The sequence below is a fragment of the Lolium perenne genome, chromosome 3 (genome assembly GCF_019359855.2).
Source record: "Lolium perenne isolate Kyuss_39 chromosome 3, Kyuss_2.0, whole genome shotgun sequence".
In the NCBI taxonomy this organism is placed as follows: Eukaryota; Viridiplantae; Streptophyta; class Magnoliopsida; order Poales; family Poaceae; genus Lolium; species Lolium perenne.
The window spans coordinates 266134990-266206093 of NC_067246.2; the positions used below are offsets into that span (position 1 = coordinate 266134990).

At 46.6% G+C, this 71104-nt stretch overlaps 4 protein-coding genes across 4 annotated transcripts; all 4 read left to right on the forward strand.

Annotated features, from left to right (window-relative positions):
- Window positions 1–10407: 10407 nt before the first annotated feature.
- On the forward strand, window positions 10408–12400 carry LOC127338638 (sulfite exporter TauE/SafE family protein 2). Its single transcript, XM_051364679.2, has 4 exons — window positions 10408–11198; window positions 11389–11529; window positions 11646–11795; window positions 11905–12400. Exons 1-4 carry the CDS (start codon window positions 10506–10508, stop codon window positions 12211–12213), a joined length of 1293 nt encoding a protein of 430 aa, XP_051220639.1. The 5' UTR covers window positions 10408–10505; the 3' UTR covers window positions 12214–12400.
- A 14366-nt stretch (window positions 12401–26766) lies between these two features.
- On the forward strand, window positions 26767–30114 carry LOC127339945 (sulfite exporter TauE/SafE family protein 2-like). Its single transcript, XM_071826987.1, has 4 exons — window positions 26767–27503; window positions 29273–29413; window positions 29517–29670; window positions 29783–30114. The coding sequence occupies exons 1-4, from the start codon at window positions 26808–26810 to the stop codon at window positions 30085–30087; spliced, it is 1296 nt and encodes a 431-aa protein (XP_071683088.1). The 5' UTR covers window positions 26767–26807; the 3' UTR covers window positions 30088–30114.
- Window positions 30115–30865: 751 nt separating this feature from the next.
- On the forward strand, window positions 30866–31858 carry LOC127338637 (early nodulin-like protein 14). The gene is made up of 2 exons (XM_051364677.2): window positions 30866–31068; window positions 31205–31858. The coding sequence occupies exons 1-2, from the start codon at window positions 30885–30887 to the stop codon at window positions 31726–31728; spliced, it is 708 nt and encodes a 235-aa protein (XP_051220637.1). The 5' UTR covers window positions 30866–30884; the 3' UTR covers window positions 31729–31858.
- Window positions 31859–57124: 25266 nt separating this feature from the next.
- Window positions 57125–59783, forward strand: LOC127344068 (uncharacterized). Its single transcript, XM_051370286.2, has 2 exons — window positions 57125–58163; window positions 58937–59783. Exons 1-2 carry the CDS (start codon window positions 57401–57403, stop codon window positions 59611–59613), a joined length of 1440 nt encoding a protein of 479 aa, XP_051226246.1. The 5' UTR covers window positions 57125–57400; the 3' UTR covers window positions 59614–59783.
- Window positions 59784–71104: the final 11321 nt, after the last annotated feature.

Genomic DNA, 71104 nt, shown 5'->3' on the forward strand with positions numbered 1-71104 from the left:
GTACTGAGGGTACCTTTGTTTTGAAGGTGACAAGACTTCGCTCACGAAGTATACTGGTCGCTGCACTCCATGGATTTTCCCTTCTTCTTCTCTTTCGACAACTAATACCGTGCTAACCACTTGGGGCGTGGCTGCAATATATAGCAGGAGAGGTTCCTTTTCCTTTGGAGCCACCAGGATTGGTGGTGTCGAGATTTTTCGCTTCAGATCCTCGAAAGCTCACGTCGGCCTCTTCGTTCCACCGGAATTTATCTCCTTGTTTTATCGCGCATAAAATGGTAGCGCTTTTTCTCCTAACCTCGGCGACGAACCTGCTCAAAGCTGCGACTCGCCCGATTAGCTGCTGTATTTCTTTCAACTTTGTTGGCTTTCTCATTGTTACTATGGCTTGTATTTTGTCGGGATTTGCTTCAATCCCTCTTGCCGAAACTAGAAACCCCGAAGTTCTCCTGTTTGGGACGCCAAAAGAACACTTCGTCGGGTTCAGTTTGAGGCGGAATTTGTCGAGGTTGTCAAAAGTTTCTTTGAGATCCTCGATCAACGTTGTCCCCTTTTTTGATGTTATGACGACATCATCGATGTATACTTGCACGTTTTTCCCGATCTGTGTTGCTAAACACTTCTGCATCATCCTCTGATATGTTGCTCCCGCATTTTTTAGACCAAAGGGCATTGTCTTGTAGCAAAACACGCCGTAAGGTGTAATAAACGCTGTCTTGGCTTCATCATCTTCTTTTAATCTGATCTGGTTATAACCAGAGTATGCATCCAAGAAGGAAAGACGTTCGCAACCTGCCGTGGAGTCGATAATTTGATCGATCCTTGGGAGGGGAAAGTGATCCTTAGGACAATGTTTATTGAGACACGTAAAGTCGACGCACATGCGAAGGACTGTCGTGTTTTTCTTCGGCACCATCACTGGGTTAGCTACCCATGTGGCTTCGTAGATATTTCTCTACGATAAAACCAGCTTCTTCGAGTCGATTTATTTCTGAAAGCATGGCTTTGCGGTTTGGTTCCGAAAAACGCCGCAAAGGTTGTCCGATTGGTTTCATTGTTGGATCCAAATTTAGGTGGTGCTCGGCAAGTTCCAGGGTACTCCTGGCATGTCACTGGACACCATGCAAAGATTTTCCAGTTCTCACGGAGGAACTTGACGAGCGCGCTTTCCTATGCGATATCCATATCGTTTGCGATAGATGTCGTCTTTTTGGATCTGTCGGGTGAATCTGCACCTCCTTAGAATTTTTCTCTCGTGTTGAAAGTTGATTCTTTATTTGGCCTTCCAACGTCCGGGCAAGACGTCGTAATCAGTCATGCTTTTTGACGCCAAGTACTCGGCTTGCATCCCGAAAGTTTCGCCAACTTTGTGAAAATCCTTGTCGCACTTATCGGCTAAGGCAAAGCTTCCCTTGACCGTGATTGGTCCTCTTGGTCCGGGCAACCTCCACAACAGGTATGTATAGTGTGGTACTGCCATAAATCTAGCATATGCTGGTCGTCCCAACAGAGCGTGGTATTGTGATGGAAAATCCACGACTTCAAATTCGAGCTTCTCGATTCTATAATTTTCTCGGGTCCCAAATTGAACATCGAGATTGATTTTTCCCAATGGATAACTTGGTTTCTCTGGTGTGATGCCGTGGAACCTTGTGTCTGTTGGTTTCAAGTTTGCTAAGGATATGTTCATCTTCCTCAATGTATCTGCATACATGAGGTTCAAGCTGCTGCCGCCGTCTATGAACACTCGAGAGACATCAAATCCTGCGATAACCTGGCGAGAATAAGTGCTGACTGCCCTGGTCGAGGAACTTGCTGCGGATGATCTGCTATTGTGAAGCCGATATCTTGTCCCGACCAATTAAGGTACTCAATCGTTGGTGGAGGCATTTTCTCGCCATAAACACCTGTCGTGAGATTACTTTTTGAGCTCTATTGGACGGCCTTCCCTTCGAATCATCAACACTGCTCCGTTGGAGTTAGGATCAACATAGGGTGGTGGTGCAGTGCTGCCGCTATTCTTAGCCGGTGTCGATTGTCCTCTGTAATCGCGGGAGGTGGCGGTAGATGAATCTCGCTCCTAGGCTCCCGAGGGTTTCTCTCGTGCTGCTCGAGCGTGAGCATTTTCTCGCGTATCCGAACATTGCTGAAAATTTCGACGGTCTTTGCAGGTGCCCCGACTGTCTTTTCCCGTTCTTTGTCGAGGAAGAAGTGCATCCGGCACGGTCCGTTCAGCATTTCCTCGGGGACACGAAAGGTCTTGGAAACCTCGGCCCACTATTTTGCCTCGTTGCGTGAATCATCCCTATTATCACCTCGCTGTTCATCGCTTCTCGGTAATCATCTCTATTGCCTCCTGTATTTGTCCGAAAACCTGCCGAAATTTGTCCTGGAGCGTCGATGTTCTGGTACCTCCGAGTCAAGCTTCGCCTCGGTGGATAGTTTCGACCACGGTCCTCCTCTCGGCGACTGTGTCGTTTGTTGTGGACAGCGTCTTCTCCATCTGCCCATTTATTTGCTATCTCCATTAACGCGGATCTTGTCCTTGGATTGGTCCTTCCCAAATCCTCGACAAAGTCTCCACGCCTCGACTCTGCGACAAACGCATCTATTGCTCTCTCGTCGATATGTTTTCTGCCGAGTTTTTGATGATATTCCATCTACGGATGTACTTTCTCATTGGCTCATCCGGCTTTTGTCGACACGCTCTCAACTCCTCTAACGATGCGGGTTTTTTGCACGTGGATCTGAAGTTCTTGACGAACACGTCCTCGAAACTTTCCCACCGTCGATGGATCCCGGAGCGAGTTTCTTTATCCATGATCGTGCGGCACCACTCGGGTGCACCCGGATGCTTTGCATGGCTGTTGCCCTAGTTCCTCCCGTCGCCTTCACCGTCTCAGATAGTCGACTAGCCAATCCTCTCGGATCTTGAAGGCCGTCGAATTTCTTGAAATTATCGGGTAACTTGAATCCCGAGGGGACTCGCGTTTTTCGGACTCTCCTCGTGAAGCATGGTAAGCCGCACATATCTTCGTCGTTGAGTTCGGGGATTGCCGATGATCCCTTCGTTTTGCCGCGCTCCGTCGACTCTTGCTTGTGCTGCTGTGTCTCTTGCTCCACTTGGCCCTTCAAAGCCGCCGTTGTCTGCTGCGGGTCGCGGACTATTTTGCCTTGCCACTCCTTCGGGAGGCGTTGATATAAACGCTGTCCCCATAGCTCCAACTCCTGCTACCGCCATATTGTACAGTTGTTTCCCTTGGGTCACCCGGAGGTGGTTTAGATGCAAGGATAAAAGCATGTGTCGCCATATACCCAGCCTCTCGGTGTCTTAGGGATGATGTTTCCTCTTGTATCTATCGACATAAAGGACATGTCGAGGTTTTGAACCAAGTGTTCTCTTTCTCGCCTCGGGTATGTGTTGCAGCCTTGATCTTGCTCTGTTCCGCGCCTCCCGATGGCTATCACCCGTAGTTCTAGATTGTCGACTTAGATCTGCCCTTCTCCCGCTGGATGCGAAGCTGCCTCCTTTCTCCCGTTCAACTCACCGTCTGTTTTTCCAATTCCGGCAGCTCGTGCGAGCCTATATTGATATGCTTGCAATTCTTCCGGTGTGGCTGTGGTAGCCATTGGTTCTGTGCCGTTCATAGCTCTCGCAGCTCTGTCCCACGCTGCTTGTGAAAGTTGAACTCTATCTCGCGGCTCTGGCCCGACGTATTTGTTGCCCAAGCCTTGTCGCAGATTGGAGGGATCGACGTATGGATTTCCCAAACTGTCGAAAGCCTCAGATGTCTCCTCTTGACCTTCGATGGCGTAAATCTGATGATACCTTGTACTCAGATCTATGTTGGGTTTGGTGACATCATCGTTGAGATTGATGAAGACCTTGCCCACTGTGAGAGATTTGTCGATGAAGTCATGACTGTCGACATCGCTTGAGCCATCGCTTATATACGAGTCCGCAGATGACTCAAACGATATGTCGTTGAAGATCTTGGCGAGTTTCTCTCTTGCTCTGATACTGACGTAGCGTGTCGCCGAGGTTTCTTCTTCTCCTGACTCGTTTGACGATGCATAGCTTGAAAAATCGGAATCGGCCACTGATGATCCCGACGAAATCGGAATTTCGACACGATACGATCCTTCCTTCTCGACGCGAAAGTGGAACCTTCCGAACGTCATCTCCATGGGCTCCGCCAGATACGCATATGCATCCAAACGGGAGGGTGGGTGAGGAACAAAATCGACAAGACCAGTAGCGATCTGTTTACCTCGATCCATTGTGTTGCTTGCGGTTGACGATGTCGAAGATCTTGAGCGTGCCATCGAGATCAGCTCCTTACGCCTCTAATTCCCACAGACGGCGCCAATTGACAAGGGATTAACTTGTCAATGCCTATGGATTGTAGGCTAGGGTTTAGTTAGAAGTAGAGGGTAAGTAGATCTCGAAGGTTTCAGCCGAAAAGTACTCGACGATTGTGAAAACTAGGATTTGCAGACAATGATTCGGGTCTTTCCTTTTGTCCCTCGACTCCCCCTTATATATGAGGTGAAGCCGAGGGATTCGTGCTATACAAGTTTACAGAGTCCGGGACGGTTTCTAACTCGTCCCGCCAGATTACAAACAACACTTCCTATTACAACTCTATCTTTCCTTAGTAAATCTTGGGCTCCCGAATCTTCTTATTCTTCGGGTATTGGGCCTCCAGTAAACCCCGGGTACCATCTTCGGCAGGCCCATTTGGGATGCCTATGTCAGACACCTCTAGTGAACTGTGGACCCCGGTCCATTCTTTTACATCGAATACAATCTACTGCAATACTTGTTCTACTGTTCTCTGCAAACAATCATCATCCACACTATACATCTAATCCTTTGTTACAGCAAGCCGGTGAGATTGACAACCTCACTGTTTCGTTGGGGCAAAGTACTTTGGTTGTGTTGTGCAGGTTCCACGTTGGCGCCGGAATCCCTGGTGTTGCGCCGCACTACATCTCGCCGCCATCAACCTTCAACGTGCTTCTTGGCTCCTACTGGTTCGATAAACCTTGGTTTCTTACTGAGGGAAACTTGCTACTGTACGCATCACACCTTCCACTTGGGGTTCCCAACGGACGCGTGTTGTACGCGTATCAATGGTTCAGGAGGGAAGTCGTCGATCCTAAAGGAAAACACTATGTAGAGGACGTAGAACTTCATATGCATTAAATTATGTATGGAAACTTGTTCAAAATTGTATATGGTCATCCGATGATATTGAATATATATTGTATATTCCTCTTGAATTCTTTTTTGTTCTAATTTCAAATTTGTTTGAAATTATACATTCATATGCATGTATGTAGTACCGTAGAATATGTGAAACTCCTTCAAAATTAAAATAAAACACAAAAGAAATAAAACAATAAAAATTAAAAAGAAAACAGGTTTAGGGGGGGGGGGGGCTAAAATCCTAAACCTGCGGCGGCCTTTAGTCGCGGTTGGCCAGGAGAACCGCGACTAAAGATCCTCCGCCCCGACGGACTGCTGGCGGCCACGTGGATGTGCCTTTAGTCGCGGTTCGTAAGAAACCGCGACTAAAGGGGGGGGGGGGCATTAGTCGCGCTTAATTGGTCGCGGTTGCGCAACCGCGACTAATGGCAGTTACGAACCGCGACCAAAGGCCGTTTTTCTACCAGTGTAATCAGAGTATTATGTACGAATAAGCATGAGAGCAACTCTCAGATCGTCTATTTCTTGGCCTGGAATCAGGTAGCACGCAAATGTGTGGTAGCACTAGGTATGCTATCCACAACACATGTACATCATCTACTTGTTGAAGATGTTGTCTTCAAGGCACATATTCTAACTACTCCCTCCTTCACAGTTTATTAGGCGTGCACGTACCCCGAGGTCATCAATTTAACCTATATAATTTAAATTATATAATATAAAAATTATATCATTAGAAAATAGAACATATGAACTTTCTAATGATATAATTTTTATAACATATCATTGGTTAACTTGATAACAAGGCTATGCACCCTCTAGGATGAAAAATTCTGACATGGCCTTTACTATTTAGAACCAGAACCTCGTGTGCATTGCTTTCGAAGATACGATACCTTGTTTCTAAGAAGTCGTTTGAAAGCCAGGCTTTCATTTCGTTTGTAGCATTTCAAATGAATACATCTATTCATTTCATTTATATTGTAATTCCAGAAATGGACACTTGTTTGGTTGCCACATGAATTGCAAATGACAACAGAATTCAATATTGAATTTGTAAATGGCTTCCATAGAGAAACACAAATGACAGGTCTCAGCTCGGAATCATGTTTACCCATGGCATCATTTTGCTGGATTTCCTAAATAAAATGATGGCCCAATTCTGTGGCAACCAAACGGCCCACCTATGAAATTCCAAATGAATTCCAGGATTCCAGGCCCAAATAATGGATACCAAACGACTTCTAAGAGACTTCGAGATGGGTTTCACTAGTTGGACTGGTGTCATGATGTGTTTGCATTTTATTTCTCTGAGCCATATTGTTTAAGTTCCCCGACCACTCTGTGTACTCTGATGTAATAATTTTTTGCTGCCTACACTACAGGAATGGCGCGATACGCCGAGGGCCTTTTATACGCCGACGGCCAAAAGTCGGGGCCCTCGGCGTATGGCCTCGCCTGGCCAGCCTCCTCATCTGACCCTCGACGTAGCACGGCCGTCGGCATAGCGAGGTCTACGCCGAGGGCAGCCCTCGGCATATCTTTGGCCCTAGGCGTAGACAGGGCTACGCCGACGGCCACCCTCGGCGTAGCAATTTTTCAAATTTGTCTAATTTTGTAAAAATCATAACTAATTCATATGATGCCAGAAAAATGCGTATGAGGTATCAAAATGTTCAGAAAAACATCATCTATCTGTTTATGTCAAAATCAAGCATATTTGAATCATGTACAATACCATGTTAATATAGAAACAATTCAATCACTTTCTTATATGTCCTCAGGTTCCCGTTTTAGCTAGATGGCAATTTAAACGAAGTCAAAAAATCTCGCGGAGCCGCATGGCATCATTTTATGTGTCCTAGTAATCACTCCAAAAGATGGAATTGGGATACGCCAATTATTTTGGAAAACCCTTCACAAACAGGGCTATCACGTCCGGAGTTCTATGGCTTTTAGGGCAAATGAGTAGGAAACTGCCCGTGACACCACATAGTTTGTCGGAATGAGGCCATATTTGGCACGTGCGTGGTCCCTGGGATGGGAAGCAAGGCCCCGGGAGCTGATTTCCAATCCGACCCATGGGTGATGATTTTTTCATTTTCGGGGTGCCAAAACGGGTTTTTTTTTGTGAAGCAGCTACATGGGACGCATTTTAGTATTACGCGAGACCTCCGCGTAGTGGTAGGACACCGCCTTCGCACCATATATCACCTGCCATATGTACGCGCTAGCTATCTGGGAATCCATGCGGCTTCCTGCGGTATCCCGCCGAATCCGCTGGAAAGTGACAGGATTTGAACTAGGGATACACTTTCCGTCGCTCAATAAATTCCGGGAAAAATATTTTTAGGTCTATGACATATCACTTTATATGCGATTTTTTTCCGTTTAGCGCGATGGTAAACGGGGGCACCAGCGCGCCCGGTACGGCCATACCGCATCTCTGTGTGGGCCCGTTTTGGCCAAATGGCAATTTAAACGAAGTCAGAAAATCCCGCGGAGCCGCATGGCGTCATTTTATGTGTCCTAGTAACCACTCCAAAAGTCGGAATTAGGATACTGAAATTATTTTGGAAAACCCTTCACAAACAGGGCTATCACGTCCGGAGTTCTATGGCTTTTAGGGCAAATGAGTAGGAAACGGCCCGTGACACCACATAGTTTGTCGGAATGAGGCCATATTTGGCACGTGCGTGGTCCCTGGGATGGGAAACAAGGCCCCGGGAGCGGATTTCCAATCCGACCCATGGGTGATGGTTTTTTCATTTTCGGAGTGCCAAAACGGGTTTTTTTTGTAAAGCAGCTACATGGGACGCATTTTAGTATTACGCGAGACCTCCGCGTAGTGGTAGGACACCGCCTCCGCACCATATATCACATTCCATATGTACGCGCTAGCTATCTGGGAATCCCTGCGGCTTCCTGCGGTGTCCCGCCGAATCCGCTGGAAAGTGACCGGATTTGAACTAGGGCTACACTTTCCGTCGCTCAATAAATTCCGGGAAAAATGTTTTTAGGTCTATAACATATCACTTTATGTGCGAATTTTTTTTCGTTTAGCGCGATGGTAAACGGGTGCACCAGCGCGCCCGGTACGGCCTTACCGCGTCTCCGTGGGGGCCCGTTTTGGCCAAATGGAAATTTAAACAAAGTCAGAAAATCCCGCGGAGCCGCATGGTGTCATTTTATGTGTCCTAGTAACCACTCCAAAATTCGGAATTAGGATACGACAATTATTTTAGAAAACCCTTCACAAAAAGGGCTATCACGTCCGGAGTTCTATGGCTTTTAGGGCAAATGAGTAGGAAACGACCCGTGACACCGCATAGTTTGTCCGAACGAGGTCATATTTGGCATCTGCGTGGTCCCTAGGATGGGAAGCAAGGCCCCGGAGCGGATTTCCAATCCGACTCATGGGCGATGATTTTTTCATTTTCGAGGTGCTAAAACAGTTTTTTCTGAAGCAGCTACATGGGGCGCATTTTAGTATTGCGCGAGACCTCAGCGTAGTGGTAGGACACCGTCTCCGCACCATATATCACATGCCATATGTACGCGCTAGCTATCTGGCAATCCCTACGGCTTCCTGCGGTGTCCCGCCGAATACGCTGGAAACTGACCGAATTTGAACTAGGGGTACACTTTCCATCGCTCAATAAATTTCGCAAATTTTTTTTTAGGTCTATAACACATCACTTTATGTGCTAATTTTTGTCCGTTTAGCGTGTTGGCGAACGGTGCACCAGCCCGCCCGATACGGCCATTTCGCATCTCCCGATTGGGCCGTTTTGGCCACACGGCAAATTGGGCGTCATATTTGGATTCCTCTAATTTTTAGGTTCAAATGATTATATGCATGTTATATTTAGATTCCTCTCATTTTTCTGATCGATTTAGACATATTATTTGTGGAATTTCGGTTTTCCGATTTAAAGATATTAAGTGTTCCATATTAAATAGAAAAAAGACCAAAAAATAAAATAATTTTATTGTTATTTGAATTTAATATTGTTAATCATTGTTACTTATATATCCATTATTGTTTACTTAAGTAATTGTTTGGAATTCAAAAATAATGAGTTGTGACATCACGGTCCAAGGGTTAATAGGGTTGATAGGCTATTATTATTAGCAAGGTGTCAATTCTTTAAGGGAAGCTCATCCGAATGGAACCAAGAAGTTAAGCGTGCTGAGGTTGGAATAGTGTGAGGATGCGTGACCGACTGGGAAGTTTAACCATGATTGTAATTTTACCTAAGATTAAGTGTACTTAGAGTTAAAAGTGTATGGGTGAAAGATAAATAAGTAAAAAAAAGAAAAAAAGAAAGAAAATGGTGTAAAAAAATTAAAATTTTAAAAAATTTAAAACTCTACGCCGAGGACTTTGCCGTCGGCATATAAATTTTTTAATTTTTTTTCGAATTTTGTTTTTTGAACTTTTTTTTGGAAAAAAGAAAATTCAAATTTGTAAAATTTGTGTGCCGACGGTTTTGCCGTCGGCGTAGCGTGCTACGCCGAGGGCCGGGCTACGCCGACGGTAATATTGTCTATGCCGAGGGACCTAAACGCCGACGCCATACGCCGAGGGCTGCCGTCGGCGTAGCCTACGCCGAGGACCAGGCGTGGCTATGCCGAGGGCAGCTGGCCGTCGGCGTATGGGTCCATTCCTGTAGTGCTAGGACTAGAAGATGCTCCTCAAAAGACAAAGAAATGTGAAAAAGCGACAACAACGTCCCTGGAGTAGAAACACTGATGAAGAGAAGAGAGAGATGCCGGTTTCTGATGCTGCCCTTGTAGATATAATGGCTTCCTAGCGGTGTGCGGGCATTTCGCTTATTCTTTACTTTGAAAATATGAACTTACGGTATTATGTTGTCATGTTTATCAATGATAGTGGAACCTGGCTCTATGGGTTGTGTGGAAGAAAAAAGATGCTCATCATTCAATTCTTCCTTCAGAGAAAAGCACCGCAAGAGACAACTTGATCTTATTATAGACACACTCAACACTTGCTGCCCATTCGCACAAATGCAGAGACAAGTGCACGATTATTTTTGTTGCTATAGCACACTACACCATGTTGACATTATGCATAGACAAGTGTAGGATTATTGTTTTTGCTATATCGCACGCTAAGCTACGTTGACATTTTGCCAACACACACCGTTAAATCGTCTGAATGGACAAACACAACTCAAGGCTGGTGCTCATTTTGCTGTTGTACACTTGGAAGAAGCCAACGCCGAAATCTAGAACTCATCTACAGTTCTACACCCAAAACACTGACCAGATGAATTCCTCGCAATTGCTCACGGCTGCAAGAGCGTTCAACTCAACAGTCTACCCATGGAGATCAGATGCGATGATGCACATGGAATCCACCCTACAGCTGCAGATCAACCCCCGAGCAGTCCTCGCATGCGTCCTCTCCTTCCTGGCCGCAACCATCTCCAGCGCCGGCGGCGTCGGCGGCGGCTCGCTGTACGTGCCGATCCTCAACATCGTGGCCGGGCTCAGCCTCAAGACGTCCACGGCGTTCTCGACCTTCATGGTCACCGGCGGCACGCTGTCCAACGTGCTCTACACCCTACTGGTCCGCGGGCCCGGGCCGGACGGCCAGCCGCTGATCGACTACGACATCGCGGTGGTCTCGCAGCCGTGCCTCCTCCTCGGAGTCAGCGTCGGGGTGGTGTGCAACGTCATGTTCCCAGAGTGGCTCATCACCGTGCTGTTTGCCGCGTTCCTGTCCTTCGCCACGTTCAAGACGTACGGCACCGGGATGAGGCGGTGGCGCGGTGAGACGGCGGCGGCGAGGAGGGTTCTTGAGGGAGCGGGCACCGGAGCGGGCACGGAGGAACCGCTTATTATTGGCAAGGAGGGAGGCGGTGGCCACGGGTGTCACTGGGTGGACTTGGTGGTGCTTGTCACGGTCTGGCTTTGCTTCTTTGTCATGCATCTTTTCATAGGAGGCGAGGGCGCTAAGGTATGATGATCTATTTACAGTCTATTTCTCCCGTTCTAAACTGATTTCCCTGATATACATTTCCCCCGTCATCACTTCTTGAATGAAGAGAACTAATAATGCGAGGAATTGTAGTAGGAGTAGTAGTAGTATCGCATGACAAATTCGTCTCTTCCTAACTGAAGAGTGTGAGAACGAATACTTTGTTCAGGGGGTGTTTGACATGAAGCCATGTGGAGTCGCGTACTGGCTCATCACCGTGGCCCAAATCCCTATTGCCGTGGCTTTCACAGCGTGTATTGTGAGCCAGAAAAGAAAATTACATACTCGAAACAGCCAGGTGGCTGAGCTGGTAAAATCAAGCACACTGTTCTTCAGACAGATAATTCTAGTTCAGTTATATTTGTTTGCGAGGATTGTTCAGTTAACTTGAGGTAAATTTGTTTGTCGTGATGAAAAAACGCGTAGGCAATCGCAGTGAAGAGCAGGCTAGACGCTCTGCCGGTGTACGTCTTCCCGGTGGCTGCTCTGCTGACCGGCGTCATGAGCGGCCTCTTTGGCATCGGAGGAGGCCTGCTTCTCAACCCCGTCCTGCTCCAAATTGGAGTGCCTCCAAAAGTAAGTATTTCCTTGGTATGAATGAATGTTAAAAGTAGCAAGTACAGGCAAAGCTCAGTAGCAATTACAATAGCTGATGATCTCTGGTTCGGAATCTTTTTTTTTTCAGACAGCCTCAGCGACGACGATGTTTATGGTTCTCTTCTGCGCCTCCATGTCAATGGTCCAGTTCATAATCCTGGGAGTTCCCGGGATCATGGGCGCGTTGGTCTACGCCGTGGCCTGCTTCGTAGCTTCCATCGTCGGGCTGGTCGTGATCGAGGGCGCCATTAGGAGGTCCGGCAGGGTTTCGCTCATCGTCCTAATGGTTGCCGCCGTCCTGGCCGTCAGCGCCGTCATCATAGCCTGCTCCGGCGTGGTTCGTGTCTGGGCGCAGTACACGAGCGGGCAGTACATGGGTTTCAAGCTCCCCTGCTAAAAGAAACAGCAGACATCCTCACGGCTGCGAGTTTGCTACGGTGTAAACTTTTGCGTCAAAGTGAAAACATTGTGTTTCCAAGAAAATTTACTTGGAAGTTGAAGGTCCTCGATCAAGATTTTCGATTTGTAGTGGTTCAATCCTTAAGACGATAATTTGGTAAAAAGGAATTGAAATGGTAGTAAGAAGTGCGTGTTTTTTTTATTCTTTAAGAAAACAATACACAATTTTGTTCTTCATTGTCTCGTGCGGTGTTACTATAGAAAAATTGTTCAGTTGATTTAAATCTACCTCCACTAAATAGTATCACAAATATGTTTAGGAACTGGTAGCTTAGTAAGAACATACAAACGCCTCTCGGCGTAGGATTATGCACTTTATGTCGGTCAAGTTGGAATCATCTTAATGATATTGTCTTTAAGGAAGTCAAATATTTCAAACTTTTGCATCTCATACACAAAACTTCATATTGGAATTGTACATGGTACTTCATCATATGGAAATTTGGGAGCTTTAGCACTCTCTGTGCAACCAACCAAAGATGGTCGCACGGGTTTTATTCAATCGGCGTTGCTCGTGTTTTAGAAATAATATTAGTTATGCATAAGTGTTATATGTAATCCTCGTGACCGAGTAAGTGTTTGTGGGCTGCTTTCTCCTTGGTCTCCGGGGCTTCGGCAGCTGCTCGGTCTTGTTGCCATCTTCTACCCGCTCATCCGGTGAGCCTTGTTGGTCATCCTATACCTGATCCCCTGTGTTGGGACTAGACCCAATGTATTGTTTTCCTAGGAAGGACTAGAATTGTACGGTCCCATCAGTGATCCACTATCGGTTCGGCAAACTGAGACCCACTACTAATGTGACCCATCATAGGTCTAACAATGTTATTGGTGTTTGTTGGACCCATTTCAGATAAGGCTCATCTATAACACGTTAAAGTGTACAGTCGTTGTCCGCCCAACGCAGTTATGACCCGTTAAGTAGTCCAATCCCGCGCCATGCCATAGAGTTGGACATCCTATTTTAAAACTGAGTAGGTTAGCCCATCAAATGCACTCATTAGAAGCCCAGTAACTTAAAGGCCTATTACGGCATGACAAGCCTTTGGCCTGATCGGCCTCTACTACGACAAGCAAAATTTTGAAATTATCACACACAAAAAATAGTGCATAGATGAGCTATATAGATTAAATAAAACAGAACGACTTGGTGCCCAGGGGTATGTGATTTTCAAATCTGATTAAGTTGTTGCTCACCAAGGTCACATGTGTCAGTAGTTAGATGATGTAGTCCACTAGAAAGTTTAGGCGCAAGTTGTTAATTTTGGCGGGAAAGGATATCGTTTACGTCAAACACATCAAACGGACAACTCACCTGTCCTTCGTCTATCTACTGGTGTTAGCCCATCCCTAAAAAAGGTTGGCCGAGACACACAACTTCTCCTCCCAGTTAATCCTTCTGCACACCACCTTTGCCGAGGGGGCGGCTCCTTCAAAGAAAATGTTATTGTGAAGCTACCACATGCACAAGCTGGTTAATGCCATGGCCATCCACATGCCATGTTCCGAGCGGATGCTAGCACACCACTACACAACCTATTTTGACATATTCTCTTATGAGCTCCCGGTATACAACCCTCCTTCTCTACATGCGAAATCGAACTCCCCAAACTTGCCTCGCCAATACGCAACCCTGGAGGATGTGGTCGATGGATTCCTCATGTTGATGACATAAAGGGCACAACACTAGGTGTGGGAGACCATGACGGCTGAGGTGGCCAACTGTCCAACACCTATTCCACACCACCAGCCATAGGAAAACCATGCATTTGGCTAGGGCCCGAGATCGCCAAATCTGCTACGCACCAGACATCTCAACTCCACCACTGAACATTGTCCTATGCCAAGAACAGGGAGAGTAAGTTGCACTTGCATCCTACTTCCACTAGACATTGTCCTATGATGATGTTGGTAGATACTTTCAGACGAAAAAAGGTTTGCGGCAAGGTGATCCGCTGTCTCCTACGTTATTTAACATAGTGGCGGATATGCTTACCATAATTATCGAGCGCGCTAAAGATGATGGGAAAATTCAAGGCGTGGTACCTCACTTAGTTAATGGGGGGCTATCTAGAACACAATTCTTTTTACGGAACATGACTTGAAAAAAAGCAAGAAATCTGAAATTAATACTATTAGCTTTCGATCAATTATCAGGTCTGAAGATTAATTTTCATAAGGGTGTTGCAAACTCATATGCCGAACTATTTGGCTGTGGGCTTTAGGCAGTTTTCCTATGAGATACTTGGGTATTCTGATTTATTGTCGGAGGCTTACTCTTGTTGAATGGAAACATGTCGAGGAAATGTTACAAAAGCGTCTTAGTAGTTGGAGAGGCAAATTACTATCTCTAGGGGAGATTAGTTCTCATTAATCCGGTACTCACAAATATGGTACTTTATATGATTTATTTTTTCCTATTACCTAAAGGAGTCTTGCATAGATTAGATTATTTCCGATCAAGATTCTTTTGGCAAGGAGATATTGATAAGAAAAATATCGGTTAACAAAATGGAGTGTTGTTTGCCACCCCAAGGAACAAGGTGGATTTGGTGTCCATGATCTTGAGGTTAAGAACATGGCCTTGCTAGGTAAATGGTTGGCCATGTTGTTAACCTAAGATGGGGTTTGGAAAAATTTACTAAGGAGAAAAGATGTTGGCTCAAAAGCATTTTCCCAGGTTTTATGAAAACCAGGGGATTCACACTTCTAGGCTGGTCTTATGGCCACAAAAAAACTTTTTCTCCCTTTAGGCTCCTTCTCCATTAAGGATGTATCTGAGATAAGGTTCTCGGATGATAAATGGCTAGGCAATGTCACGTAAGCTCTGCGAACAATAACCTACATTGTATAATATCGTTCCTCATAAGGGAGATACCTTAGCCAAGGTGATGGATTCGGTCCAACCGACTCTGATGTTCAGATGGGATCTTGTTGGACCACGGTTGGCATCATGGAATGATTTTCTACAACGATTAGCTCATGTCCATATGACATCGGGGTCTGATGGGTTCAAGTGGAATCTTATAGAGAATCATAAATTCTCCGTAAACTCCATGTATAAAGCACTAATTCAACCAGTTGAACCGACAATTAACAATAAGTTCATCTGGAAGATGAAGGTACCATTGAAAACTAAGCTTTTTGCTTGGTACCCGGTGTTATTCTTACCAAAGATAACCTTGCAAAACTCAACTGGCATGGATGTGAGAAATGTGTTTTTGTCATCAAAATAAGACAATAAAATATTTATTCTTCCAATGTCAGTTTGCGAGGTATATATGGTAAATCATTCACATATGTTCTTCCTTCATATAGCGTTGCAAATATTTTTGGCAATTGGCTTAATGGGGTGCATAAAAGGTTTAAGTTACTGTTGCGGCCAGAAACCCACCGGCGAGCAGCGACGGGCAACACAGTAGAGCCGGGAGGCTCCCAGGACTGCGGCTGGCCCTGGTCCCTCCGAGCGACGGCCCGCAAAGACTCGGCACGCACGTCCGATGCTGGTTGCACGGCGTGTCACCTCACCTAGCCCCTTTCTGGAAGGTGATGGATGTGCCTCGCTTAGTTTCCTGCATGGCATACACGTAAACATTAAATACGAGCCTCGATCGGCTCTCAGGTTGTCCTGTGAATCGGCTCAAAGAGCCGATCCACCCATGATCCGTACGAGGTGTACGAATATATGGTGGTCCTGCTTGATCAAAATAAAGCTAAAACGACCTACTACGATTTAGGGTTTTCACCATATGATCGGAACATCCTACTCATGATTGAGCCTGGCGGCCACGCACGGTGATCGTAAACCGACCCTAGACAAGGCCTAAAAACCAACACAAAGTTGATCCCCGGAACATCCTGTCTAGGGCTAGCAAACTACACCCTACGCGCCACTGGATCCTTCAACCCGTTTGTAAGGCCTAACTATGCAGATATTAAACTAATCCTTGAAGAACAAGGAGCAATCATAACGGATCGGATCTACTAAATAACGAACAAGCGGGGTGCCGCCCTTATACCTAAGATAGGTGTAAGGGCGGCTAGACATCTAAGGGTTGCACGACGACAGCATATGATACGATGAACAATGCTAACCCTAACACATCTAAGATAACTACGTTGCTCGCCATCAACAAGGCTTCAGCACGAGCAACGCATGAACAACGAATAAACGTATACTGCCTAGATCGCAAGATGCGATCTAGGCAGCATGATGCTTACCCGGAAGAAACCCTCGAGACAAGGGAGTTGGCGATGCGCCTAGATTGGTTTGTGGTGAACGTGATTGTTGTTTATTTCATAAACCCTAGATACATATTTATAGTCCGTAGACTTTCTAACGTGGGAATAATCCCAACCGGGCACGAGCCAAACTCTATCTAACCGACACGTATCCTACTATATTACAGATACACGGGCAAACTAGCCCAAACTTTGCATATAAGGCCGATTCATGTATTTCTTCCATGTATATCCTTCAAGCCCATCTTTAATCGTGGCCCACCTCTGATCCGGTCAAATTCTGGTGATAACACATGCCCCCCTGGTTTTGGAAATGATAATTCCAAAATTATTCTGCTTTTCCTTCGTCGGGTCATGCCGTGGCAGAGCAGAACCGTCGCAGTATCCTTCATCATGATGCCTTGCCTCTTCCACTTCTCCGCGTGACCTGGCAATTTTTTTTTTGTTGGGCACCACTTCCTCGGAAACTGCTGTGGCATTGAATCTCCACTATATCCCCTTTTATTTAACCGCTCCAAACAGTTTGCTTCTTCATCCCCTTCGCATTAGCACTCCAAAAGCCCTCCTGCGCCACCATGTCTTCTTCCTCCTCTGCCTCATCGGGTCTTTCCACCCAATCCTCCTCCTCCCACGAGCCGACGCCGGAGTGGGACCCGGAGGAGGCCCATGCGGCCAACATCCGCCGCGCCATCGAAGCCGGGGAGGAGTCCAGTCACGATTTCTCCGTCCGGTCTGAGGACGACAAGTCCTCGACCGACGGGGAAAGTGACCTCCGCTTCCTTGCCGATGGGGAAACGGAGGAGGAGAGCGATGACGATCGCTTCTCCTGGGATGACTTCACCTCCTCCGAGGAGGAGGAGGAGGAGAAGGAGGAGGAGGACGACACCTCCTCCGACGAACCGCCGGCCAAGCGCTTCTGCCCCTGGCCGGGGAACCTCAGCGACGACGACGACGCTGACGAGGAGGACGAGGACAACGAGGGCCCTGCCGGCGGCCGCTGCAGCAGCGACGACGAGCCCGCCGGGAGTAGCGCCGACAGCGGCGACGACGGCGACGACGAGGGCAGCGACGGCCCGTAGATAGGACCCTTAGCATAGGATCAGTAGTAGTAGATGGGGCAATGTATCCCCTGGTACTTCCTTTTGAGAGCAATCAGCTCTTTATGTAAGAAATCCTGTTTATCAATGAAGAATTTCCCCCAATTTGATTTTGCCGATTTCCTTTAAGCTAATTTAGCCGATTTCCCCTCATACTGACTTTGCCGATTGTTCACTTAGCCAATGCTCAATGAGCCGATGGCAACGCATCGGTCCTTCACAATCTATCCTTCAACTCTTTGACTGATGACTTTGAGATCTGGTGGATAATGTGGAAGACCCTTGCCTTCAAGAGAGCCCTTAAATTCCTCCCACCAGCTCCAGTGATCCTCTTCTGCAAGAACTCACCATTTTTGAAGAAGGTTGCGACGCAGGACCAGCCGATGACACCCCAATCGGCTTCTAAAAACAGAGCATCTGCCAGGCCAGCTGCCCCCCGAGCCTCAGTCAAGGCGAGAATAGCGGTGAGGATGCACAGATCAGACAAAGGGCTTTGAACTCAGGTAATTCTGAGACAGCCACCATGCAGAGCCAGCCAAACTTGCCCCCATCGATCACCTTTTCTTCCGTTGAAAGCCGATATTGTAGATGAAACACCAACGGCTTAATGAGCAAAAGGCTGCCTTGCATGCCAAAACTGACGCTTCTGACAGTACTGCTGAACTGGCGCAAAGGGTTGGAAGTCCTCGAAGAGAAGGTTCGGGCACCAAAATCGGCTCATTGCAGCTGAGGAAGCTCTCATTGTTCACTCCCTCAAGGAAGCAGAAGGCCTCGAAGCTGAACTGAAGACCGACTTGGTGAAAATCCGCGTCTTGAACACGCAGCGGGTAGATCCTGTGTAATTGTACTAGAGTCGATGGATGTGCATCGGCTTTGTTTCTTAGCTCTAAAGTCGATGTCCGTGCATCGGCTGTATACCATGAGAATTTTTTTTACTGGCCGATTTTTCTATCGCCCCCCCAATATTTCACTGCACATGTATCGCACATGTTTATCTGATTAGGTGTCCCCCGAGCCGAATCTGCCAGGTAACTGCGGATATCGGCTCTGTAGTTAGCCAAGGCACTGTATTTGAACGTCGGCTCCGTTAGGACTAATGTTGACTTTTTCCAGCTCATCAGCCGACGTAAAACCGCTGCCCATTAGATCAACGTTGAACACAGGCGGAATGTATGATTAGGATAATTTTGGTCGATTGCTGGAATCGGCCTCCATGTTGATTGAATCGCTCAATGAAGGTTTTGCAATGTTCCTCCATAGATCTTTGGGGCCGATCCCAAGGATCGGCCTCGCCACGTTTGTCCATAGGTTTGTTCTTGCTATACGGCCAGGCCGGTGGATAAGACCAGCCTAACCCTGTCCTTCGTCACGTCGATGCGCTCGCAGTCGTCCAAATTGATGCCTGAGAGTGGCTCTTGGCCTGTTGTCTCCCAAACGTTCATGCCAGCCGTTGAAATCTCGGCCGAATCATCTGCATGGACGACCTCGACTTCATCTCCATCCCACTGTATTAAGCATTGGTGCATCGTGGATGGAATGCAACAGTTGGCGTGGATCCAATCTCTTCCTAGCAGGACAGCATAGGTGCTCTTGCTATCGACAATAAAGAACGTCGTAGGGATGGTTTTCCTCCCTACGGTCAGATCCACGTTCAGAACACCTTGTGCGTCAGATTCTTGGCCGTTGAAATCGCTCAGTGTCACGTTGGTCTTGATCAGATCCGAGCTAGAGCGTCCCAACCGACGTAGCATGGAGTATGGCATAATGTTGACTGCCGCTCCGGTATCCACCAGCATCTTGTTGACAGGCTGCCCATTGATATAACCTCGCAAGTACAGGGCCTTCAGATGTCTGTAGCTTCTTTCTCGTGGCTTCTCAAAGATAACTGGCCGTGGGCCGCAGTCAAGTTTTGCCACAGGTGCTTCGTCTAATCCTGGAGCACTAAACTCCGTTGGAAGAATGAACACCATGTTTGTGCCAGCCGATGTTTCATCATCGGCTTTCTTTTGTCTGGGGCGCCACTCTTTCCTTTGTGGTCGACCTTCTTCATCCAGGGTTCGCTGAATTTTAGCGGCCAGATCAGGCCGCGCCTTCCTCAACGTGTGCAGGTATAACCTTTCGGCTTCCTCCAAACCACGTAGTCGCTGAACCCTACGCTTTTGGGAACGGCTGAGTCCATTAGGGCACCACCTTGGCCGATGGTACTTATCTTCTTCTTCTTCATCATCGTCTTCCAAATCCTCGAGATCTTCCACCCGAGAGGACTCAGCGTGCTTGTTCCGAGGCGGGAGAGGCCCTAGACGTTTGAACACGGACACGTTAGCTGCATCCTTCTTCTTCTGTCTACATTCTGGGCAGTTACCGATCGTAGGCAATCGGCTCATTCTTGAATCCCAGCAGTGTCTGAAGAAGGGACAGTCCCAGTGCCTATCCTCGTCGTCTTGCTCTCTTGACTTTTCCTTGGCGTGGCGCTCATATCTCTCCTCGTCGCGATCATGCTGACGATGTCTCCTGGCGTCCCTAGCCAGACGATCTCTTTCATCATCGTCGTTGGGTCGTCGGCGTTGGTCATATTGACTCACATACTTGTTGAGGAGGTGATCAGAGAGAGGTCGCTGATATCTCACATTCCTCACTTCTCCCTCTGTGATGCAGCGCTTGCCATCGTGACGGAGCCGATCGCGTGGAACGGCTTCCTCTGTGTCCTTGCTATGAGAGCAGCTACCCTCGTCTCCGTCCTTACCAGAGTGGTGTCCAGGTCCTACCATGTTGATGTTGAACGAGAATCCTGGCTGGCACCCTCTAGGGTAAGTGCACTCCACCATGTTAACGGCGGGGAAGGGGTGTGTGTCGACTTTCATGGCGTACTGGCTGAAAATTAGACGCCCTTGTTCTATCGCCATTTGGACCTGCTGCCGCCACACCCTGCAGTCGTTGGTGGCATGGGTGAACGTGTTATGCCACTTGCAGTATGGCTTTCCCTTCAGCTCCTGCGCCGTGGGGATCTTGTGGCCTTCGGGTACCTTTAGCTGCTTCTCCTTAAGTAAGAGGTCAAAAATCTGCTCAGCTTTGGTAACGTCGCAGTCAAACCCTCTTGGAGGACCTTGTGACTTAACCCACTTGCAGGACATGGGGCTTGCCCCCCGAGTCCATTCAGCCACTGCTACCTCTTGATCTCCCGCAGAGCCTTCGTCTTCATCTGCCTCAACCAGGACCACCGCACGCTTGAATTTATCCTGGTATATATCTGGGTGGCGCTGTTCATATCGACAGCCTTCGCACCATGTGCGCCGGTGAAGGGTAGTACGCTTGGGAGGCCACGTCCTTGATCGGTGATGCGAGACCCACCACCGCCAACTCGATCGCTTCTTTTTCAGTCACACGAGCCGAATAGCATCGGTTCCTAACGGTCTGAAGCGCTGGACGTATTCTCGACACTGTTTCTCCGCGCTCGTCGTACTTGTGCTAAATCGGCAATGCCGGCCTCGGAAGCCTCTCGAGTGATACCGCATGTGGAACTGCTTCTTCCAATCGCTTCCAAGTCCGGATTGAGTCCGGTGGCAGCGATGTGTACCACCCGAAAGCCGATCTGTGAGGGATCGTGCGAAGAACCTCACACGCAGCTCATCTGATGCTGAGATCGTGCCCAGCTGTGCCAAATATCGGCTCACATGCTCGATGGAGCTGGAACCATCTGATCCATTAAACTTGGAGAAATCAGGGAGCCGATATTTGGGTGGTAGCGGGATCAACTCGTACTCGTTGGGGTACGGCTTGGAATAGCCGATTGTCCTCCTTTTCGGCACCATGCCGAACTGGTCTCTCAGGATTGTACTGATCTGATCCGCGGTGCTGGCTGCAGGAGTCGAACTCTGAAGATTCGCCGGAGTGGCATACTTAGCCAGCCATGCTTGCTTTTCCAGCTCTGAGCCAACTGCAGGAGCTGAGCTCTGGAGGTTTGTCGGAGTGGCATACTTAGCTAGCCACGTCTGCTTCTCAAGATCTGTTCCCGAAGTTCCTCCCCGCTGTTCAGAAGTCCCTCTTTGTTGCGATGCGGTTTGTGAGTGCCCGATTCTTGCGATGCGGCACGTATGTGCACGTGTATCCGTGAGGGATCTCCTTAGGCGCCTCATGCAAGAACTGGTAGTCACTAGGGTCACCACCGATCTTGTAGACGACGTATGCCGGTGAATTCGGCACTTCTGGTGCTGCCAACGCGAATGGCAGCGGCGGTCGGGACTGGAGTGGCGTCTCTCCTTGGTAAGTCCCTAGAGCTGGTCTTGACGGAGAGTACTGATGCCTCATGATTTCCTGGATCACCCGAAGAGCGACACGCTCCAAAGTGTTCACTAGGCTCTCAGAATGGCGGTGTAGCGAATGAGCTACCATGAAGTTAATCTCCTGACGCAGAGACCTGGTGCGTTCTTCTGACGGGGCGGACAGGTCCACTCCATCGAGCGCGCCTTCAGGTGAGAACCCTTTCCACCTGATGCCATGTGAGCGGGTTACGTGAAAAGAGCCGATGAGGTCGGCTTCGAGGATTGCTTTGACCTCGTCATACTTCTTCTTGAGCTCCTCGGTCAGATCCTCGTACGTGACTGGAGTGCCTTCCGCCATCTCAGATGTAGATGGCGATGCGGTTGATGTCGAAGACTGTCCCACCGGGCGTGCCAGAATGTGTTGCGGCCAGAAACCCACCGGCGAGCAGCGACGGGCAACACAGTAGAGCCGGGAGGCTCCCAGGACTGCAGCTGGCCCTGGTCCCTCCGAGCGACGGCCCGCAAAGACTCGGCACGCACGTCCGATGCTGGTGCAAGGGCGTGCCACCTGACCTATACCTGGTCAGGAAGGTGATGGATGTGCCTCGCTTAGTTTCCTGCATGGCATACACGTAAACATTAAATACGAGCCTCGATCGGCTCTCAGGTTGTCCTGTGAATCGGCTCAAAGAGCCGATCCACCCATGATCCGTACGAGGTGTACGAATATATGGTGGTCCTGCTTGATCAAAATAAAGCTAAAACGACATACTACGATTTAGGGTTTTCACCACATAATCGGAACATCCTACTCGTGATTGAGCCTGGCGGCCACGCACGGTGATCGTAAACCGACCCTAGACAAGGCCTAAAAACCAACACGAAGTTGATCCCCGGAACATCCTGTCTAGGGCTAGCAAACTACACCCTACGCGCCACTGGATCCTGCAACCCGTTTGTAAGGCCTAACTATGCAGATATTAAACTAATCCTTGAAGAACAAGGAGCAATCATAACGGATCGGATCTACTAAATAACGAACAAGCGGGATGCCGCCCTTACACCTAAGATAGGTGTAAGGGCGGCTAGATGTCTAAGGGTTGCACGACGACAGCATATGATACGATGAACAATGCTAACCCTAACACATCTAAGATAACTACGTTGCTCGCCATCAACAAGGCTTCAGCACGAGCAACGCATGAACAACGAATAAACGTATACTGCCTAGATCGCAAGATGCGATCTAGGCAGCATGATGCTTACCCGGAAGAAACCCTCGAGACAAGGGAGTTGGCGATGCGCCTAGATTGGTTTGTGGTGAACGTGATTGTTGTTTATTTCATAAACCCTAGATACATATTTATAGTCCGTAGACTTTCTAACGTGGGAATAATCCCAACCGGGCACGAGCCAAACTCTATCTAACCGACACGTATCCTACTATATTACAGATACACGGGCAAACTAGCCCAAACTTTGCATATAAGGCCGATTCATGTATTTCTTCCATGTATATCCTTCAAGCCCATCTTTAATCGCGGCCCACCTCTGATCCGGTCAAATTCTGGTGATAACAGTTACTTATCAGGGTGGGGGCGATCGCCGTTATATGGTCGCTTTGGCTATGTAGAAATTACAAGGATTTTAGTGACAAAAATTATTCTCTTTTGCAGGCCATCTACCGATGTACGGGTATGCCCCGTTCCTAGTCGTCTCTTCAATGTATCGAGAATCGCGACCTCTTTACATATGTGTCTACACGGTTGAAATATACGGTGAAGGAGTTTATTACCCAACAATATCATGGGTGACTGCATAGTCTTAGGATTGCACCACCTCAGATCTAGTTCCTATGACTTTATGATTTCATATCTCGGAACTTGAACGGCTGTATGCATCGTGGTTATACAGAGACTGGGTGTAATACTTAAACTACTTGAGCAATAAAGCCCTTTATCGAAAACTAAAGTGACTCTAGCAGGTTGGTCTTCTAGGTAAAAATTAGGAAAAGGTAAGTTGAATAAAATATGGCAAGTTGGCCATTTTCTTGGCTTTTACCTCGCCTGGGGTAAATGAATGCATGTGCTTTAATTAATCTAGTGACAATAAAGGTGATTTCATTTTTTTCGAGGTAGCATATTTGATATTCAATATCATATCAAAGCACCTAAAGCAATACTCTTTTCATCCAAGTGAATGCAGCCACTTAATTCTTAGTATGCAAAATTTTCTCTTACTAGGTGAATATTATTGAGATGTCTTTATGATTTCTAAGTTAGGACTTGATTCCCATATCAATGCAAACCAAAGGTTACATAACTTTTTTTTTGCATCTATAATTTCTTGTCGAGAAAAGCTATATTAGTTGTATCATATTTATGAGAGAATAGTCAAGTGAACCCATGAATCTTTGTCTAAGCATAAGAAAAACATTTTATTTCCTTCTAATTCATTTTATTTTTAGATATTATTTATTCCGAGAACACATAAATATTTATATTGCTTGAATTAATAGGTTTACTCTAGTTTTCATCATTAGTTCACGGTGGTCACTTCTATGGCGTCGTTGCATTTTTTTACTTTAGCTTTTTTTTTTCTTATATCGCTTACACATTGTGTGCTTGACAACTACATAGGAGTTGGAGACACAAGGCATGTATCTTTCTTTTGTAGGTTGATATAAGAGAGGAAGGGGAGGAGCCTACTATTTTCCTGAGAGTTAAATATTAACCACGAGTCATCCTTCTGGGAAACAACACTCTACACTTAAAATCCTAACGAGTTGGTAGACACATAGTTTGTTGTCATCATCGGCTCAACAAGAAGCAGAGACATATAGAGCCTAGCTTGAAGGAAGGAACAACCATAGAGGTTTGCCTTTCCATTGACAACGGAAACACATAGCATGGAATGTGGACACATGACAAGGAAAACATGCCCCCTTCCAAGAGTATCCTTCACAGAAAACTCTCAACTCGCACTAGGCTTCCCTGCAATAATCAGAGTGAAGCTCATGCAAGGAGATACTACAACACCACATCTGTCGGGTTGCTTCTTTAGCATATGCATTCGGTGAGGTATGCGGAGGAGCGACACACCAGAGATGTGAAGTTTTATTGAAGTGGGTCTCTACATGACAATATCGAGTGATGTGTCTGAAATGGAGGCAGTCCATGCATCGGAACGGGTTCCTGTAAGAGCGGGAACAATGACCTCTATAGAGGCACCACCAGAAGCATCAGTCTCTCAGCCACGATGGAGGAGCCGAACAATCACGGTGGAGGAGTGGATTGTGCATTGAAAGAAGGATGGCGAAAGGCTGTAGAATGCGGCGAGCATCACCATGCCACGATGAAGTGCTAGTCCCCTAACAAATCATCCGAGCCACGGGCGCGCCACATAACGGGAACGCAAGCGCCTCGTCATGGCTGAAGCATTGTGACCGGTGTGCTTGTATTTTATTTCTGGTACCTATATGGTTGCCGTTTGATGACGAGTTCACATACTGGTTGTATTTTTTTGCGGGAAAGGGCCAATGACAAATGTTAACTAAAATAAACCATTGCAAGAACATCCTTACAGGAATAGCAAATTACTCACAAGGCTTTGAAGAGATCAACACCATCTTCCTTCAGCATCCCTCGATGTTGCACCATGAGCAAAGCTCGTTGCCACCTCTGGACCTCTGATGTAGCAAGGCTCATACCACAGAAAGCATGAAAAATCCCAGGTGGTTGTAGAAGTAGCGGCCAGTAAGTCGTTGATGTAGACGAGAAGACGCCGGCAACCACGATCTTGAGAGATTTCCGTCCCGGAGAAGCTAGTACCAAGGTAGAATGGTAGGTAATCTCAATTTTGGCTAGACAAAGATGGGTGACATAATAGTTGCTAGGTGCTTTACCTGGATGAGCTTCATTTGGATGAGAAGAAACTTGAGGACACCAATACATTGTGACACCATCCCCTCTGCAGGATGCCTCCGATGTAGACAGACATTAATCACACCAAGCCTAATGCCCGACAATCAACATCAACCTCCATCCCGTCGACGTCCCTCCGAGAAAGAAAATTGATCTAGGGAAACCGAATGACTTTTATTCTCATTGCCTCTGATGCCCCTTCACCAGAGACCAAAAACTCGTAGTCCCCACGCTCCGCCACCGTAGCAGATGGTGGAGGACATGGGGACCCATGGTGGCGCTAGGGGGGGGGGGGGGGGGGGGGTTGAGGGGAAAGTCTGGTCATCTCCTGATGGCCCCTTTTTAAATCAGCGCACGAGCTAGAAGGTACTCCTCATTCATTTTTTTCATTCAAATACCGGAACAAACAAGTAGATCTTATTATATATAGATTCAACTCTTGGTGCCCATTAGCACATTGCAAAAACAAGTTCACGATTATTTTTGTTGCTATAGCATACTGCACGATGTTGGCATTATGCAGGCTTGTTTGTGAAATTGGACAAATTTGATCCTTTTCGAAAAATCCAACACAAAATAAAACTAATTTGAAAGGATTTCCAAATCTGATTATTTTTTATGACGTTGTGGGGTAGGGCACCATGGTTATATTGCATTATGCAAGACCATGGCACCGTACCCCTCCAGAGCCATGCAATGTAAGCATGGCGCCTCACTGGTGGGCCATGTAAAAAATGTTAGATTGTGATTATTTAGGGATCTGATTCATTTTGTGCCAAAGTCTTAGAAAATAGTTAGTTCTGTCCGTTTTGACGACTTGCAGAGACAAGTGTACGATTATTTTTTGCTATAGCAGACGCAGCTTAGTTGACATTTTGCCAAAACAGATCTCAGTGGACAAACAGAACCCAAGATTCGTGCTTATTTTCTTGTCGTACATTAGGAAGAAGAAGAAGAATTCAAGAAGCCAACACGGAAGTCTGAAGTAGAACTCATCTCCAGCACACTGACCAGATGAATTCCTCGCAGTTGCTCGCGGCTGCAAGAGCGATCAACTCAACAATCTACCAGTCCCAGTCCCCATGGAGATCAGATGTGATGGCTACGGAATCCTCGTTACAGCTGCAGAGCAACCTCCACACGGTCCTCCCATGCGTCCTCTCCTTCTTGGCCGCGGCCATCTCCAGCGCCGGGGGTGTCGGCGTCGGCGGCGGCTCCCTGTACGTGCCTATCCTCAACGTCGTGGCCGGGCTCAGCCTCAAGACGTCCACGGCGTTCTCGACTTTCATGGTCACCGGCGGCACCCTGTCCAACGTGCTCTACACGCTCTTAGCCCGCGGCCCCGGGTCGGACGGCCAGCCGCTGATTGACTACGACATCGCGGTGGTCTCGCAGCCGTGCCTCCTCCTCGGAGTCAGCATCGGGGTGGCGTGCAACGTCATGTTCCCCGAGTGGCTCATCTTCCCGCTTTTCTCTGCGTTCCTGTCTTTCGCGACGTTCAAGACGTATGGTAACGGGATGAGGCGGTGGCGCGGCGAGACGGCGGCGATGAGGAGGGTGCCTGAGGGAGCGAGCGCCGGAGAGGGCATAGAGGAACTGCTTATCGGCCGGAAGGGCCGCGGGTTTCACTGGATGGACTTGGTGGTGCTTGGCACGGTCTGGCTTTTCTTCTTCATCATTCACTTGTTCATCAGAGGTGAGGGCGCCAAGGTATGATAATCTCTCTTGACTATGTTTTTTCGGTTTTCCTCCGTTTGAAATTATATTGTTACTATTATATAAGCAATATAGAAGTCTAAAATAGAGGCGCCACATTAAATCACCTCATCCAAATAATTTTTAATAGTTAGATCTAATATTTATCAAGGAAAAAAAAAGCACGCTATAACAAAATAGCGTCGGGCGAAAAATACGCTATTAGCGTGCTATAGCGCGCTATAGCGCCGAAATGATGTAGCGTGTGCTGTCTAGAAACGCTATAGCGTGCTATTAGCGCCGAAATAGCGCGCTGTTTTTTCCATGATATTTATGGTTACGCTTTAAGATGAGATTAATAGTTACGTTTTTAAAAATATTTTGAATCAAACAACAATTTCCCTAAAGTATTGTGGTGTTATGATCACACTATTAATAGGTAGTGTTAATGGCTAACTAGTATAATTTTTTTTAATGCTATGCTGGGTTTGAAAATGTCATGTGGGAAGACACACAATAAAACTGAGTATCACTAAATTAAAATTTATCTTAATCATGTTACATGGTACAAAAATACATGTAAATGTGAATATAGAACAAATTTATCGAAAGGTGGAACATACTGGGGAATGAGTTACAGAAATTAGATAAAAGAATATGACTACCTTCATTTGATTACGTATTACATCGTCGAATATTCTTGAGATTAAGTAAAATAGCATCGTGAAATTTAGGCAGATCAATTAATTTTAGAATTACATTATGAAGATTATATTTGTAAAAAAAATTAATTTTAAATCTTTGAGATAGTGTCTCTGTCTAAAACATGGCATATTTTAAATTAAACAAAGAATGTCAATATTTTATAGTTCAGGAAGTGATGAGGAAAGAAATTGATCATGACAAATTCAGATGAAAAATCACACTCTAGACTTTCCCTATAGTTATACGAGCAAATGATATTTTGGTTATTCCATTTAAATTTCAAATAAATGATTAAAAATTATGCAAGCACCAGATGCAATAATCATGCCGCTCTATGTTTAACCGTTCCACTATTAAACAGTCATCCTCATTCGTGTTTATAAGAAACCATTATTTTTATAATAAAACACATATGATGAATCCAGAAAAATAGAGAAATGGTCTGGACAATTTCATTGTAGACCAAAATATTTAGCATGCTGGCCGCAACCGATAGTATAAATAAACATCATCGGGTGAGAATATTTTATCAACAGTGTATTATTAATTACACACCATCGAGCGATAAATCATTATTTACACATCAACATATAGAATAGATAAAAAAACTTGTGGGCATAATCAGATTTTTAACCTCACATCAAAGTAACATCATATAAAAACTACATCTTTGCTCGCGATATAAATTTAGCTCTATGTATTTATCTAATATTACCATGTGCAAAAAGCATATATAGTCATTAATAAATTCTTTTTTATGGCAACGTTAACTATTCTCCCACAAAATTAAAATGATTAAAGATGCCTCCCACACAAGTAATATTTTATTTACTGTGATATCTATGGTGACCATACAGCTATGAAATTACAATCTTATAATACAAATATTTATTAAACCATAATTTATTCTAGACATATTCAGATGTTGCCACTCGCATTTACGAGGCCACCTTGCTAGTTCATTCTTAATTAGGCAATTGCTTCCTGAAGTACGCAAAGTACTGTAAGCAAATACGTGCACCTCATGCCAAATTAGTATGTTCTTAACTGAAGATTGTGAGGAAACATCCTTTCTTCAGGGGGTATTTGACATGCAGACATGTGGAGTTGCATACTGGCTCATCACCGTGGCCCAGATCCCTATCGCCATTGCATTCACAGCGTGTATTGTGCACCAGAAAAGAAAACTACAAACTGAAAACTGCCAGGTGGTTGAGCTGGTACGCTACAGCAAGCTATAATTTCGTTCAGTTAACTTCGTTAGCGAGGATTTTTCAGTTAGCTTGAGGCAAATTTGTATGTCTTCTATGATAAAACCCGTAGGCAATTGCAGTGAAGAGCAGACTGGATGCTATGCCGGTGTACGTCTTCTCAGTGGCTGCTCTGCTGACCGGCGTCATGAGTGGCCTCTTTGGCATCGGAGGTGGCCTGCTTCTGAACCCTGTCCTACTCCAAACTGGAGTACCTCCAAAAGTGAGTGCTTCCTCGGTGGCGTTCCTGTTTTTTCCAAGTCAAGAAGCAATGGCAAGCTCAGTAGCTATCATTGAGCTGATGCATAATCCGATCTGAATCTTTTTTTTTTCAAACAGCGTCAGCGACGACGATGTTTATGGTTCTTTTCTGCGCATCCATGTCGATGGTCCAGTTCATAATCCTGGGCGTTGACGGGATCGCGGGGGCGTTGGTCTATGCCACCGCCTGCTTCGTAGGTTCGATCTTCGGACTGGTTGTGATCGAGGGCGCCATGAGGAAGTCGGGCAGGGTTTCGCTCATCGTCCTATTGGTTGCTGCCGTCTTGGCTGTCAGCAAAGGCGGCATCGCTTACTCCGGCGCAGTTCGTGTCTGGGCGCAGTACACGAGCGGGCAGTACATGGGCTTCGAGCTCCCCTGCTAGGAAGGAAACAGAAGAAATCCTCAGGCTGCAAGAAATCCCCTGTATTTTCCTTGCGTCAACAGAATCTGAACTCTGAAGTTTTGGACACTGTAGCCAGCCTGATGAATTGTAACGTGATCTGGTCTTGGCTTCTGGGAGAATTGAGCCACTTGGGGTCGCTTTTGTGCACCCTTTGGGATGTATCAATTGGCGCCATCTCCCTCGTGTTCAATCGATTTGGCAGCCGTTGGCACATGTGCAAGCTGGACCGGTCCATGGTCCGACGGCCGAGAGTGTTCGTTCCACGCCCTACGCTCTTGGACATTTCATCTAGCCGTATCCACCGCCGAGCAGATTCCGGCGTGAACTGTAGCGTTGCGCGTCCCGGAGGGAATGTAGGTGACCATTATACGCAGCGGTGAAAAGGTACCTTGCGGGCGGTGCACGCGCGAACTGCGGCTGGGTTTAACATTCTTTTTACGCCGCCCTGAACGTGCTGCTGCCGCCGTTACCGGTGAGCTGGCTCTCGTCGTGGCCGGAAATGCTTGTCGACGAGCGTCCGAGATGCGCTGCTCGATCGGCTGGACCTGATGAACAGCATGGCCTGCCGGCTCAGTGGGAATTATACGGAATGTTTCCCGATTCAGCAAACGGACGTATATACAGGTGCTGCTGCATGCTCCAAAAACTGGATCTGCTCTACCGGTTGTTCTTTTCTACCAACTTCCTGGTTTGGTCTGTCGCTCGAAATTCTGTAGGAGTGTGCAGGCTGATTCCTCTATATATAGCGACTCAGAATGCACGTTTTACATCAGAACATGCCTTCTGCGACGAAGATGGCAGAGACGAAGGCGGCGATCTGCATCGCCGCAGTAGCAGCAATGATCCACGTCGTGTGCGCTGCCGATTACATCGTCGGCGACCCGACCGGCGGCTGGCAGGGGAGGACGGACTACAAGTCCTGGGCTGCGGCCCAGAGCTTTGCTCCCGGAGATACCCTAAGTAAGTCATGACTCGATCATGAGTGCCGCTGTACCGGACTCATAAGCGCCCTATTGTTCTAAACAACCAAATGCTCTAATCGTTCAATTCATACTCATCCTGCTAATCCATGTTCTCGTGCGAAAACGCTAAGCAGCGTTCAAGTACAGCGCGTACCACAACGTCGTCGAGGTGACCGCCGACGACTACGAGGCGTGCTCCACGGCCAACCCCGTCTCGTTCGACAACAGCGGCCTCACCACTGTCGCGCTCACCGCGCCGGGGAAGCGCTACTTCATCTGCGGCGGGCCGGGCCACTGTCAGAACGGGATGAAAGTGGAGGTGGACGTCGCCGACCGCCCTGCGCCCGCGGCGCCCAGCTCCCCGCCGCAGCTGCCACCCTCGCCATTGCCACCAGCTCCGGCGCCCGCCGCTGAACCGCCAAGACATGCGGGGCACAAGAGGCACAAGAAGTGGTGCTCCCCGCCTAAGCCTGCGCCGGCATTGGCTCCCGTGGTGCAGTCGTCGGAGTCGTATCTGCCGCTCGCGGCCGTTGCGCCGATGTCGTCGCCTACTCCGCCGGCGCCCATGTCGTCGGATGCTGTAGCCGTGTGGCATTCAAAGTGGGGCGGCGCCACGCTGGGGCTTCTCGCTCTTTGGTTTGCGGTGCTGCCGCTGTGAGCTAAGGGAGGTTTTCGATTAGGCCTGCATGAGGCCGTCAGATGTTGCATCCCTGTTAACGTCCACTGTATTGCGTATTCAGATTTGTGTTAAGAGTTGATAATAATTGCTTGTCTTAGCGAGCTACGCACTGTCTCGGATGGGATAGCTGGTACCCTCAACTAGTCGTCCTCCGTGCCATACTTTCACCGTGTTCTTTTACATGTAAAGAGTCAGTGTTTGGATGCATAGAATTGGCCTTGGAATCATAGAATCTGGAATTTGGAGTCCATTTCCACCGTTTGGATTGGCCTAAGAATTAGAGCCTGGAAACTTGGCCCAATTCCGAGGCCCCCTCCCGCGCGTGTAAGTTCCGCCCGCAAGTTTCTGAGGTCGCAGGCTCGGAAACGCGTGGAAAGCTTCCGCGTACCGCTTCGTCGAGAGAGAGCGAGCGAAGCCTCGCTCGAGTCGTCCCCAACCCTCCCGGTGGTGGTACCCGACGGCGGCGGCTCCGGTAAGAACTTCCCCTCCCCTGTCTTCCTCACCCGGCCCCCATCCCCGCCTCCTATCCCATCTCCGCCCTCCTCCCATGCTCGCAGTCCGACGGTCGCCATCCCCTCTGTTAGCCTGCCTCTAACCCTAGATGCGACCGGGCTAGAGGGGGAACGGCGGCGGTAGGGGTCACGGCGGCGGGAGGTAGCCTTCTCCCTGGCCGTCGTGCTCTCCTGCCTCGAGGGAACCGGTTGACTCCGGCCACCGCCAGACTACTCCGGCCACCGCTGCCCCTTCCTGCACTCCACCGGCGGCCACGAGCTCCCTCACGAGCCAGTCTTCCCCTTCCTGCACTCCACCGGTGACCCCTTAGCTCGACTGGGTTGACCAAAAAAACAGAACTAATTACTTTCCATAGTTTCTACCATCCAAACATGAATTGGAATTGGTACCACCATTTGATTCCAACATGAAATTCCAAGCACATCCAAACAACAGAATTTGAATTAGAAGCCAATTCATTTCCGTCTTAGATTTGGAATTTCTAGTCCAATTCAATTCCATTCTCAATTCTATGCATCCAAACATAGCACAGAGGAATTCTAGCAGACTAACAAAAATCTCAAAAAAAGAACAAACTGTTAGTTTAAACAGCGGATGGAAAAAAAAACAACAATTGGAAGAATCATGATCCATCTCATCCCCAATCTCGAAAATAACAATATGGTACGAATTAGAGCATAGTGGAAGTGTCCGTACTGGGGCTGACAGGCAATGACCACTAGTGGAAGTGTCCGTACTGGGGCTGACTGCAACCAGCGGACAACACCTAGTCCTAGTCAGTGGCGGAGCTTGGAAGAAAGCCTTGGACGGGCCAGGCTAAAATATAACACAACAAATTGCAAAGTTGAATAATGAATTAGCAATCATTCGTGCTATCAAATTGCTAACCAAGAATTGGGGAAAAGAAATGAGTATTTTGAGCAGGCAAATTGGGGCTCGATTCGGTTCGTAGCTTCGCTTGCCAGCTGATAGACCACCGGCCAGAGCATTGTGCCCGTGCGATGTGGCTAGGCTGCAGGTCGGACATTCCTCTTGCCGCCCCCTGGCTGCCGGTGGGGTGGTGCAGCGTTGCAGCCTCGTGTGCCGGCCACAGGTTCTCCCGATTCTTGCTTGTTTTTCTATCTAAATCACTAGACCTTGCGAGTAGCCATAACGCATCTTCTACCCCATGGTTGTGGATTTTATTCAGACTCGATTACTTGACTGACAGAGAGTGAAACGGCAGACCAATGGGCTGGACCTTGGATGCATAAAAGTCAAACTATTTTTTGCCAAAAATCTGGGCGGGCCATGGCCCAGTTTAGCCCCAACTAAGCTCCGCCAGTGGTCCTAGTGACAATAATTTTTAACATCCCAATTTTTTAGAAAGTTACTTTATGATATGTCCATACAATTAAGCATTTATAACGTGTGAGACTGAAACAAAACCAAAACTTCAATCTAACATAATTTTGGCTTATTCTTTAAAAAATGTTATCAAATAATTGCAGCCTTTTACACATTCTTAGTTTATTTCCAGTTGCCCACATGGGATATTTTTTGATATATCGTAATGGTTTATTGGTAAACCATTGTGTAATGAATTACTATGATTATTGCTACTTTTAGCAAATATCTTCATAAGTTTTTCAAAATACTAATAAGTTACTATCAGGTTGGGTTCAAAGTTAGACAACAGAAAACAAAAAGGGTCCGATGAGTGCCACCAACACTGGGCTCCAAGCCTCGCTGGCTGCTTTTTGTGGTTGGTAAAGCCTATGTGACCCCTTGAAAGATAAATTTGCAATCATCATGTAACTGAAACTTGAAGTGAAGCTTCAAGTCTACATCCTCTTATAGAACATTTTCCTCCAACAACAATAATTAACCTCTCACTGATATCCTTAAAATATGCTTCTACATTATTCAAGGACAGTAACTATTAACTTCAAAATTTAAAGTAATTTGCACACGAGTTAGCACATTGGATTGTGCATGATGAAAAATATGCAATGCATACATGTGAAGAGTACTGAAATGTTACTAAAATTGCAAGATGCTAGATATTTGCCATATAAGTTTTAGAATAAGCTAGATACAATGATTCATGCCAAATTGGAAAACTTTAAGCTAGATATACCAAGTGGAACGTTCTAGCTAGAGGCATGATGTTGTATAATTGATTTTTTTAGAATACATATTTCATGTTATAGGGTTTGCATGGTCGGGGACAACTCTCTCCTCTGCGTCCTCCTCTTCAAACCAACCAATATAAAATAATTGTGCTTGGTAAAAAAGCTGCAACAACAAGGCAACACAAATGGGCTTGGTAATCAACAGTGCTCTGAGACCCTTTCATAGAAGAAATAGAACCCTGATACAGCATTATAATCTCATGCATTGTTCCAGTTTAATCCATTAACAATAAAAAGGTAAGAATTAAAGAATATACTAAATTTAAATGATTTACTTAAGAAAGGAAAATGGATTATAATAATTTTGTGTTTAACATCTATAGTTAGAAAAATAATAGCAAAACTTAGTCTCATGTAAAATAATAATTCGGACGGTGCCCTTTCTTCAGAAGTTAAGAACATCAGGTTGTGTCTGGTTTGATCCTTAATTAGGCCTAGCAACTTATTGCCACAACTAGTTTACCTACCAAAAAATTGGCAAAATTGTTTGCCTATATTTGATTTGCAATTGTTGGGCCGTCATAGCTGAGCTAAAAAATTGTTAACTATACTGCAGTTCAGACTCGTCATAAAAAATGGTATTCATATGTGTGTTTAACCCGTCATCATCATTTAATACACCAATTTATTAATCATGACACTTCATATGCTAGAACGGGACCACCAAAACTAGTAGACATGCAGTGTTAATGTGTAGAATTGGTAACATAGGATAAGTATATCCCGTGTCCTGGGTTATACTCGATCGATCCAAATATTGAGGGATCATTATGGTGGTATATTGCCTAACTTGTAACAGTATTATCTCATCACATGTAATACTCCGGTGCAATGATATGGAGAGCCTACGGGATAATCAAGGTACACTACAGGAGGTACCCCCTAAAGAAACACATTTATGCGTATCTAAATGCTAATATGATCGTTGCAATCGGCTTTACCAGCGGATAATAATGTGTCGCATTTTTGGATGTTGTAAGGACACAATGCACCGCATATTCCTGAGTTGGTAACCAATAGGATAAGGGTTGCAAAATAACTACAAAAATCAATTAACAATTTCATGCTTTGCTAGGGATCCTACACATATTGAAAATTTTGTGTACAAATATTAGTTTCAGGACGTGATGGTTTGATCACTCTTGGAAGTGATAGATTTTTTTTCTCAACGAGAGAACATAGTTCAGGCGTGACATACAACAACATACAAATCATAGAGTATAAATGCATTGTGTGATAAAGAATTCAATATTTATTATTGGAATCACCGTCTCATATAGACTAGTCATAGTGAAAAGTAACATAGAGTAGTAATATATGCATGTTACTACTTTATGTTATTATCTTCATAGTAGTTAGTAACATCAAAGTACTCCCTCCATACCGGATTGTTAGGCAAAATTAGCTCAGCACTGGGACCTAGGTTCCTCCTGATTGGAGGTGGTTCATGCTGGCGTTCAGCCTTGTTTGTTGCGGTCATTATGTTAGGAAGTCGAAGGAGGTGCTTAGGCCCACGGCTAGCGCATGCATGACCGCTCTCTCTTCCTCCTTCCCTGCATGCATTGGTTAGTTCACTACTCCAGATTGGTTTCACATGGCATGCAAATAAATGGAGAGGAAATTGTGGGAAGAGGGACCGGCTGGGAGGATTTTTTAAGAGAAAAGGAGCCACATAGGGGAGTAAATGGGGGTAATTAAAACATAATTTATCCTAATATCTCGGTATATCTTCAAAACCTCTATTTGCCCTGTAATCCGGTATAGAGGGAGTAGTATCATAGATAGCTTCATTAATTAGCTTGTAGACTCATTGTATCTTCGAAAGTGTGATGTTACAGTAACTAGCTATATTACTCTATCATCATCTTTCCTCGTTAACTCACTGCCACATGAGCAAATTTGCTGAGTTGGACACGAAGTTACTCCTGAAGTTACTTTCACTATGAGTAATCATATAAAATATATGTGGAGTATACAATTTACAATCTACCATAAAGAAAATATAATATTCTACCAAGTCCTACATATAGAGAGTAGATAGTCACATTCTTGGATCGAAACATGATAGTCTGCCAAGATCTATATATTCATTCTACTATTTTCCTAACATGCATGCTCAGAGTTGATATCCAAATAGAGAAAGTCTAGCTCATGTATGAAACCTGCAAATAAAAAAAATTGTTTTCAGTACCAAAGCGACAAAAGATAGTCTATGGTATAATGAGCTCAACTAAGTAAGCGTTTAAGATATTTTCGCTATTATCTGCATTTGAAATAGCCCATCGGACACAGATAAAAATATATGAAACGATATCTGGATAAGAAATAACCACGACGGGATATGAACAAATCTATCAAACAGAAGATCAAAACACTTCAATATACTAGATTGTCCATCTAACAACATATCAAACTTTTTAATCAAATAAATGATAGAATGGTCAATCACATCATCATAAAGCTAAACTATCTCATGGGCATAAGTAGAAGCCCATTCAGGAAACCAAAGTTTGCAGGATGCAGACATTTAAAGTCTAAACTCTTTCAAGGAATACATACATGTCTTCTTAAGAAAACAACATGTAATAAAAGTATGGAAATAGCTTAAAAAACTATTCCCATCGCTTGAAAATCTATTGGTTGCCATAGCGCTATTCCCACTTCAAGCGAGCCACTTATAACATGAAGCAAAAAAAATCTAAAATTTTATCACAAGTGTGATTATAGTCATAGCTTATAATAAGTTTTAGCCATACAAATAACGCGAGGGAGAAATTAATACTTGTTGGTCATGAGAAGGAACAAACTAAAATTTCTAGTTTAAGCCAATAACGTTAATTCTTATACGGCAAATCTTGTAAGTGGCACCCACCAAAACTACCAGCAGCTAAGCAGAATATTTCAATACTAGCATAGACCATTTAAACCAAATGCATAAACAGTCTGTACTGAAGTACCACCGAAACTATACGATGTCATCTCAGATGGTCGTCTTCTTTCTACTCTAGTAGGTGGTATTTCGGAGGTGGACTTAGAACAGTCCGGGGTTAGAGTCATTTTATGACCTAAAAGTCTCTAGACGGTTTTCTAAGTCCTCTACGGAAAAGAAGAAGAAGCATAGGTCAGGTTTAGCTACAAAATCAAAGTTAGTTTCCAAATGAATGGCATGTTTAAAAATAGCAGAGGTCTTCGTGACTTGGCTAAGCATTCTCATATTACCAATTTTTGTAAGGACTATAATTTAGATTTTATTGCTATTTCTGAGATGGGTAAGCGTGATTAATTTCAAAGTTTTTTAAACCGATTATCCGGTGGCATATACTTTGAATGGTTTGCTCGCCCACCTAGAGGTAGGTCTGGCGGCTTGCTCATTGGAGTCCCGACAGATTCTATGGAAGTTTTGGCTAATTCTGATTGTGAGTATCATATCAAACTCACTATTCGGAATAGAGCCGATAATTGGAGTTTGGTCTCCGTTTATGGTGAGGCTCGGGACAACTTTAAACCTGACTTTTTACGTGAGCTTGTGAATCTTGCAAAGGATGATCCACACCCTATTCTCATAGGGGGGGATTCCAATTTTCTGAGATTCCGACATGAGAAAAGTAAAGGCCCTTTTAATGGCTATTGGCCTTTCTTGTTTAATGATATCATAGATAGCTTAGGCCCTGTTTGTTTGGGCTTCTGCTTCTGCTTTTGCTGCTTTTGGGGTCCAAAAAGCAGCAGCCCAAACAAACAGCAAAAAATTGCAAAGCACTTGTGAGAAGCGCTGCCACGAAATGCACTGCCAGCCGCGAAGCAGGTCGAGACCTGCTTCCCGAGCTTCCCACCTGATTCCCGGGCGGCAGTTACCAAACTACCCCTCCCTTTTCAACTAAACTACAAAAAAAATACCCACGTATATAAACCGGCTTGCCCTTGCAATTTGCCCCAGCCCCGAGCCCGTTTTCCCTTCTCCCCCGTCCGGTCAAAGGAGAGGCAGGGCTAGGGTTCCCCGCCCCGGCCGCCGCCGCCGTTCCCGGCCGCCGCCGCCGTCCCTGCTGCCGGCGCGCCGTCCCCGGCCTCCTCAAGCCCGCGCCGTCCCCATCCTCCTCAAGGTCGCCGCCGTGTCGCGCCAGATCCGCCGGCTGCCGGCGACGCAGGTCGAGGCGCCGCCGTCCCCGTCGTCCGGCGCGCCTTCCCCGGCCTCCTCATGCCCGCGCCGTCCCCGGCCTCCTCATGCCCGCGCCGTCCCCGACCTCCTCGTCCCTGCCGCCGTTCCCGCCTCCAGCGCCCGAGCTCGGCCCCCGCCGCCGCCGCGTTCTCCGCCGCGAGCGCCCGAGCTCGGGCCCCGCCGCCGCCACGTTCTTCGCCACCAGCGCCTGAGCTCGCCCCCCGCCGTTCCGCGCCGCCCTCCGTCGCCGTTCCACGCCGCCCGCCGGTCGCCGTTCCGCGCTCTGTTCGATGGGTGTTAATTACTCGAAAATTTCAGTTCTAAAATCTGTTGCGTTGTGTGTAATCAAGCGATGTTATGTACTGGAAAAACCAATTTGTAGACAAAAAGATGTGTAATATATGTGTAGCGAAGCACTGGTTCTGTTGCTCTTTTCGGTTTATATGGACAAATCTTGTAACATAAATTTCATGACACTCTCGGATGATCTATGAATATATGTAATGTTTTATATTTAATATGAACAAGTATCGTAAAACAGTCGGAAATAGTTGATCCGTGTCAAAACTGCATTTATACAACTTCTTCAGAATTCAGGGGCGTTTCAGAGATTTCATCCTTCATCACAGTTGCAGCAGCTATTAACAGCACTCCTGCCAAACATCAAATCTCTGCTTCTCACAGCTGCTTCTCACAGCTGCTTTTCCACAGCTCAACAGCTACAGCTGCTTCTCAAAAGCTGCAGCCCAAACAAACAGACCCTTAGACTTGAGAGATGCTGAGATGGAAGACCGAAAGTTTACATGGGCTAACAGTTTACCTGACCCAACATACGAAAAATTAGACCGCGTGTTGATGAACACCAGGTGGGAGGATAAATACCCGATGGTGTCAGTCCGCGCTCTAGAACGTATTGAAAAACTATCGAACCATGCTCCCATACTTTTAACTACCGGGTTAACAAGACCGCTGTCTAAGAAACCATTTAAGTTTGAACTTGAATGGTTACAGCGGGAAGGTTTTCACGAGATGGTAAAAAATGTATGGGAAAGACTAGTGTATGCTGAGAATCTGGTTATAAGGTGGAATAAAAAGATGCTAGCTGTTTGCAAACACCTTTCTGGATGGGCGAGACATACAGATGCTATTCTTAAAAAGGAGAAGCTTCGCTTATTGACTATCATATATGAGTTAGAAGCGCTTGCTGAAGTGAGACCGCTATCGAGCATGGAATTGGATTTGAAAAATCAATCTAATGCTCAAATAGTAGGTCTTCTTCGGGAAGAACAGTTGAAATGGTACCAGCATTCAAAATCCCAATTCATTCTGGAAGGAGATTCAAATACGAGATATTTTCATGGGATTGCCAATGTCCGTCACATGAAAAAGTGTATTCATTCTCTAGTACAAGATGAGGGTTTAATTGAAGGCCATGAGCAACTCAAATCCTATGTTACTAATTATTATAAGGGTCTATTTGGTCCGCCAGATGAGAGTTCCTTCCCTCTGGATGAGTCCCAAATAGCAGATATACCCCAAGTCTCTCAGGAGGAGAATGCTGTTTTAATGGCTCCTTACTAGGAGGAGGAAGTTAATAAGGTTATTTTGTAAATGGAACATAATAAAGCCCCGGGTTCAGATGGTTTCTCTGCTGAATTTTATCAGACTATTTGGGATACCATTAAAGACGACCTCCTAGAAATGTTTAGTGTTTTACACGCTGGACAGCTAGAATTACTCCGTCTAAATTTTGGTGAAGTTATCTTGTTACCCAAAGTTAAAGACGTAGAAAGGATCCAACCAAGTTTCAAGACATTGACGAAAGTGGCCACCATTAGACTAAATACAGTGGCTGATCATGTGGTCAGGCCGTCGCAAACCGCTTTCATTCAAGGACGCAATATCCTAGATGGAGTTGTGGTTCTACATGAGGTGGTTCATGAACTGCATAACAAAAATATGAATGGGGTAATCTTGAAACTTGATTTCGAGAAAGCTTATGATAAAGTCAATTGCTCTTTTCTCAATCAGACACTCAGGATGAAAGGTTTTTCACCAGAGTGGAGAGCGTTGATCAATAATTTTTTGTATGGAGGAAGTGTAGCGATTCGTGTGAATGATGATACGTGACGCTTCTTCCAGACACGAAAAGGTTTACGCCAAGGAGATCCTCTATCACCACTTTTATTCAACATTGTGGCGGATATGCTCGCTATCTTGATCGAACGTGCTAAATCTGATGGTCAAATTGAAGGAGTGATCCCACATCTAGTAGATGGGGGTTTATCAATTCTTCGATACGCTAATGATACAATTTTATTTATGGAACATGATCTTGATAAAGCTCGAAATTTAAAGCTAATTTTGGCAGATTTTGAGCATTTATCGGAACTCGAAATAAACTTCCATAAAAGCGAATTGTTTTGTCTTGGCGACGCTCAAGATTCAGTCGCCAAATATTCAAAATTGTTTAGCTGTAGGCAAGGCCAGTTTCCTATCAACTATCTGGGTATCCCGATTCATTATTGAAGATTAACGATGGTTGAGTGGAAACTAGTCGAGGAAAGACTTCAGAAGAGACTTAGTAGTTGGAAAGGTAAAATGCTATCCCTTCGAGGAAGATTGGTTCTCATTAATGCAGTTCTAACCAATATGGTGTTGTATATGATATCCTTCTTCATCCTACCAAAAGGTGTATTACACAAGCTCGATTATTATTGATCGAGATTCTTTTGGCAAGGGAATAGTGAAAAAAAAAGAAATATCGACTTGTCAAGTGGTCTGTCGTCTGTCGTATGCCAACCTAAAGATATGGGTGGGCTAGGAGTTCACGATCTTGAAGTCAAGAACTCAGCCTTATTAGGTAAGTGGCTTTATAAGATACTAACCGAAGATGGCGTATAGCAGACCATGGTTAGAAGAATGTACATAGGCACCAAATGTTATCCCAGATCCTTTGAAAATCAGGAGACTCGCATTTTTGGGTTGGCCTAATGGCAACGAAGAAATTCTTCTTCAGATATGGTACTTTCAGTATTAAGAATGGATCGCAGATACGGTTCTGGGAGGATGCATGGCTAAGTAATAGGCCTCTCTCTGAAAAATATCCAGCGTTATATAGCATTGTTTGTCGCAAAAGTGATACCATTACATTAGTAATGGCAACTCACTCCTGACAGTGAGGTTTAGACGAGATTTAATCGGTCCGAGACTTCTCGCATGGAATGTCTTACAGTTATGTTTGGAATCCATTCAGTTGTCTGAAGGGCATGATGAATTTCGTTGGAACTTACATTCCAATGGAAAATTCTCTGTAAGTTCTTTGTACAACGCCATTATCCAACCGAAAATTCCAGTTGATAAAAACAAGAAGATTTATAAGATGAAAATACCTCCCAAAATTTAAAATTTTGGTAGGTATTTGCGTCGAGAAGTAATCCTAACCAAAGATAATCTTGCGAAACACAATTGTGACGGGAGTACGTAGTATTTTTTTTTGTCAACACAACGAGACAATTAAACACTTTTTCTTCCAATGTCTTTTTGCCAGGTCTATATGGTCATGCATCCAAATAGCTTCTGATTTGTATCCCCTGACTAGTGTGGCCAATATCTTTGGTAATTGGCTTCATGGTATGGATCATAGATTTAGAACGTTTATTAGGGTGTGAGCGCTTGCCATTATATGGTCGCTATGGCTGTGTAGAAATGAAAAAGTTTTTAATGACAACAATTGTTCTCTCTTGCAGGTGATCTACAGATGTGCCGCTACTCTCCGTTCGTGGTCTGCACTGCAGAAGGTGGAGAACCATGACCTGTTTATGGAGGTCTGTACACGGTTGGAGGACACGGCTAGGGATACTTTTTCCCTACATGGATGACAGCATAATCTACGGATTCGGGCCCCGCCTTCACCTTAGGCGGTTTACAATTTCTCATGTCTGATATGTAATTCGTCTTTTTTAGCACTCCGGACTTTTGAGACTTTTTGAACGGCTGTGTGCATCTTAGCTATGCAGAGATCGGCCGTAATTGCTTCTTTATAAGTAATAAAGCGCCCATTATCTAAAAAAATCAATAGAAGAAGATAGTGAATTAACAGAAAATGCACATATCCCTTGTAAATCTTCTCTAGTTCCCTTGGATCATATACATCGACTTGAACAACCTGTTTGCTATCAAGACAAGCAGTTTTAGCACGGGTCTGTTTAGTAGGCATTCCTTGAGAATGTGCGCATGACCTGAATTGAACTAATACCCACCTAAGTTGCGCAGGAAATGCCCAAAGCCAATCCCAGGGAACGGTAAAGCTTCATAGGGTCTTTCTGTCCAGGTGCAGGTAGTCCGCATCTTCACAGACATGTCTATTTCACCGAGCCTCTCTCCGAGACAGTGGCCAAATAGTTACGCCTTTCGTGCGGGTCGGAACTTACCCGACAAGGAATTTCGCTACCTTAGGACTGTTATAGTTATGGCCGCCGTTCACCGGGGCTTCGGTCGCCGGCTTCCCTGTCATCAGTTCACCAACTTCCTTGACCTTTCCGGCACTGGGCAGGCATCAGCCCCCATACATGGTCTTACGACTTTGCGGAGACCTGTGCTTTTGGTAAACAGTCGCCCGGGCCTGGTCACTGCAACCCCCTTTTGTGAGGGGGCACCCCTTCTCCCGAAGTTACGGTGCTATTTTGCCGAGTTCCTTAGAGAGAGTTGTCTCGCGCCCCTAGGTATTCTCTACCTACCCACCTGTGTCGGTTTCAGGTTCAGCAGGTGACTTTAGCATGAGCTTTAAAATATTAATACTATAGAGAAAAAACAAATCGATCATTGCAAGCAAAAGTTTAATTCTAAATATGGCATGAGATGGGAGTATTGTGGATGTGATATAACTAGACAAAAGTGAAGGAATTAACATCTGAATGGAGTCCAGCTGCTTGTTGTTGCTGCTAATGTGCAGCCGTTTGAGGCTTCTTGGTGTGGCATCTCGTACCAGTGCCGCATGTGGTGCTGCCTGGGAGGCTCTGCCCACAGGCTATCACATCAGAAAATTTCTAGAAAAATTGTGAACACGTATAGGTCAAACTAAAGGAAAAAGAGAGATTATTTGACGAGGAAAGGGATAAATTGCACGTCGAGCCCAAAACTTCTGGAAGAAGAAGGAGGAGAAGGAGGAGGTCACAAACTTGCTCTTGCTCTAGATCATCCAATCATGTGTTCATTGAATTTCATCCTGAATGTCCCTTTATTAAGAACAAGGGCACAAGGAGAATTCTTCTACACGGTAGATGTCACAAAGGTCTCTACCCAATCAAGTTTTCTCGAGCTTCCACTAATCGCCACACTTCACCAAGCAGCAAGGTCTCCTCGCGTCAATGACATCATCGTCTTAGCCATCAATCAAATAATGTAGTTCAATCATTCATGTGTGATGCATGTCAAGAGGATACCTTATAATAATTCCCATCGTGTGTTTACTATGCCTCTTGAGCTTGTTCATACCGATGCGTGGTGTCCTACCATTTCTTCCTCTGTGGGAAGCAGATACTATGTGAGTTTCATAGATAGTCGTTTTTGCTGGATTTATTTATTAAAACACAAATCTGATGTTGAAATTGTTTTCTATGATTTCAAGCCCATGTTGAACCCCTACTCAACACCAAAATTAAATACATCCAATCGGATTGTTGTAGTGAGTATATCACCACCTGCATAAATATTTCCATGGCAGAAAATAAAACATGAGCTCCAGCATGAAGAATAAACTGGCAGCTTGATAGTAGGATTGCATGTTGATCCATTGGCGTATTTATTTGGTCTTTCTTTAATTAGATTGTTGATATATCGACCTCATGAAATCCATGAGATGTAATACGGGCGTACTTTTGTGTGTTCATGACCATTTTCTTACTAATAAAATAAATTTGTATGTATATTTTCGATACATAGGTTGGGGTCTTTTCCTGCTTTTAAGGAAATAAAGAATAAACTGGCATGTTTCAGATATAGTACTCCACAAACTTGGTAAATATCATGTAGGGGGGTGTTATTAATTATCTTATGAAACTGCAATGCAGATCGGAAAAATGTCTGAACACATACAAGCACACCCTTCTTCTTTGATGCACTTGTACTCTAGCGTACCATTTTTTTGAAACAAAATAAAAGATTTCCCATTTTTATTGATTAAAAAGTTGTTGGAGATCTAACAAACCACACCTTGGCAAAAAAAAGCCAAGGCCATATAAAAGCCTACTCTTGCGGTATAATATTACTAGGCGCTTTAGTTTCGCGAGGCTCCACAAAGTCGCCTCCTCTTTGGTCTACGTGATCATGTTGGGGTTCCTAAAGACATGAACATTGTGTTCCTTCCGAATTTCCCATAACACTAGCATTGCTAGTGAGGCCAAAGCCTTCATTCCTTGACCCATTTTTTGAATCACATCGCACCACCATTCCTTGACAGAGTGAAGCATGGTCAATTCTTGAGGTTGTATGTCTTCTAGCCCAAACCAAGATTTCAAGCTTGTCCAAATGCGATCGGTGAAACAGCAATGGAGAAGAAGGTGAGCGGCCGATTCTTGAGTTTGGTTGCAAAGCTTACAACTGCCACAATTCCATCATGCCCGCTTATGATGTTGATATGTCATCCAAACACAAATTTTGAGCGCTAATTAAGCAAAGTTGTTGCATTTAGGAGGAGCGCAAGCTTCCAAACCATTGCAGTCATTGGTGTTAGCATACCAATTTTAGTTCAGCATCTTACCTCGGGACATATTTCGGTTTCAGTTCTCAAAGGAAGTAAAGCATATATGATCGTCCTATATACCAATTGAATTGGCGAACCGGACTACGAACAAAAGTCAGAGGTTATCAGAGCTCCGTGCGTACAATCCTATCATTCACAGGCAGGTCGCTTGTGATTGAAGAAAACAAGACGCCTGCATCATTTAACCTGCATATAGTGCCAAATGTTTCCATATAGGTGTAGTCTGTAGAAGTCATCAGGCTAACTTATCACTAATACTGCTGCTCAGCTAGACTGGTACTAGCACCATGCACGAAAAGCAGGCCGCATTTAACTGGCATAAGTGGGTATAGGTGCATCTGAGTGCCCTTCTTTGTCTGAAGAAAACTTAATGCCGAGGTTTTGCGCTTCAGTGTGACAGTACTGCATCACCAGCAAAACCGGGTATGAACAATTTCCATCTCACGAGTTTAGTACTTCCTCCGTCTCGTTAATCATGTCAGGGGTTATCAAAATTTAGATGTATCTAGATACTATTTAGTGTACGAATATATCTAAATTTAGATGAATCTCAGACATGTTTCATGGGACAGCGGGTGTACATCCTTACACGTCTTTTGACAAGCTGGTAACGAGCACCGGCCGCTGTTCATTTCTTTTAACCGGCAAATGGGAGCTGAACTTGGAATAATTACAGATTTCGGGTTTTGGCGGGAAAGCACGGAAGTTGAGTCTGGCACGGAGAATGGCACGAATAACCTGAGAAAGTTGTGCCGTTAGCGCCAACATAATCACGGATGCTCCTTCGTCCATGGACCACTCCAACAGCATTACGGCTGTGGTACTAAATCAATGTACTACTGTAGTGAACTGCAATGTCTGCAGTGTTTCTGTTGAGTTTTCACGGATGTGTTCCTAGCAAATCTTGATTCGTTTCGGTTGAGAAGTTTAAAAGGCACATATATGCTCGATCTCCTTTTTGGCCAGTGGCATATTTCGACAGGTTCAGAGCAATACTGTAGAATCGTAGGAGCAAATGTGCACAGTTGGGGCATGTCCCATGGGCTTGAATTTGGGGTGATCGATTCAGTGCTAGGCGAGGCAGTAAAACCGTATCGATGGAATGCATACTAGACATAAGGACGGAGCTTGAGCCTTTGATTATATAGAAGAAGCAAATCCGGAGTACTGGGGTCTGCATCTTTCCACAGGGCGCACATGGCAGCGAAAAAATGGCAGTAGCTAGTATCATTATATCCATAAATGGAACAATAATATTACAAACAGTGCACTCCACCATACAGGCAAATCGGCAGGGTTGCTCCTTCGATTTTCCGACGGAAGCACATGAGAATAGATCTGTAGCATAGACTCATCGTCGGGAGTTCTACGCCCCGGTCTTAGACACCTCATTCGGCGGCGATGACTGCCGGTCTTCGACACCCCGTAGATTCTTATATCCAAATGGCGGCTGTTTTCATTTCTCCTGACGGGCGGCCTGGATGCCAAATGAGAGCCAGTCCAACTTCAGTGCAGTGTTTATGGCCTTTTGCTTTCGGCCTGCCGTGGGTGTCAACTGATCTTCGGGTGCGAACTCGGACTTCTTTGCAGCAGAGCGTGTTGACCACCCTCTGCTACTTTCTTCAAGGCGTCGTCTTTGGATTCTTTGACACTTGCTGCGTGGCTGGTTTACGGGGCTGCCTTGTGGCAGAGGGTGGTGGAGGCCGGAATGTCGTTTCCGGGGGTGGATGTGCGTCGACACTGCGGCCTTGATGGATTTGCAACTACTACTATATAGGCAATGGTCGTGGCCTAGCAAGACAAATAAGGTGGCGCTATGTTTGTTGATCTACAGGTGGTTGTCTCGTATAGCTTGGGCAACGAGACGTCTGTACCACGCGACATTGTGGCTCGCCTCCGAGCGTTGGAAGCCGGAGTGGCGTCTCCGAATACGGATGTGTTTGTATTGTGCAATGGTGTCCTTGCGTTGTGCGGGTGGCGAGGTTCTGTTGGTTGTGCAGTTTCCTGTCTTGGTGGTTTCATAAATAGGGTCGTCTTGTATGGGTTTTGGATCTAATTTTCCTTATAAACATGGTCAACAGGTCATCTTGACCTTCTCCTCTTTCTCTTGTTTCCATTCCAAAAAGAACTTCCGTGCAGTGTTCATGGCCTCTTGCTTTCCCAGGAGGCGCTATAGAGTTCGGCTCATCCCAAGTGTTCTCGTCCCGGTGATGACAAGGTTGGTTCCGTGCTCTAGCTGTTTTGGAACCAATTGAAATCCACAGTTTTTTTTTGTTTCGGGTCCTCTTTGCAATAACCAGGGATTGGTTTGCACTTTTATGTTTATTTTGAGTCTAGTTTGAGTTGTATAGCATCACCATTCGGTATTTCATAAAGCTCAGTGTGTAAACGCCAAGTACTCCATTCTTTCTAAATTAGGATGCCTATGATATTTGGTCAAAGTTGAACTTTTTAAAATTTGAGAAACTATATAAAAAAAATATCGACATCTACAATTTTAAATCCATCTAATATGAAAATAGAATCCATGAAGGTTCTAAAAATAATGATTTGAGATTATAAATGTTGACACTTTTTATATAATTCACCAAACTTAAAATTGACTTTATCGAAATATTATTGGTATACTACATTGGGAAGGATGGAGTAATAAATTGAGCACGAACGACGAGTGATGTGTCCAGTGTGGTCATTTTGGTGGGGAGGTGCATGAACATGTGAGTTTAGGATCATTTTTTTGTTGCAAAGAGAGAATAGGTTTTCAAAACTACGTGCGAACATATGCACGAAAGTAAGTGAGAATAACAAGACATTAGGTTTGCGATGTAAGGAAAAAATCCACAACGTAGTGAGTATGATCATCGAGATCAACAAGATAATATTGAAGCCCAAAATTACTAACAACTAGAGATCTCCAAATATCCCAACGCAATGGGATGCAGGGATGCAATCTAATAGTTGTGTTGCATTTTGATATTTAGAGACCAAACATCGTCCAATGACAAACTAGAGATCTCCTGCCCACCTATAACATCATGTTTCCCATATACAGGGTCGTGCTCAATCCTAAAGTGGGCAATTTTAACAAGTGCATGGTTTTCTTGTTGATCTTCTTGTCTTGACTCGCGAAAATAAGGGAAAAGGCTACAACTGGATGTTATGAACTATATATGGCATAACATACACTATGAAGTAGTGATGTGGAAGGTGCCTCATTTTGCACCACATGTGATGAGGATGCTTCGCAAGAAATGGGCTGACCGTGATCCTGGCGACTTGGTGACACAGTGTGGTCGCCTCACTCACCACTGCACCCTGTGAAGGACCTTTGATTAAGACTTATAATAAGCCTTGTTTTGGTCCAGGAGTAGAAGCAGGAAGTCTGATGGCGCTAGTGACTCATACTTTGAGTTGCCTCTGTCATCCAAGAGGGATGCTTGCCAAGCTTCTAGCAAGGATCAGGAAATCATTTTGCCTCAAGATTGATTTCCAGGAGAAGATGTACTATAAGCGTGTGCAAGCCAGAAGAGCCGTCAGCGCCAGAAGGATATGACAAGGGCCATGAAGTTGGTATATCACTCCGAGGGAGAAGTGGATTTACGCGCACAACAAATGGCCTAGTTCTGAGGAGTCTATTCCCAACACACCGAGTCGTGCACCACGTCGCCACTTGTTGTTGATGGTGAAGATGATGATGAGTCCGAGGAGTGATTCCTTGGGACGTTAGCATCGCTCTTCACCCTTTTTGGTGGCTTGAAGCCAAAGGGGGAGAAGAGAGTTCTAGCAGGTTATGCGGGAATTTCGTTTGCATTATTATGACTTATGAACTTCTATTTCTCGTTTCGTGAAACTCACTCTTGTGTGGTGTAAGACATCATACCTTTAATATTTATTAAGGAATTTTTATTTATCTTGTATGGCTTGTCTTAGATATCATGCTCAGTGGAGCTTATTTTATATTTTCCCTCCCTTGCTGCTTCACCACATGGGTTGTGTGCATTTTTATGCTCTAATTCCTTATATCTATAAATGCAAGTGGTTGTTGGGTTATAAGAACTAGGGAAACATTGATTCTCGATGAATGACAGCAATGGAATCCCAATCCCCTGCTTTTATTTGTAAAATGTCTATTCTTGCGCTCAAAAGAAAATTAGGGAGATCTGTACTATCAAGAGGGGGGACTATATGGAAGGTTTTGGATGGAGTCAATTTCACTTTCACAAATCCAAATGCACTGGCAAAACCCTCCTAAAAAGACAATGGTTGAATAGACCTTCAATTTCCGAAGTTACCAATAGTTTCTCCGTTTGGGCGGCAGTACCGGTGTGGATAGCGGTAGTACTATTGTCTCCATGAAGGAGGTGACGAGGGATCACCTCGGCAATGCCTACGTATTGTAGACTAGGGTTTCGGGAGAGCGACGATGGAGATTCCGGGGACGAGATTAGGCACACGACGTACCCAGCTTCGGGTCCCCTCGGTGGAGGATCCCTACGTGCTGCTAGCAATCCAGTATATGATCATAAGTATGTTTACAGGGTGTCGCCAGATCTATGTTGTCTCTATTCTGTTTATCTGTTGTCCTCCCTATTTCGGGTGCCCTGGCTAGCTTTATATATGCAACCAGCCTAGGGTTTTACAAGAGTCCTAGTCGACTACTTCTTCGGGTTGTCTCCATATTGGGCCGAGCCGAACCAGGTATAGTAATAATGGGTACCCGAAGGGTATGCCCATGTCAGTAGCCCCCGAGTTTATAGGGAAGTCGAAGACTTGCGTAGAAACTCCAAGCATAACCATCTCTGAAGTCGAAGAAAAACAAGGCGAGGTCCATGCCGAAGATCATGCGTAGATGATGTCGATGATTCTTGAAATTATTTTTCCTGTCGGGTGCGCGCCAGCGCTCCTGATAGGAGTAGCCCCCGAGTCTATGGACAAGTGCTTGCGCTTGAGCATAGACTCAAGTTGTACTACTCGATGAAGAACTTTTACTATATTTCTGGAGAATTCGATGAAATCTATGTACTCCCGATGGGAGTAGGCTCCACTCGAGTCGTAGAATCGAGTTGAGTCTACAAACATTGACTGTTGTAGATGCTGTCGAAGTTATTTTTCTATCGGGTGCGCGACCAGCGCTCCCGATGGGAGTAGCCCCCGAGGCTACAGCCAAGTGCTTGCGCTTGGTTGTAGGCTCAACATTTTATGCCGCTATATTGTCATTCTTTCTCGAACTTCTTCATATTGATTGGGTGCGCGAACAGCGCTCCCGATGGGAGTAGCCCCCGAGGTTATGAACAAATGCTTGTGTTTGATCATAGGCTCCCGCAATTCTATATTGTCATACTTGAATTTTTCTTTTTCTCAAAGTAGCTCCCGAGCATTTGGGCAAAAACTTGTATCTCGTCGGGAGGGTAAACAACTCTCTTGATAAGAGTAGCCCCCGAGCCTATGAGCAGGTGCTTGCACCTAGGCATAGGCTCAAGTTGTACTACTCGATAAACAACCTGGCGCAGTCCCTCTTTTTATCGACTCCAGGCCGTTGCTATTTTTATTTGACATCCATATCTATATTGTACAGGGATAATGGTAGTTGGGGCTAGTTCATCTGACGGATCAGGTACTAGTTAACTGCTCTAGTGGCAATCCGCAAAAACCTACTTCAAGATCACGTCCCTGGACATGATCTCGGGATACTGGTGCTAACTCGACAGGTGCCGCTTAAGGTCTTACCATTCTGTCGAGTCCCAGTCATATTTTATCGGGTACCTAACGCGTCCGTTAGGATTTTTCTTCGTATCTGTTGATACGGATAAAAGTAGCAGAGCGCAGTCTTCGGCGATGCCACGCCCAGCAGAACGAATCTGGGGTCTTACCTTCGCAAATTTGCGGCATTCAGAAATTGATCGCAACTTTGGCGTTCTGAGAATATATTGTCGAGTGCCTTGTTCGGCTGATGCAATGACCCATTTTGCGGGTTCTTCTATATTTTTCTCTCGGGCTTGATGAGACAGCCGAATATATTGGTTCTTCTATATTGTCGTCAGGCACATCGCCGATGCTCTTGCTCAGAACAAATAACGAGTCAATGGACCCGAAGATTTGTCCATCCTCTTTTTTTCCTCACCTTTTTTTTCTACTCCTCTTTTTTTTTTTTTTTTTTTTTTTTTTTTGGTTTCACCTTGATGATAATTTCGTCGAGTTCCTCCCTCAGGAAAATTTCTTCGGGTCCTCCTTGAGGACAATTCTTCAGGTCCTCTTTGAGGACAATTCTTCGGGTTCCTCCTTCAGGAAAATTTCTTCGGGTCCTATTTGAGGACAATACTTCGGGTTCCTCCTTCAGGAAAATTTCTTCGGGTCCTATTTGAGGACAATTCTTCGGCACCTCCTTGAGTAGAATTCTTCGGCACCTCATTGAGGATAATTCTTCGGCACCTCCTTGAAGATAATTCTTCGGCAACTCCTTGAAGATAATTCTTCGGGTCCTCCTTGAATAAAATTTCATTGGGTTCTCTTTTGAAGAAAATTTCGTCGGGTTCTCTCACAATTTTATCGGGTTCCTCCCTGAAGAAGATTTCGTCGGGTGCTATTTTGATTTCGTCGGGTTCCTCCCTGAAGAAGATTTTGTCGGGTGCTCTTTTGATTTCGTCAGGTTCCTCGCTGAAGAAGATTTTATCGGGTTCTCTCTTGAAGAAAATTTCGTCGGGTGCTCTTTTATATACTTTGAAATTTGCATTTTCCTGCACAAATAAACAAACTTTTTCTATCTTTTTCTTGACTCTCTTTTTCGCATGCGGTGTCAGATGCTCGGTTTCGATGATATGCAAAGTAAATTTATGCCGCACAGCCCCCGAGTGTCGTGTGCGGCAAAAGTAAATGATAATCAACTTTATTAAAAAGAAACACTTAGCTTATTAGATACGACGGAGTTAACGGAGATATGCCGTGTAGCTAAGTCGATGAAGTCTTCGAATGAAACCAAGAAGTCGAGCCGAAGTAGGAACCACCAAATAGCAAAAAATAGATGTCGCCAAATTGTTGATGAAGAAATAGCCAAGCCCCCGAGCACTGCTGGGGCGATGTCATGATTGTTGTTTAGACGCCTTGTCACAGTTGTTACTCGGGGCGAAGTCGTTGTCGAGTCCCCGAGTATTATCCGTGTCGCCGAAAGAAAACCATTAAGGATGAAATACCGAGGATGAATCCGAGATGAAGTACTTGAGATGGATTCATATTAAAGATTACACCACCAAATATAGAGCATATATTGAAGATAAATCCGTCGATATCATAGAGGATGAATACATTGGCCCGAAGAATCCAGTCATAACCATAAAAGATGAATCCGTTGATATCATAGAGGATGAATCCATTGACCCACAGTTCTAGTAGTAATCCATAGAAAGTGAATCCGTTGATATCAAAGAGGATGAATCCATTGAACCGAAGAATCCAATAGTAACCATAGAAGATGAATCCATTGAGCCGAAGAAAATAATTCCAGTATTAACCATAGAAGATGAATCCATTGAACCGAAGAAAATAATTCCAGTATTAACCATAGAAGATGAATCCATTGACCCGGAAACGCATCGGGTAATATTGTATAGGAGTAAACCAGTAATATCCATATAGATGAATCCGAATAAATTCACTGACCGAAGAAATATATCCAGTAAGCCGAAGAAAATAAATCCACTGAGCCAAACAAATCCACTAAGCCGAATAATTTTACTGAACCGGAGAAAATAATTCCATTGAGCCGGAGAAGATATATCTAGAGCCGAAGAAAAGAAATTCACCAAGTAACCAAGTATATTTGTGGTAACGAAGTAATGGCACGGCCCCCAGTGTTTGGATGAATTTGTTGTAATAATGCAGTATTCGGGTATGGCGAAAGTAAATAATAATTAACACCCGGGAAAGGAACACTTAGCTTTTTGATCAAGTGTGACGGAGTCGACGTGGAAGTAAGTTGTCCGGCAAATGTAGTCGAAGAAGTAGACGCAACCGATGCAGCGGAACCGTACGCCATTTAGCCGAAATTATTCGACAAGGTAGAAGTAACCGGCATGGAAGAGAGAATCGTCGAGTTCGCGGCGGGCGAGCCCCCGGGCGAGGTGAGTGCGTATTGTCGGGTAAACAGCGAGCGAGCTCCCGAGCATGCGACTATACGCGATGAGGTCGTCGAAACTTGTTCCGATCTGTAGTTATATTACGGCGCAAAAAAGTACGCGCAAATAATACGAGCCAAAAAAAAATATTTAGCAAAATAAATTTTATGTAATCGAAAATATAGCACCTGATCCTTATTTCGGAAGACGAATTTGCGACGAAGCTGGATTTTATTCGGATGGCGGTCCGAGTCTCTAGCGACTTGTCGGTTCAGTGGCTCGGGTAAAATCCACCTTGTTCGTTGTCTTCATCTTTGGAAAATCATGTAAGCTTCGTATGTATATGCTTTCAGTTTGGCTAGCTGATCGATCCTCTTCCTTCCCTTTTCTTTTTTTGTGGAGTACTAGCACCTGATAGAAGTTGTAAAGTTGAATTTCCCCTTCGCGAGGAGCACCAGTCTGACATCACGTGGGTCTTGTCTGCAATCTAAATTTCCTTTTTTTTCTTCCATACGGAGTACTTGCGTGTAGTGCCTGGAAACTTGATCCATCATGATAGTTGTCGCCTTGGTAGTGTTTCCTTCCTTGTATGATGTTGCGGCCGGCGGAACTTTGAGATTTGATACAAGATCTGACCAGTCTTCTCTTGATCCGACCGTGGGTGGCAATACTCGAACCTTTGTTCCCAACCGATCTTCGCGACATGTTTTGATATCTAGCTAACTTTTCTTTCCTTGACGAGCCACAGCACATTGATCCGTCGGGTGGGTCGGGCGCGGGATCTCGTGAAATTCCATGGCTGCGCATCTTGATCCTGCTTATCTGCGCGTTGTTGATGATGAAGGATCTCGCCCGGATGACAAAATCCAGTCGTCGCTATTTCCCACAGACGGCGCCAATTGACGAGGGATCACCTCGGCAATGCCTACGTATTGTAGACTAGGGTTTCGGGAGAGCGACGATGGAGATTCCGGGGACGAGATTAGGCACACGACGTACCCAGCTTCGGGTCCCCTCGGTGGAGGATCCCTACGTGCTGCTAGCAATCCAGTATATGATCATAAGTATGTTTACAGGGTGTCGCCAGATCTATGTTGTCTCTATTCTGTTTATCTGTTGTCCTCCCTATTTCGGGTGCCCTGGCTAGCTTTATATATGCAACCAGCCTAGGGTTTTACAAGAGTCCTAGTCGACTACTTCTTCGGGTTGTCTCCATATTGGGCCGAGCCGAACCAGGTATAGTAATAATGGGTACCCGAAGGGTATGCCCATGTCAGGAGGTACTACCTATGCCCATGTGGTTGGCATACTGGCGTTGGAACCCCTGCCACGGCACTATCGATGCTTCTCCTGGAGCGCCAATACCGGGTGTGGTGCTGCCTTGGTACCTCCCAAGGGTGGCAAGAGTTCAGTACACGCACTGGTACTGGTGGTAACGAGCTTGAAAATACCGCCCAAGTTTATTCATTTAAACGGAAGCGGTACTACCGTGCCCAGTACCGGTAGTACATTGTGCGCATTTCTACGTTTGTTAGTTGCCAACACTAACACCAGGGTGGTACTACCGCTCGCCCAAGTGGTCGTACCAGTCATCACATAAAATGTGAGGTAACAGTTGCAACCGTGGGGCCCTATAAAAGTGAGTCTTCTTCCCCGAAAGAGTTTAACCTCTTTCCACTCTCTCTCCACTATTGTTGATGATGTCCATATCACCTAGATCTCTCTAATCGACGCCGGTTCTGACTCTATTTCGGTGTTTATATGTTATGCTCCGTCTCCTTTCTGAGATGCATGGGGGGACCTTTATATAGGCATTTTTAGGTCAAGACTTGTAGGGCTTTGCATGGACGGCTGAAGATGCCCGAGGAGGGAAAGAGCATGGGTAGCGTGGGCCCCTTCCTAGGCCACGCCACCTAGTCTCTTTCGGGCCTCCCGGCCCCGCTCGTGAGGTTCCAATGCTCTAGGTCATATCTTCATGAAATAATAATCCTCGAAAAATCCCAGGTCAATTTGACTTCGTTTAGGTCCCTAAAATTTAAAAATACACAAAACAAGGAATTCATGTTCTGCATAGTTGTAAACTTATAACCAAAATAAGGAGGATCATTGGTAAATCTCCAAAATCAATATAAACCATGGATATAACACTATATAAGATGCAAATGTATGGGAATATGTATCAATAACTACAAAGTTCATGTATGCATTCATCCATCAATGCCAACAAGCGGATGAGGTCAGTCTTGCGGAGGAGGACATCATCCACATGTCCTTCATGGCTGAGGCCGTGAAAGATGTGGTGGTCGCCATCACCAATGCTTCACCTCCAGATGTTCACCATTCCCTCTACAATGCTGCCATGGATGCTCGTGGGTTTAGCCAAGAGGCTATCATGGTGGATTTGAGCCACCTATTCAACATTAGGGCACAGAGCAACGGCTTTGTCCATATGGCAAAAGACCATGGCTGAGGACCTTCCTTTATGGGCACTACTACATGTAGTTTTCCGTTGCTTGATGGGTGATGGTGATGAATGATGTGATGATGATGTTGGTTCTATATTTTGAGGTAGCTAGGACTTGATGAAAACATTTGTCAAGGTGTGTATATTTTATGAGGAGGTATATACTAACCCCTCACATGATGTTCAACTTGTGGTGGTAGTATTATACCCTCTTTTGATGTGGTGGTAGGATCACACTAGATGGCAGATTGATCTTTCGATGCTTTTGCCTATTTAATCATGCATGCATCCGTTCTAAGTTTTTTTTTTTTGCCAAAGTCTGCACTTTATGTTTCATATCCTTTGTCTTGGTATAAATACAAGTGGTACGAATGATGTTCTACGACAAAGTTCTAAGTGCTTATAGTTCATGGGAGGACGTTGACCCACAGGTGACAAGTTATCCGAATAACTTGTAGAAAGTGTATAAGACTAAAGAGGAGGCAGAACAAGCTTACTTTAAGCTTTTAGTGGAACAACATGGCTATGATATGATGTAGCTCCTAATATTGCAGTTCATGGCATTCCGAAGATCATAGGTGCTGGCACTCGGAAGATCACGGTTAGCAGACTACATCATTATCGGCCTTTGGATCTGAATCATGTATTTGTTGTGACCTTAACCATGTGTGATCACTTATAATACCTAGAACCATAAATTGGTAGGTGGTAAAGTCACCAAGTAGAGGTGCTGATTGACCATATCGGGTCTTATGCGCATTCGCAAACGTTGTACGTTGCATCGGTCCCGCCTAAAAACACGCTTTGTGGCACACCAAACAAGTTTGGCATCAATGGCACTCTCTTGTAGCATGAGACTTTGTTAGCATCCAATCAGAATGCAGAAACAGATATTTTGTTCGAAATAGGGTGAAAACCCGGCTTCTGCATCATCTGAGGGCAGGAACCGCGACCTATCCGTCGCTACCAAGCATGGAAACGAGATGACACGAGCATGGAAACGCAGAACCGTCCCGTGCGCCATGGTATCACGGTGCCGGGTGATTTTCGCTGGGTTGCTCGTGATAATGGCCGCCCTTGTCTTGAGTGCCGCCTCCGTCCCCATTCACAACACAATTCAACAAATTTGTTCGTACTCGCTAGACCTCCACATTTGTTGGTCCCCGTCTCTCATGTGCTCCGAGTCTCAAAAACTAATCTCGCAAGCATCAACCCATGGTCCTCGCCAAGTCGCCATAGCAACAAACAGGCTAGCCACGCCGAGCTTGTGCTGGTGCTGGTGCTGGTGCTGGTGTTGGTGGTGCGCCTTTACTGCCGCCCAGCCCCAGGATTTTAATTGCCTCTGCCTCGCTATCTCCCTCTCGGATGCTGCGGCGCCCCTGCCATAAGTAATGCGCACTCCGCCGTGACCGACCGACCGACGACGCATTTACGCCCCCTTCCACCTCCCTCCCCGCGCGGCTCTCCGGCCTGGAGATGGGCGAGAGGCGGAGGCGCGCGGCCGCCGGCGCCGCCCGGGCCGACGACGACAAGCCCGCGGCGCCGGCGCCCACGGTCTGGTTCGCGCTCAAGAAGTCGCTGCAGTGCCGCTCGCAGCCGTCGGAAGTCCACGTGCCCAAGCCCAAGTCCAGCACCACCAGCTCCAGCGCCGGCCACCACCTGTCCTCCATCGCCACCAAGCGCGCGGCGCCGCGGTCCGGGTGCTCGCGCTCGATAGCCAACCTGCGGGACGTCATCCACGGCAGCAAGCGCCACCCGGGCCAGCCGCCCAGCAGCTGCAGCCCGCGCTCCATCGGCAGCAGCGAGTTCCTCAACCCCATCGCGCACGAGGTCGTGCTCAGCACCAACTCCCGCTGCGAGCTCAAGATCACCGGCTTCGGCGGCCTCGCCGCTCCCGGCGCGCACGCGCACGACGCAGACAACGGCGTCGTCTCGTCGTCCTTCGTGGGCACGCTCCGCCCGGGCACGCCGGGGCCCGGGTGGGCGCACGGCGGCGGGCTGCAGTACAGCGGCTCCTGCCGGGGCGGCAGCATGCGGTGCACGCCGCCCAGGTCGCCCAACCCGCTGCTCGACAGGGACCGCGAGGCCGCCCCGCCCACGGCACACCGGGCGTCCTGCGAGGCCGCCGACCCAGGCGTCAAGAAGGGCTCCTCCGCCGCCGGACTCAGCTGCCACAGGTGCAGCGAGCACTTCGCCAAATGGGAGGCGCTCGAGGCGCACCACTTATCCAAACATGCAGGTCAGGATCACACATCTCCATCTCCATTGCATTGCATCTCCTAGTAGTAAGTACAGAATTGCTTTTGTTGGCGCCAGATCGACCCGCCCGGTTGGTAGATCTTCACCAATGTTACTCCCGTCGTTTTCGCATTTCACATGTCGGATAAAGATTCAGTCTTTGCAATCAATATGTAGTTCCGCCTCCGACCTCACTTCAATTACTACTAGTGTCACTTCTTTATGTCAAAAAAAGTTAAGCTGCCATAGATTTCTGCATCACTTTCACAGTTTCACCGCTAGGTTGCTCCAAACATCTGCTTTTTTTCTCTTCCGCCTCCGACCTCACTTCAATTACTACTAGTTTCACTGCGATCCAGTGGCTTGAGATCTTGAAAGATCTTTCGTTTTGTTGTAGCCTATAATTACTCTCATGTTTTTCGCATCCATTATGATGTATGGCGCCCATGGAACATTTACAGTGGAGTAGTACACAATGTTGTCTGAATGGAGTTCACTAGGCTTAGGCTATTCATAACATGCTTGCATTACAAGCATCATTTAGTAGATGCTATCAATCTCCTACAGTATACGTACTACCTATAATAATGTTTAGAGTCCTGCAGCGTGTCTTCTCTGTTTCTTCGCAAAGCATGCTTGCATTGCAAACATCAGGGACAAGCTGTCGATCTTTCACCGAACAACATGCATACCTGCAATCATGTTGAAAATCTTGCAGCGGATCTTCTCTGTTTCTTCACATAATCATGTCTAAGAGGTGATCTTCTGTCGCAGTGACTGAGCTGGTTGAGGGGGACTCGTCCCGGAAGATCGTGGAGATCATCTGCCGGACGAGCCTGCTCAAGTCGGAGAGCAGCTGCGTGCGGATCGAGCGCGTGTTCAAGGTGCACAACACGCAGCGCACGCTGTCCCGCTTCGAGGAGTACCGCGAGTCGGTGAAGCTCAAGGCGGGGAAGCTGCCCAAGAAGCACCCGCGCTGCCTCGCCGACGGCAACGAGCTGCTGCGCTTCCACGGCGCCACGCTCGCCTGCGCGCTCGGCTCCGGCGGCGGCAGCAGCCTCTGCGCCTCCGACAGGTGCGCCGTCTGCCGCATCATCCGCCACGGCTTCTCCTCCTCCAGGGACAAGGAGGGTAGGGCCGGAGCGGGCGTCGGCGTCTTCACAACCTCCACCAGCGGCCGCGCGTTCGAGTCCGTCCTCCTCGACGCCGACGCGGCCGGCGTTGATGACGCCAAGGAGGCGGCCACCGGCGGCGCGCGCAAGGCGCTGCTGGTGTGCAGGGTCATCGCCGGCAGGGTGCACAAGCCGCTGGACAACCTCAAGGAGTTCGTGGGGCAGACGGGGTTCGACTCGCTGGCCGGCAAGGTCGGGCCCTACGCCAACATCGAGGAGCTCTACCTGCTGAACCCGAGGGCGCTGCTCCCGTGCTTCGTCGTCATATGCAAGCCTTGATCATGAGAGGCTCGATGAGAGTCTATTCCCGCCATGCTAATCGAGTAATTAACCATTCTTTTTCGGTGTGCGTCTTTCTCGGCTGCCACTCTGTTAACGTTTGCACGAGCTTATATAACACGTACTGTAGCTGCTCAGCAGCTAGCATCGGCGCGATGCGTTTGTCCATATTTCTGTGAATGTACCTTCACGTGTAACAGCTGATTGCTTTCACCATTTTCCAAGTGGTCAGTGCTCGGTACTCACTATACGACATTGGTGGGAACCGATGGTTACAAGCGTGTTTAGAGCATCTCCAGCCGCGTCCCCCAAACCGCGCCGGATTGAGCGTTTGAGGGACGTGTTTTGTTCGTGCCGTCTTTGGGAGACGTCGCTCCCTAGCCGCGTCCCCCAAACGCCTCCCCAAACATTTAAAATACTTTTTTTTTGGCTTTTTTATTTCAATTTCCACAAACTAATACATAATTTAGAACGTGGTTTACACGAAAACATAATTGGGAACGTGGTTTTCCACAAACTAATACATAGTTTGAACCGTCGTGGACACAAATATAAAATTTTGCAAAGAAACTAAACCTAACTAGGCCGTGCATCGAAGGTTTCCTGTGTTCGCTGCTAAGAAAGAACACTCGAGGGCACACTCAGTCACCTAAACTGGAAAATCCAGCGGGAGGATGGTGCCCTTGTTGGTTCTACCGATGAAGCGAACAGGCAGAAACCTCCGTGCACGTATTCGCTGCGAAGAAACAACACTCATTCAGTCGTCCTCCTCGTCGGTGCTGTCGTCGTGGGAGTCCCCGTCGACGTGGTAGTCCCGGAGGCGGCGCCTCTCGTCGAAGACCTTGACGCTCATGTTCCCGTTGCCGAAGTAGGAGAACACGAGGATGAAGACGGCTTCGAGGCGGTGGTGGCTCGCGAACTTCTCCGAGCCGAGGTTCAGTTACATCTTGCCGCGAGCGTCGTAGATCGCCTTGACGATCCACCGGCAGTAGCCGCACGAATGCTCCCGCAGATGCATCGTGCGCGGGCGTACGCCGCCGACGTACTCGGCGAAGGAGTCCGGCAGCCTCTGGATGCCGCGCGGGTCGCCCTTGAGGACGTGGACGAACTCGAACAGGACGTCCGGCTCCACGTCCATCTCCGACGATGATGAAGCCGGCAGTGGAAGGCGACGGCGAGCGTTCAGCTATGCCGCGGCCACGACCACGACCACGACCACGGCCGCGGCCGCGAGGTCGGCCTCCGCCTCTACCAGACATAGCGTCGAGTCTTGTTGAGAGATGGTGGCGGCTAGGGTTTGGGAGAGAGGCGCTAGGGTTTGTGTGTGAGAGGGACGATGAGAGGCGCCCCTTTTTATAGGCCGGAGGGAGGCGGAGGAGCGGTGGCGCTCATTAACGCCGGCACGCAGAGCTAGGCGCGATGGGACGCGTCGCCGCGTCGCCGCGGAACCGCACCGTCGCCGCGTCGCCGCGAACCGCACCGTCGCCGCGTCGCTGCGGGAACCGCACCGCCAATAACTTTCGTCGCGAGGTAGGCGGCGGTTAGGTTAAAAATTTATTGTGCCGCCGACGAGTCGGCCCCGCCACTCCCCGCCTCGCTTTTCGTTGTGTCCGGCGTCCCCGGTGCGTCCCCCGTGGGACGGGGACGGGCTCGGGCGCCGGACACCGAATGGGGGCGCGCCGGACAAAAAAGGGCTTTGGGGGACGCGGCTGGAACGCATTTCCTGTCCGGCGCGCCCCAAATCCCTTTGGGGGACGCTTTGGGGGACGCGACTGGAGATGCTCGCGTCCCCCAAACCGTCCCCTAAAGCGATTTGGGGCGCGTCGGACAAAAAAACGTTCCCAGCCGCGCGCCCCAAAGGCCTTTTTTGTCCGGCGCGGCCCGATACGGTGTCCGGCGTCCCGAGCCCGTCCCCGTCCCACAGGGGACGCACCGGGCACGCCGGACACAACGAAATGAGAGGCGAGGAGGCGCGGGCCCGACCCGTCAGCGGCTCGGACGTTCAACCGCCACATACGTAGCGACGGTGCAGTTGCCAGGAAGCGGAACCGTCGCATTGGCAACCGCGTCGATGGCGCGCCAACCCCGCCGGAATGGAGCGCCGACTCCTCGGAAGAGCAACCGCTGCTCTCTTCGACTTCTGCGCCGCCGTTCATCCAAGCCTCCATCCGACACCTCCAGCGACGATGAGCTACATCTCCCAGCTCCCGTCCGACACCTCCAGCGAGGGAAAGCCTGCTGGCTGGCGCCATTGGTGGGAGAGAGCCAGGACGCCGAGCAGCGACGACGATTCCCCGCCGCCAGTTGACAGCGAGGAGGATTGGCTGGGCTGGGAGGAGGACGCGGAGGAAGAAGAGAGCGAGGACGCGGCGGCGGCGGTGGCCCGTGCGAAGGCGAAGGCGGCCAAGGCCAAGGCGGCCAAGGCCAAGGCCGCCAAGGCCGCCAAGGCCAAGGCCAAGGCCAAGGAGCAGGCAAAGGCAAAGGCAAAGGCGCAGCCGACGTTCACCGCCGACGACGAGGAGGACTCCGACGCGTCGGGCGCCGACACCGCCTCTTCGGAAGAGGTGGCGAGCAGGAAGCGCCACCGCGATGACGACGACGAGGCGGGGCCATCAGCGAAGAAGAAGAAGTAGATAGTTTATATGTATTTAATTATATTTTTCCGAAGTTTTATATATAATTTGTTTATGTTCAACCGATTTGAATATTAGTAAATAGTTTTTTTCTAGCCAAAAAAAGTACTTTTAATGTTTGGGGGCGGCGTTTGGGGGACGCGGCTGGGGAGCGACGTCCCCCAAACGCGGCACGAACAAAACACGTCCCCCAAACGCTCGATCCGGCGCGGTTTGGGGGACGGTTTGGGGGACGCGACTGGAGATGCTCTTATATGGCTCTACTTCCTATCGTCTTGTTGCATGATTGAAACCTTTTGAGATGTCTCACCCATCTGTTGATCAATTACTTTCTTCGATGAAGTGATCAGTATATATATCCGGTCACTGTATAGCTTAAATATACACAATTATTTTTTAACTAAAGTGCAAATACATAAATAAGAAGGCTCGATACATAAAATCAACAGAAAATGTGTCGACTCTTAAGGCTGACACCTATGTTGGATAATAGAGCCATGTTGGATAATAGAGACACTCGGCGTGTCCTCCAACCATATACACACCTACGTAAAGAGTTCACGATTCTCTATATACGGAAGTGGCGGCCATGAATATAGCAAAGTGGTGCACCTGTAAATAACTTGCATAAAAGATGGATTTTTATCGTTAAAAACCTTGTCATTTCTACATAGCCAAAGGAACCAGATAACGACAAGCGATCCCACCTAATAAGTATTTTAAACCTGTGATCCACCCTATTTAGCCAATTGCAAAAACTATTGGCAACGCTACGTGTCGGGTGTAAGGTAGAACCTATTTGGATGATAACCAAATAAATCTTGCAAACTAGCAATCGAAAAATAAGTGTTTTGTTGTCTCATCCTCATGACAAAAAACATACTTTTTTTTACCTTTTTTGCTATTTACGTTTTGCAAGGTTGTCCTTAGTGAATATAACCTCTCGACGAAGATACTATGCAAAAACATTCGTCTTCAAAGGTACCTCTATCTTCCAAATCTTCTTATTATTACAACCAGCTCCATAGGTTGGATCATTGCTTTATACATGGAATCCTAAGATAATTTACCATTATCATTTAGGTTCCAATAAAACTCTTATGTCCCTTGTGATCAATTAAGCGAAAGCAAAACGTTGTAGAAATTCATTCCAAGCTTCAAGCCATGCAATCACCACCTTAGCTAAGGTCTCTTCTGAACGTCACATTCGGTGGGGATGAATCCATCACCACCTTAGCTAAGGTATCACCTTTATGACACAAAATATTGTATAAAGTTGAATATTATTCCTAGAGTGTGCTATTTTGCTAACCATTTATCTCTCAATACATCCTTAATAGAGAAAAAATAATATGGGAAGAAGTGTTTCTTCACCGCCATAGGTCAACCCAAAAATGTGAATCCCTAGGTTTCCAATAAACTTGAGATATCGCATGTAAGCCAACATATTTTCTCCTCAGCATGGTTTGCCAAACCCCATCTTAGATAAGCATCTTAACCGCCATTTACCAAGTAGGGCACTGTTCTTAACTTCAAGGTCATGGACACCAATCTCTCCTTAATCTTTTGGGCAGCAGGCAAGCGCTCCATTTGTGATCAGTTTATACCATGGTTTTAAATAGCCGGCTATAGCCTTCCGAGAGACCTGCCGCTGCGGCTATGCCCTTTATAGGCTAAATGAGAAAAAACCGCTAATAGCCGGCTATAGCCCAATTTAGCCTCTATTTAGCCTCTAATTTAGCCGCTAAACCCCTGCATTTTGAATTTCTCTTCTCTTCTCTTTTTATTTCTTGTTTTCCGAATTTGCATTCAATATAATTAGATAAAACTTGTGAGTTGAATAACTGAATTTTTTCATGCCTTGAGTAGTTGAATAATTTGTAACACGAATCGTATTTAAGTCACAGTTTTCCTCTTCTTTTAGTAAGATATGACAGAAATATTCCAATTTTTTGAAAAAAAAAACTAAATGGAATAGCCCGCTATAACCCGACTACAGCCTTTTATAGCCTCTAAAAAAATCGCGGCTAAATGAGATAGCCGGCTATTTTAAACTATGGTTTATACTGACTCCAATGAAGAATAAGGCATATATATTTTTATATATTCGGTTAAGCAAATCAAAGTTTACAGGGTTTGACCAAGAAAAATATATTTTCTCCAATCAGAAATTTTCATTTTCTACATAAATGCGAATCTAAGTGCGTGTTTGGTTGCCTGGGCCGAAATCCTGCATGGTTGGCACAGCGAGATGGACGCCCCTGCGCGTCGCGAACGGGCCACGGGCCACTTTTAGCCCATTGTTTGGTAGCCTGTGCTGCATCAGCCCGAACAGAAGTGCACATTGTTTGGATGTCTGGAGACAGCATTCCATCTCTGTTCAGCCACAACACATGTGTTTGGTTGCCATTTTTGGCACCCTGACAACAACTTCTCCTCACCACATCCAAATATGGTGACCTTACCATCGTATAACGGCACACAAACAGCTCAAACACGATCATAAGCAGAACAAACACTTATACACAATGAACAAAGTACTTAACAGTTCCTAATATAGCGTCAGAGTGGTAAGACGCTTGCCTAAACCAGGGGCAGACTACCTAGGTCCAAAAGCAGTGTTCAATAGCCTCCTAGAGGCCAGCACAATAGTGAGATATGCACAAAAGAAGTGTTTAATAGCCTCCTAGAGGCTAGCACAACTATAGGATCAGACATAAACAGAGGCATCGATGGAGCAGCAGCACCTTAACGACAAGGATCAGCAAAAGGGCCCTCGCGGTGCCTCTTGCAGCCGAAGACGCTGGAGCAGGATGTCTCCTTCCTAAAGACGTCGACCTTGAAGCCGTCGTCCTGAGGGGTGAAGACGAGCGTATCGTCGACGTGCAACAAAATCCTACAGCAGAACTCGCTCTAGGACTTGATGAACCCGACACGCTGCCCTGTCCAGTGCAGCTGCACCTTCCAGTAGCAACGCTGGCCCAAGTACAAGCAGACCTTCATCGGGGGGGGGGGGCATTGTTTTTGAGCTTGTACTTGGCGATCAGGGGCTGCTCCATGTACGGTGGGACGGCGAGGACACAGAGGTCGTGGCTTTCCACCTACACGAAAAACACCGGCATACGCTAACTGGCAGCGTGCCCCAGGTCAGCAGGATGGCCGGCGTGAAGCCTCGGCGTTGTGATCTGGTGGTGGGCTTCCATGAACGCTACGTTGGGATCACGCAACTGCACACAGACGACATAGTTGATAGCATCCAGTATGGGCCCTTTCGAGAACAGTTCCAGGAAGGGCCAGTTCTGCAGAAGCACAAGGAAGCAATGTCAAGCTCAAGCAAGCAATGACATGGACAATCAGAAGCATGGACTTGCACAAGTCAGAGGAGGAACAGGACGCGCGCAGGCGCCGGTAGGTCCTCGAGGAGGTCGCGGACCAAATCCGGGAGGAGGAGTAGGCGGACCCAGAGCGTACGTCCTCATCGACGGGGGCGATGCAGCGGTCGGGAAGCGGGGCGCCGATGGTGTTGTCGCCTACCGACGAGCACGAGGCCGGCTGAACCCTGGCGGCGGCGCGACGGGAGGCGCGCCATTGGGTGCAGGCGGACGCGGCATGCCCCATTGCATCGGCGCGTGCATTGGGGTCGACACAAACCCCGGTAGGGGCTCCATCTCCCTGCTGGAGCCCGGTGCACCGGCCGCCATTGCGGCCGCCCTCGTTGTCGAAAACCCTAGTGCGGAGGGGGCCAAAAACCCCGCCCCCGACGGATCCGCCGGTCGATTCTCGGCGGCTTGAAGAGCCAGGACGGCGGCGCTCCGGGTTGCCACACCGGCCGGCCTCGTGCTCGCGAACGGCGACTACCGATTCAACACCGGCACGCGGCCGACATCGATTTGCGCCGTCGAGTCGCGGCCTCCGGCCTCGTACTCGCGGACGAGGCGCATGAGCGCCTCGTTGGACCTGGTGGCTGCCGGCCGGACGGCTGGATCCGTCGGCGCTGGAGAGGATGGCGGAGGAGGAGGCAGAGGAGGCGAGGAGGCCATGGCGGCGGTTGATGGGACAGGGCGGGCGTGCAAAATGACACGACAACGCGAAAGGCCCGATGGAAACTGCCGATTCGGATGTTCCTCCGGGCCTGTCCCAGGGGTGTTTTGAGAACCGGTTGGACCACAACGCGAACCACTTATAGACAACCAAACAGGCCGTTTTTTGCTAGGCCGATGCGAGCCAAAGTACTCACAGCCTACCAAACGGGCGTCCTAAATAAATTCGAGTCGCTTATTCTAGACAGAGAGAGTGCATCTACAAAATAACAGATACATATGCAGAGCTGTATTATAAATTTCTGTATAGTAGTTGTAGTCTGGTGGTATCACATGTTTCTCTGACTTTAGCGTAGTCGTCTTCGAATGGATTAATTCCACCTCGTTCTTGGTAACATATTTGCAGCTAAAATTTGGGCTAGGAATGCATCGCCACAGGTTTGTTGGTCCATTTGCGTCGGGCCACAATGGTCTTACTTTTTATCGATGAATTGATGAGTTGATACCGACTCTAATGAATAAGGCTTATATATTCAGTAAAAAATAAAAGTTTAAACAACCAAGAAAATATACATTTTCTCCATTCAGAAATTGGGTGACCCCATTTGCCTTGATTTATATGTATGTAATCAAATTCGACTCTCTTATTTTTGACGGAGAGAGTACATCTACAACATGAAACAAATATATTATAAAATATGTTCAAGAGTAAATCTACCAATATCGATTTAGTATTGTAAATATTCGTATTTTTTGTCTATAACATTGATCAAATTTAGAAGATGTTAACTTTTGATTAAATTTATAGTCGTATTCTTTGTAACGGAGAGATAATCTAATCTAAGCGTGAGGGTTAATGCAACTTCCTGGTTTCTGCAGGTTCCTTCAACAGATGAAAGAAGGAACAGAAACATATGCAGAGTTGTATTATAAATTTCCGTATAGTAGTTGTAGACTGGTGGTGGTATCACATGTTTCTCTGACTTTAGTTTAGTCGTCTTTGAATGGATTCGATTCCACCTCGTGTTTCAAATCTGCTCCGCGGCGCTCCCTTGAATGCCATCTGACTTCTGCATAGTATATTCTGAATGGACTCGGCCATTCCTTGTTTCAAAATTTGTTTGACGGCCCTCCTTGAACTGAACAAATGCTCTGACCTCTCCGTTTTCAAAATCATGCTGACTCGCTGCGAACCTCTGAACAAAATCTCATCATTTGCCAAAGGTGCAGGCGATCCTCTTCGCGTCTAGATCGCTACCAGCCATCTGCACCAGAACGGCATTAATGCTCTTTTTTGTCAAGGCGTCTGTAGACACAGTATATATCAGAGCGATGCGATGGACCAGCTGGGCTGCAGCAGCACCCTGTACTACGTAAGAAAACGAGGAACATGGGGCTGCACGTCGCTGTTCGTTTCCTATTTACGGATATTTTGCTTTCATCCAAAAACAAGAAAGTTTGCTTTCATCCGAAAACAAGAAAGTTTGGTCTTGGGCGGCGGTGCTAATTTTTGAAGTTGGATTGGAAAACTAGCCATCCAAATTTGTCAAACTAGACAAAAGCGAGACAAACTCTCTTTAAGTTGCTCCCCACTTACATATTCCTTTACTTGGAACAATAAGAGCATCCATGTGCGAACTCCTAAATAGCAACAGTGCTTTATTAGACCGCCAGCCATCTCAAGGTATTTTAATGACATTGCATGCTAATAAATGAAAAAAAGAGTAAGATGGTAACTAGATATGTTACCATAACATCACACACCTCAAGACAAGATGAGTCTACAACATAATAAATGATACTACCTCCGTCCCAAGGAATAAGCCACACGCGTATTCCAAGACGAACTTTGACTATAAAAATTGAGCAACATAATCTTGATTATATTATATGTAATTAGTACCGTTGGATTTGTATTGAAAAGCACTTTCTAATGATGCTAATTTTATACAAACAATCTTTATATATTTGAAGTAATTCTTGGTCAAATAAAAAGCACGTAAAACGAGGGCGCCTTATTCCTTGAATCGGAGGTAGTACAATGCATGACACTAACACCAAATATAAGTTACTACCCACTATGAAGATAGTAACCTAGACTAGTAACATGGAGTAACCTAGACTAGTAACATGGCATATGTTACTAGTCTAAGTTACTCACACTATGACCAGCCTTAATTTGGGTAGGAATTCCCACACCGGCTACTACCTATAATTTTTAGGGGTCGATACAATTTCAAAGGGAAGACTGCGAATTTCTTTCAGATTTCATTATATATTATAAAGTTGAATAAAATGGCTAAATTATAAGTAAATCCTACCCTACTCAACATCGGTGGAGGCGCACAACGGGTTGGCCTCTCCGCTCTTGCTTCACGCATCTAGTGGTGCAACATTGCTGTAGGCCTTGCTGGAGTGTCTCTGCGACGTTGGGCCTTCAGCGTCGTACACCACTCGTGGGAGGCCTCGTTCTGGGCGAGCCGCGCTGTTTCGTGGGCGGCGGCCTCGGCGCGCCACTGAGTGCTGCCAGGCAACCAACCTCCTCCGTCACTGCCCATTCGCGCGAGATCTCGGAGACGCGCTCGAAGATGGTGGTGTTAGTCTCCTCGAGGACATGAGCTTCGATCCTCCACTCCCGCACCAAGTTCAAGGAGGCCATGATCGCCGCATGCTCTGGGTCCCCAACAAACTCCTCCTCCGCGAGCCACTGTGCCTCCTCTGCGATCTTGGACTCCGTGGCCGCTACGAGCGCCTCATTGCACCCAACTCGGAGTCGTCAGGAATCCATCCATACCGAACTCCTCCTGCTCAGGCTGGGCGCTGGCGGTGTGCGGTCGTTGCGGCCCAGCATAGAGTAGGTGGTGGCGAGCCAGGGCACGGTGAGCGTGGACACGAGCGCAGTGAGTATGGAAGCGAATGCGGCAAGTTTGGAGGCGACTATGGCGGAGGTGATCCGGGAGCGTGACAAATAGGTGGATAAGGCCGGTGTGCGCTTTTACGGCGGCGGTATTCGAGGCGGCGCCTAAGGGAACCGGTGCTTCCATTAAAAACGCCAACCTACTCCGATGGTATCCGAGGTGGCTCATTAATAGAAAAGCGATGTTTGAGCCACTGCCATGCTGGTCCCACCGACTACATTCGACGTGGCGCGAGGCGACGTCGTGCCCATCCAACACCATGTGGAAAGGGTCCGACACGGGGTTAACGACGCTTGTATTAGGCTCCAGATCTAGCCGGCACATTATTGGACGCGCTAATGTGAACCCAAAATGTGACCGGCATCCCCAATATTGCTAATGTGAACCCAAAATGTGACCGGCATCCCAATACAAATATTGGGGACGCTCTTGGGCTGCTGGTGGAGATGATGAGGGATGAGAAGGCCCGATCCAGCTCGCTTCCTAGTTAAATTTAGTTAGGTTAGTTGAACCGTCTTTTTTTTTTAGAAAAGTTTAGACTACCCCATACTTTGGCCAGATTATGAGACATCCTCTTACAACCCTAATTCGAGGTTCTAGAATCGCAGATACGGTGAATTGCACTAACAGCCTTCAAACATGCTGATGAGCTTGATTAAGTCCCCAAACCTATAAACTTATCCCTTTCGATAAAGAGAATATATTAATATTGAGAGAAACGATTACATCCAGCATCTGCAACAACGTAATACAGTAATGGTAGTACGGATGACGTAACAAGAAAAATAAAACTAAGAAAATAAAGGTCTTGCTACGGTATGTTAGCTCTAGCATCAATAATACAACCATCACCAAGACAACACCTGAACTCCAGCCTCTCCAAAAGCGATGCCTTCAAGAAGAGAACGGTGCATAATCGTCATCGTCAGATCAAAAGATTTTAGGTTTTCACCCTGAAGATAATTTCCGCTATCAAAATAATGCCTTCAGATATTGTTAGACACAACTAATTAAGGTCAACTAAGTAAGGTCAGATCTTAGATTTTTATCCTGCTCTGGTTTACTCGATGTCACTCCTAGCACGCCCTTGGGCCCCAACTAGCACCGTGACAATCGTATGGAACTCCAGATCTCGCCTTCAGTATCACTGAAGTTTAATCCCGATTAGCCATCCCAAGGATCTTCAGGACAGGCGCTAACTTCTTGGCATGACACTAATCTCTGTTCCTTTGACCATGAACTCGCATTCAGACGCATTGACTGCGCTCACGCATGGACGCCCGCCTACAATTCCATGTGTTGGTCCGCATCGCGCGCTAATCACGTCGGTGTCTAGTTTGGCACACCTTGACAAATTAGTGGGTTAGGACTTAGACTGCTCATAGTGGGAGTAACATAGATAGTAACATCACACACCCCAAAACATTTTGGTGACATGGCATGTCAATAAATGAAGAAAGAGAATGGAGTGGTAACTAGCTATGTTACCATAACATCACACTTCTCAAGACAAAATGAGTCTACAATCTAATAAATATGGCATGTATGACACCACATATATGTAACTACCCACCATGAAGGTAGTAACATAGGGTAGTAACATACACCATGTTACTACTCTATGTTACTCCCCACTATGACTAGTCTTAGGAGTATAGCCTAGGCCTAGCCAATTTTTTTGTATGATATGAAAAAAAAGGCCTAAGAGCCTAGCCATCTTTGTTTACTTGCTTCATTGCCCTGCCTAACTGAAATGAGTATTGGTTGGTTCCTGATGGCATTGTGACTCTCGGAAAAAATGAGAAACCCTGGGGTGTGTTTGGTGCTCCACTGGCAGTGGCGGCGGTGCAAGAAGGCGCGGTTTTGGGGGTCAGGGCCTGATGCCGGAGCTGCGAGATGG

Coding starts and splice junctions, on each gene's coding strand:
- LOC127338638 (XM_051364679.2), top strand. CDS start 10,506: ATGAATTCCTCGCAATTGCTCACGGCTGCAAGAGCGTTCAACTCAACA. Junction 11,199..11,388: donor TAGGAGGCGAGGGCGCTAAG/GTATGATGATCT, acceptor TACTTTGTTCAG/GGGGTGTTTGACATGAAGCC. Junction 11,530..11,645: donor ACAGCCAGGTGGCTGAGCTG/GTAAAATCAAGC, acceptor AAAAACGCGTAG/GCAATCGCAGTGAAGAGCAG.
- LOC127339945 (XM_071826987.1), top strand. CDS start 26,808: ATGAATTCCTCGCAGTTGCTCGCGGCTGCAAGAGCGATCAACTCAACA. Junction 29,414..29,516: donor ACTGCCAGGTGGTTGAGCTG/GTACGCTACAGC, acceptor TAAAACCCGTAG/GCAATTGCAGTGAAGAGCAG. Junction 29,671..29,782: donor TGGAGTACCTCCAAAAGTGA/GTGCTTCCTCGG, acceptor TTTTTCAAACAG/CGTCAGCGACGACGATGTTT.
- LOC127338637 (XM_051364677.2), top strand. CDS start 30,885: ATGCCTTCTGCGACGAAGATGGCAGAGACGAAGGCGGCGATCTGCATC. Junction 31,069..31,204: donor TGCTCCCGGAGATACCCTAA/GTAAGTCATGAC, acceptor AACGCTAAGCAG/CGTTCAAGTACAGCGCGTAC.
- LOC127344068 (XM_051370286.2), top strand. CDS start 57,401: ATGGGCGAGAGGCGGAGGCGCGCGGCCGCCGGCGCCGCCCGGGCCGAC. Junction 58,164..58,936: donor CCACTTATCCAAACATGCAG/GTCAGGATCACA, acceptor CTTCTGTCGCAG/TGACTGAGCTGGTTGAGGGG.